Below are 72,089 nucleotides of genomic sequence, written 5' to 3'. Positions count from 1 at the left end.
CATCGACTACTGGAGTAGGACGTGCGTTGAAGTCAAGGAAGTTGACGTCGAGGTTTATTGGGCCGTTTGAGATCTTGAAGCGAGTTGGGAAAGTTGCGTAGCATTACCGCCATCATTGGCGAATTTGCACGATGTTTTTCATGTATCACAGTTGCGCAAGTATGTGTCTGATCCGACACACGTGATTGAATCGGACGATGTTCAAGTGAGGGATGACTTGACCATCGAGACTGTGCCTTTGAGAATCGAAGGAAGAGAAGTGAAGAGGTTGAGAAACAAAGAGATTGCATCCGTGAAAGTCGTGTGGGGAGGACCGGCTGGTGAGAATGCAACGTGGGAGCTGGAAAGCAAGATGAGAGATTCTTATCCCGATCTGTTTCTAGGTAATTTCGAGGGCGAAATTCTTTTAAGGGGGGTAGGATTGTAACGACCCATTTTTCGTATTCGTATATTTTATTAAATGTTATTTTATTTATTAATTGGCTTTTATTATTTTAGTGAGCGACGAATAATTATTTAGCCGAGCGTAAGTTATTAGACGCGAGAACCTTTGTTTTGGGCTTAATGGGCGTGAGAGGCATTGGGCCTAAGCCATTTGGGCTTGGTTCATGACAATGGGAAGTGGTTTAAGTAGCAAGTCAAACACATGAATAGTATCATAACTTCATTTCTTTGAGTGAGCTAGAACTAGAGCAAAGCTAAGCTAGGGTTTGATCAAGAGAGAAAGCTTGAGCAAGAGAAGGCTTGGATCATCATCTTTGCTTAAGGTAAGAGATTAGAATTCATGATTCTTGAGTGGCAAGGAGAGGGGAGATTGTCTATGTCTCCATTCCCGAACTCTCCCACTCAATTTCTTTTAGATTTTGATTAAGCTTTTGTATGTGAGTGTGATGTTCTTCATCATCACTTTGTATGTGTTAATCACTAGCTTGATTTCATGAAAAATATGCATGTGTTTGGATCATGTTGAAAAAGTTTATGAAAGTTACTTAAAACCCAAGAAATTGGCATGATTTTGATTATTTGAGGTATTTGGATGTTTGGAAGGGATGATTAATGTTCCTTGATACCATATATGTTTGGAATGGCTGTTTATAAGAATTTATAACATGTTTGGATGAATTTTTGAGTTGATTCAATGTTAAACCACCTTATTGAAACTCAAGAACAGATATTTTTCTGGTATAGTTCGCTAAGCGACCAGGAGTTCGCTGTAGCGAACATGTTCGTTGAAGCTCGCCAATGCTCGCCATGAGCAGGTGATCCCCTGGTGTGGTTCGCGTAGGCTCGCTAAGCCTTCGCTCAGCGAATAGTTCGTTGAAGCTCGCCAATGCTCGCCATGAGCAGGTGACTTCCTGGATCGTGGTTCGCCATGTCTCGCTAAGGCTTCGCTTAGCGAAGGCCTCTGTGACAGCAATTCTTGTTGATATTTGTAAGTGTGATTAGGCACTTGTAACATGGTTTAGGGGTATCCTTACATGATTGTTGATACATGTTGATACTGTTAATGCTTATTGTTAATCGTTATATGATTGATAAACGTGTATGCAATAAGTTGTAGCTTAAAGTGAGCAATGTTATGTTTTGGCATTAATTTGCAATGTTAAGTGAATGTGTTAGGATTGTGTTCCCGCATTCATAAAAGAGTAGCTTCGAGCTAGAGAATATCATATGGTTGATATGTGTATGCATACATGCATTCATGATTGTATGTGAACATTGGAAACTTGGGTTCCAATAACGAAAATGGATTATGTGTCCATAATGAAGCCGAGGATCGGATTAGATGAATCCATGAGTCCGGAGTTGCTATCCAACAGGATATAAAACTGTGTTGGCTTATCCAAGGGAGATAAGATGGTTCGGTAAGTTCCGACATATCCAGCATTGATATAAAACTGTTCTTTGTCCACCGTTGGTGAGACACCTTGGTACCACATGCATTTAGTTATGTCTAGGGATGGCATGACAGTGAATTAATTGGCATTAGATACCTTAGGGTAAATGCGCATATATTTGATAAATGGTATGTGACATTAATTGGTTGAATTGTGTTGAACTTTATTAATTGATAATTGTTTAGTGCGATGTTTTGGCGTGAGTTAGAATATGTATGATGTAGTTCGAAAGTGTGAGACCTTTCTTATGCTCGTATGATATGCGATTATGTTTTCTAACTCTCTGCTTTGTGTTATTTGCTGGACCTTTGGGGGTTCAGATATTCAGGCTGAGGACTGTGCCGACGTTTAGACTGCTGTTTTAGCTTGGTGTTGAAGTACCTTTTGGTGAGGAGACTTAGCATAGATTACTCCTTTTAGTACTAGCTTTTGACTAGAGGTTGTAAATAGTAAATGCTCTGGTAATGTAACATCGAGTCGGGGTTACGCTTGAATTTCATCGTATATCGGTGTTACCTTTTGATATGTTAGTTCTTGTATAAGTGACATCCTTAGGGATGAATATGGCTTATGTATATATATATATGTATATATATGCATGCTTGGTTTGATTGAATCCGCTGTTACTTTTCATGTTAAATTTCATGACGCTCTGTGTGTATGCTTGTGTTTTAATTACCGCGTGGCACTCTGCCTTTACACTTGTTGAAAAGTTTTTAAAATTACGTTTTTAAGGGTAGTATGGGTTAGGGTGTTACATATGCGGCGGTGGCAATATCTAGTTTTCAAATTTTAAAAATTTTAAATTTAGGTTTTTTGTTTTAGACGATTTGAATCAAAATTATAATGAAGGATACAAAATTTGGAATATTATTAAAACTGATAAGGACAAAATATAGTTTTTTTTTATGACTCAACAAAATATAGTTCTTGGTTACTTTGAAAAAATAAATTTAATATAACTGATTTTTTTTATCTTTTATTTTTTTACAATTGTGAGCGATATAAAATTTTTATTTTTATTATATAATTGTTAACTTAAGAATTAAGATGTTTTATTGTATAATTGTTAGCTGATTAAATTCCCATCTGATACACTAAAGTTATTTATTGTATATACCTTTCATGATTAAATTATTTTTTAATAAAATTTGGTTGTCTTCAACCTCCAGCCGAGTTGAAATAGACCCGATAACCCTAAATGATATTCGACCCATTTTGGACATTATAACACTAAGATCAATTCTTAAAGTCACATACACCATTCAAAATCAATTCCTATGTGATTTTTAAACTCATTTTCAATCATGAATACCTTAAAACTCAGATCTAAAAACATATGTGATTTTAAACTTTTTTTTGAGTAAAAAAAATGTTTTGTTTTAACTGTTTTTAGTTTTTTACAATAACAATTAAAATTAAAAACAATTTAAAGATTGGGGTAATTTTGTAACTTTTAATATGATAGGGACTTAATTGCAATATTAATAGATATGAGAATACATGATAAGTACCACATAAGTGGTATGTACCATATAATTCAAAGTGTCATTGATTGAGTCAAAATTGCTTTCTCATTGGTTAGATTTAGGACTGCACCAATAAAGTCCAAATCATGAATGCACCATAGAATTTTCCCTTTAATTTATTTATTTTTGACAATATGTGTGTAACTTTAATTTTATTTTTTTTTGACAATAAATATGTAACTTTAATTAAACGTGGAGAAATTAACTATATGGAGCATCATCGATGACTTCACTTGTTTTGGTCTAATATATATTTATTTATTTGACAAATTTTTGGTCCAATATATTTAATTTTAGCATGCATATTTGGAATATTGACCTATACCATGTGGCATGCATGCTAGTTGAAAATCTTGCTTTAGCAAAAGTAATGTCTTTCCAGCTCAACTAACTATGGTATTAGTTCCTTATGAGGGGACCATTCTGTACGAACGACCTTAAAACAAGGGCACCTTCACTTGTTTTCACTTTTTAGGCAACACAAGGATACCACCCTTGTGATAGTTAAAGAACAATAACTGTAATTTTCAATTAAACATTAAATGAAGCAAACCCATAAAGCTATAAGTAGATAAAAGTATTTTGTGGGGTGTAGAAAATTACAACTCAATGAAGCAGTATTTTATATTTGAAAGTTGTACACAAAGGATATTTGGTTTAATTCTTTATGTGTTGCTATGATTGTTATTATCACAAAGCACATGGATAATTTTTTGTGAAAAAAAAAGCACATGGATTTTGATTATATGGTCATATATATTGCATTGGAACTTTATGTGAATACTTAAAGCTTAAAAATTATTAGAGGGTATGCTCTCGAATTTAGATTACTCATTTTTTATATATTTAATGCGAGTTTTGTTACTGTCTTTGAAAAATAAGTTGTTACACTTAAAATATGAGGGGACTGAAATCATTTGATATGCTAAAATTGATCCTGAATCAGATTAAACTGATGGTGAAAAAAAATGAATTAATCATCATGAAAATCATTCAGATGATCTAATTTTGATAAGCGTTGGTCGATGCATAATAGTATAATTGCTTTCGTAAAATAAAATAAAATCATATAGTATAAATTGCTTTTGTAAAAAATAATAAAATCATATAGTATAATTGTGAAATTAAAGTCCTTGTTTTAATGTCAAATGGGTCTTTTCTGACACAGTTAGTGTGCAGAAAAATTCAATGAATGTGTTGCAAATTTTGCACTTCATCTTTATAAGATAAATAATTTATGCTGTAGTTAGGCACATGCACACTGGCTTACATGCCACTAGCAAAAAACAAGTAAGTCATCATCATAGAGCAAATGAATTGTAATGATTTAATGAGTCATTTTCGAATCTATATCATAACTTTGTTATTTACACCTTTGAATGGATGTCATTTTCAGTTTACTATATAACTTAAAACAGCTTGAGGGTTGAATTCTATAGCAATTTGTTTGAAGCATCTTAGGGCCTTGTTTGCCATATCATTTAAATAATTGAATGTACAATTATTGTTTTGTTAGTTTTGTAGCATATTTGTATTTTTAAAAAGTTTTCTGTTATAAACAAATTTAAGAGAAAATAGTAGAGATAAAATGTATAAACAAATTTTAAAGAAAATAGTAGAGATAGGGGTGTGTGTGTGTGTGTGTGTGTGTGTGATAATGTCACATCTAAGGTTGTATTTTATTTTCATTTTTAATTTTAATCAAATATTCTACACCCAAGAGTACTTAGATGAGATGACGCGGATCTCTTCTAGCTTAACCAAGATCCTGGGTTCGATCCCTTGTTTGGGCATGCAGCAATGTTAAAACTCTTAGGGAGAGTTTACCACCCATTTAGATCTCACAAAATTCGATGAATTAGTCTCTGCTATTACGCGCAGAGGATACCCGATTTACCAAAAAAAATCAAATATTCTACGACATAGATAGAACTCATAATTGACATGAATACTCTATAATTGGAGATTCTATAGTTTTTTGGTCAAATAATAGTGATGGATATTTAATGGGCCTTTTGTTTCTTGAGAGCACTACAAGTCAAGAGAGTTCAATGACAAGGTCAAAGTCTAAGAAGGCTTTAAATAAAGAAGTTATTCATTTCCTTATTCAACTTCTTTAACTAATAAATCAATTCACTTAAAATCAACTTCATTTCCTTACTAGTTAAATTCACTTAAAGAAGTTAATATTTTTTTCTAAGAACTTCCTTGTTTAAGAATCAATTGTAGTATTTTAGTTGGTCTGCTTAGGTGCAAATAAGGACCAGTCAGGTTAGGTGCAAATAACACTAAAAAGAGTGACAACTTGTACAATGAATTTTGTCAAAATATATATATATATATATATATATATATATATATATATATATATATATATATATATATATATATATATATATATATATATATATATATATATATATATATATATATATATATATATATATATATATATATATATATATATTGTACAATGAATCTTAACTCATGATTGGGGGGGGGCTGCATTAAGAGAGAAGAATGAGGCAGAATGGTCATTATTATGGTTATCAATTTTTTAAAATTTTTATCATTTAAATTTTACTCCCTCTAGTTCCTCTTATAAGAGACATTTGTTTTTCAAATTTATTCAATAATTATGAAAAGTAAATTGCCTATTATAAAAAAGATCGAAAGAAATACTAAACTCATTTATCAATTTATTAGAGCTAAGTTCTCTTTGATTTTTGGTGAACCCTCATAATTATATAATCAAGAGTTGCTCCACTCTTGTGCCGAATCCGCACTAGGTTTGTCACTCTCATCATGTTGCAAAAAATTAACATATTTTGTTCGGTTCAACTGCCCTATTCAACTCATTTTCACAGAATACGAAAATTACAAGTTCAATAGATAGCTAAAGCAAGACACATTTCAATACTTATATCACCAAAGGATACTTTGAATTTCCTCTTTGTGGTAAGGTAAATGGAATGCGGTGACAAAATTGGTAGAACCCTAGTGAAACTGTTAGGAGACATTTCTTTATATTGTCTAGTTCATCTAAACATCTCAAATCATAAACATTCGAAATTTATTTTTTTATTCACCATGTTCTAAGAATCTAACATCTTTTGTTCGACCCAACCCTAATCGGTTAATTTTCACATGATATGAAAACTAGAAGCCTACTAGATAGCTAGAGCAAGACACATTTCAGTACCAATATCACCAAAGAATGCTTTGAATTTCCTTTCTGTAGAAAAATAAATGGCACATGAATCCATGATCACATAATTGGTAGAACCACAGTGCAACTGTTAGAAGTTTTTTTCTCGTTTTAACTGTCTAGTTCATCCGAACCTCTCAAACCATCATTCATTCATTCTCATAAGAGAAAGCAAGATGGGCTTGAGTAGGCCCAAGGCCAGCCCAACATATAATAAGACGCATGTTAACATGACTCATGGTTTAATTTTATATAACCTTAAGATGCTTAATTTGAATCCCCTTAGGAAAGCAAGTTTGAGTTGCCTACGTTTGGACGGGCACTCTCAGCACATTGGTGCAAGGGTGGGTGTGGTTGAAAATAGTTACTTATAAACCAATTAAGCATGTTTTTGTTTTCTCAACTTTTATTGGTCAATAATCTCTCTTCACAAACTATATTTTTTAAATGCATGAGTCAGTGACCGAACTTCTAATCACTTACTTAATAGATCCAAATCTCTTGCTACTTAAATAAACTCATTGTTGATAGGACTGTTTGCCTTGTCGGTATTGTATTGAACAATTAAAAATGTATATCGGTCAATGTTGTTGATTTAATCTGGGGCCATTTTAATTCAATATGGCAAGTTGGTGGTTGCTATTGTTATGCTTGGGCTGGGCCTCTTGTGGTAGGCTCTTTGATACACTACTAAAATAAATAAATGAAAACAACTTGTGGGTTTCTATTTGCACCCCCATTATATAGTTATATACATCCATTATCCTGTTTTTTGTTAATAAAAAATACCGTTATCTCCAATTTCTGAAAGCCTAGAACACAAACCCCATCTATCATTTCTAGAATATATGTATGCACTCTGTTAATTTGATTAAATCTGTTTTGTGAAAATAAATTTTGGAATATTTATTTATTTTTTAAAACTTTTTGAAAACTAATTTTTGGAACACATGTATCCATTATGAAATTTTGATTCTACAAAGCGTAAGAATGTGTTTCGTAGTAGGGTCATCACATTTTATATGCAGGGGCCGAAGTTCGAATCCTAAACGCCCCACTTATCCATTTTAAGAGTAGAATTTCTAGTTATTAGACTACCTAACGGAAGAAAAAAAATCTGTTTTATAAATTAAATTTTAAAATGCATAATTTTGATTTTCGAACTACTTTTACATTATTCAAGCAATAAGTCTTCATTGTTATTTATTTCTGGTGCTGGTTATATTCTGACAAAAATTAATTTTGATTTAATTAAAAGTGAGTTTAAGCTAGAATGGTTGATAATTGTTCAACAAAATGAGTTAAAATTTGAATGCTTTTCGTCAAAATAAATAATAAAATAATAAATTTAAGTGTAAAAATTATATTCGTAGACAAAAACTATAAATTTTAATCAATTCTATAGACAAAGTGAGTTATAATGGAAACATGAATGAATGTTACAACAAAAAAAAAGCGTTAATGAAGCAAAGAGGGGTTCTGACTTCTGAATAATCAATCCCCTAGCAGCAAAGAGGGGATTTGTAAGGCAGTCATTTTCTTGACTGTGTTTTTTGTCTGAGAAAAATTCTTTATAGTTGTTATATGTGTGTATTACCGTTGTTATATGATAATCACGGTAATTTATCATGATCATCGAAAAACTACACTTTATAGTTTCTATATGATTACGGTGAGGTACTGTGATTCTAACATACTCACCAATAGATAAAAATATGGTAAAAATATTTATTTTGACCATATTAAGATTAAACTAAAACTATTTTTTTACCATATTTATTTTCAAAGTAATTGCATGAAAATGAAGTGAAGATCTTTACAAAACGGCCCAAAGAATCCAACTTTTTTGATGATGACTTCACCACTTTGGCTAACCGTTGTTTCCTTTTCATGCCTTTTACTATTTTACTTCAACAAAAAATAAAAGCCTTAGAAGAGAACAAAAGGGTAAACAAACGGTAAAACCAAAGTACCTCTGCCGGTTATCAACAAATCAGAGTTGAGCAGAGTGTGAGTATAGTACTCTGAGCATAAAATTGGCATAACCCCATTATATTACTTAGCCTATGTTTGTTACTCGGATTACTATTGGTGTGCAGAATCTCGGTTATCCTCCGTAATTTTACATAAGTTACGAAGTGTAATTTTTAAAAATCAGGATGGATTATCGTGATTCGGACGTCCACATCGCGATATTAACTTAGGCTTTGATTATTTACATTTGAAAAAACATTCATTTATACGCATTAATCCATCTTGACAATTGATTTGAGATTGTTTGACTTAGGTTACATTTTTATATCCAATGTGTAAATAATTTTTTACCGTGAATTTTGATCGATTGGTCAAGATCAATAAACTTATCACACATTAGTGTAGAATCTAAATCCAATTTTTCTGGCATAAGTAACATAAACTCTTGTTCCCTCAATTTTAAGGAAAAATATTGTGAACCATAAAAGGAAGAGCATTGCACAAAGGAAAGAAAATAGGACAATGCATGAAACAATAAAGAACTTGTATCTTGTCAATAAATAAAACACTTGTGGCAGAAATCTTTGTGGCAAATTTCTCAGGAATGAGTTTTTGTATTTGCACTATTAGAGTATATTTAGCATACGATTTAATCAGTGAAATCGAGAATCAGATGATCAAAAACTTTTGAACAATAAATTAATTTTTTTTTAAAATCTTTTGATTGGTGAAGTGTTTTATAATTGTTTTATGACATTTTTCTTATGGTAAATATGAGTCAATATGGATAAGGAAATTGACCCTTACATAATTATTGTTGTAGTTACTAAAGATAACAGTAAAGTTGATATGTTACTTATGCGCGCGGGATAAACAAATATGGGTTTTCTCAATATATAATTTAAATGAAACATTTTTCTCGTTGTACAATTATTAATTAAAGTTTAAATGATAATTATTCTTTAGTGAAGAAAAAAAATAGTCACACGTTTTAAAGAAATAAAGTATTTTTCTTTAATAATTTAATTGTTAAAAATATGGGATGTTACAAGATTTGACAAATTAGAGTTTCCCTCCCCAAGATGCTAATGACGAAAGAAAGTGTCAATTGAGTATATATCAAATTATTCATCACGATTCTTATCAAATTTTTCTTGATTTGTGGGAGAAAATTCTTGAATAATATTGTTGCCGAACCTATCTCAACTTTGAATATGTGTTCAGCAACATGGGCATCTACTGTATTTGCTACTGATGAAGGATGCGAGGCAACAATGTTTTTAGGGAGATAAGCTAATGTATTTTTCCCACCCTGCTTTGAAGCTTCGGGAAGATTAGAAGCTTGTTTGTCTTGCTTCTTATTCAAATTTTTTGTTGCTAATGTCTCTTGAATTTTAGGTTTATACTGCTTGTTGGATGCAAAATTTTATCCATGATTCAACTTGTTACGGGAACAAGAAAAATTCAAAATTCCTAGATCAAACACATTAACACAACTTCAACAATTCAAATAGCAATCAAACCAAAAAAATACAGATCTAGAGGAATTAAATCGATAAAAGAGTGATCAAAACATACAAAAAAATAAATAAAAAAATCAATGTTACCTAGATGAACGCGATTTTGGAACAAACGTAGCCGAAACAAAATTCTGAAACCCAATTAAAAAGAGGCCGATGAGATCAAGCAAAAAAAAAAAAGAGACCGATGATGGAGATGTGATTCTGGATGTGAAGGAGTGTTTGAAGGTTGAACGAAGGACAAGAAGAATAGGCAATTGCAGAAGAGAAGCAACGACGATCTTGTTGAATGAATGATCACAAGTGAAGCGACAACAATGAGAAGCGAACGGTAAGAAACAAATATGCAAGTTTTTTTGTGGTGTGAATGGATTGTAAGAATGAAGAAAAAGAAAGGGTATTTGCTAATATGTGCACTAATGACACATGTTTAGGAATCCAGAAGTATAACTACTATATTGAGAAATACAACTATTTAAATTTTATAAAGATGAATGCACAACTTTTGAGAGGAGTATTTCTATATTAAGTTGTTAATCATGTGTCTTTATGATATACTATGTTAGCATTTGTCAAAGAAAAACAAAATGCAAGTTTAAAATTGATAACGTAAATTAATCAAAACTGATAACCTAAAATATAATTAATTAAAAATAAAGGTGTCAAAATTACGTTGTGATAAAACATTACTATACTCATGTATTTGACTTTAACATAACATTCTGGTGTGCAATTTTCTATGTATTTTTTGTATGACTTTAAAATACAATTCCTTACAAAAAAAAAAACAATTGTTATGACTGTAACAACTACAAAAAAAATCTTATGATTATAACAAAAATATGATAAAAGTGTGGATTTGAAAAAATGTTAAGTGGTTAAATAAAAAATCATACGAAAATAATCTAAAAATGCATATATGTTTTATTCATACAAATTTTGAAAATTGAAATAAGTAATCAAAAATAAAAAGACAACTTCAAACCCATCTTATTCATTACTCCCTCCATCCCAAATTATTTTGAAAAAAACTCCATTTTTTTTTATGCTTAAAAAAATCCAATTTTTTTTCCCAAATTATAAGAAAAAAATCAATTTTAAGAATTTTATTCCCTTAATCTCATAAAATTAAAATTAAATGTAAAAGTACATTTAATTTTCAATCTCTCTCATTTTCTCAATAAACAACAACCAACAAAAATTATTTTTATATCTTCCCATGCAACTTATTTCAAGGAAAATCCACAAAACCATATGTCAAATTATCATGTTTTAATTTTTCTTAATAAGTATGATTTTTGTTTTTTTCCTTATAATTTGGGACGGAGAGAGTATTTTCAAACCTATGGTTAATTAATATGGGACTCAGGGTACTCTTTTTTTTTTTGTTAACCAAAGGTATCCTCCGCGCACAACAAATATTTCTTCACACGCACCTGCCAGGGATCGAACTCATGGTACTTTTATAATTAGAAATTTGGATTAGTCAACACATATTTTTTTTTTATTTATTAAGTAGGTTAAATGGTGGCTATAAAGAGTGGCTATAAATTATATGTGGTACTTCCTGTAGTCCTTTTTATAAGAAACACTTTGAAGAAAAAAAAAGCTCTTTTTTTCATTCAGATTGTTGTGAATTCTTTAATATCACACCAATAATCTTGATGTGTGGAGCAAATTGAATAAGCAATCAAAATAAGTGAACGACAATAATAAAAGAACACAATCAAATTGTTTACCCAGTTCGGTTATAACAACCTAGTCTGGGGGAGAGAGATTCTCCGTTCCACTATCGATAGAAAACTTGATTACAACGAGATTCAATACAAGAGTTGCAAGAATTTAGAGTTTTCCTAAATTCTACCATTTTCCCGAATCTCTCCCCGTGACCAAGAGATTCAATCAATAAGTGTTTACAAGGTGAAATAAATGAGTTCCCAATCCCTAGAGTGTACCCAAAAGAATCCCTTTTGAACCCTAGCTTGATTGATGATGAAAGAACCCTAAAATTCCACACATTTTTTGTCTCTAGCGGCTGAAAACATAAAATAGGGGATATATATAATCCCGCTCCAAGCCTGGCGCAGCCCAGGCCAAGCATGGCGCAGAGGCCAGAGAGCTCCATCAAATCCTGCATTTCAATGAAGCCTGGCGCAGCAAGCATCAAGTCTGGCTTGATGTCCAGTAACAAGACCAATTTTATGTTTTCCTTGCACAATTCAAAGGCAATAACCAACACAGATGGGGTAACTTGTCCTCCACAACCCTTTAATAATCAGCCAAACGGTAATTTGGAATCCACGTGGAGGTGGCCGTCAAATCTTCTAATACATAACTACCAGTTATAAACCGTATAACATTCTCACGATCTCGAAAACCGACATTGAGCAATTTAAGTATTTTTAATGCTTTAAACCTTGGATTACATTGCATGTCAAGTCGAATATCAGCTAAGATAAGCTTCTTAAGATGATCGAATAACCAAAGAAAGGGACATCTTGTTAACCCGAGGGAAGTTTTGAATTCCAGTTCTTTCACTTCTTTATTAGCTATGTCTCAATATTCCATAATCAAACGTTGAGAACAAACGGACAAAATCAATTGTTCTTTTTGCATGAAGGACATTACCGAGAACATTATAAAAATAATCGTAATCATAATCGGTGTGATCCAATAATTCCAATATTAAAAAATCATTTTAAAATTTCATTGATTTTAAAAATCACTTGCTCAAAATTTACAATTTTAGAGATTGGTCCAGTGGTTGACTTTTTGCAGACATTGAACTGATGTACAATTTACTGCATTTTATCCTTCTTATTTAGCTTTCTAATGGACGGTAAATAAGTGATAATCGGCATATATGTCCTAGTAATCGTGAATAAAAGATTTAGATTTGCTCTATTTATTATTACTTGTCCATTTATTAGAGATATATAAAACTGAAAAATTAACATTTAACCTGACTATTTTAAAAATGAAACCCATAATACGTCTCATATTAACCTTCAATTAATTAATACTCCCTTCGGTCCTTTTTATAGGAATACTTTGGGAAATTTTTTTTGTCTTTTTTATAAGAAACTTTAAGCAATTTTCAAATGTTTTAAATGTTCAATTTCACTTATGCCCTTATTTATTATGAGAGAGAATTTAAAAATAATTAAGTTAGTTGAATAAAGAGTAATTAAATAAGGGTATACATGAAATAAATTTAAATTAATAAGAGTATTAAATGAAAATAACTATGTTAAATGTGCTTCCTTAGTCTGTGTAATTTTTTTAAAGTGTTTCTTATAAAAAGAACCGGAGGAAGTATTTATCTTTCTTGTAAATAGAGAATAAATAAACCTACACTCTAAGGCGTGTTTGGTTGTATGAAAAAAAGTGAGTGAAATGAAAATTACAGAAACTGATAAATAAACTTAGACCAATTTTAGTCTAAATTCATTCATTAATTTTCATAATATTTTTCCCTCTCACTTTTTTCCATAGAATGAAAAGGACCATAAAATACTAAAATATAAAATGATCAATCATCATGAATATCAAATGTTTTGACCGTCAAAGTCCTTTATACTATGAGATTTGGTTTGATTTTCAGTTAGCCAGCCCTTGTTGTACACACACCTATTTCCTTCTCAAAATATGTTTGCGTGTAGAAAATCACAGCTGGCACCCACTTTAAGATTAAACTAACTATTTTTTTTACCATATTTATTTTCAAAATAATTGCATGAAAATGGAGTGAAAATCTTTACAAAACTGGCCCAAAGAATCCAACTTTTTTGATGATGATGATGACTTCACCACTGTAGCTAACCGTTGTTTCCTTTGTTGGAGTAAGCCCTAAAAGCCAATCTATTTTGATAGAATCGTCTTTTGTATGATGACTTTGATTTATATATTTAATATATATAATAAGGCATTTCTTTATTATGTTTGTTTCAAACTAATAAAGTCCCTGGAATAGCTAGTCTAATTAATGGAACATTAAGTGTGACTTAATAGTGAGACTCCATTAAACATAATGACACTATTCTTAAAGTATCCATAGTCAAGTTTTACTGTGATGTGGGATAATAGTAAAACATAGAGACTATTATGTGAGTAGACCGATGACTTCATCTCACGAGTCATGGATATGAGATATCAAGTCTTCACATAGATATAAATATTAGGAGTAATATTTATATTGGATTGACCCGCCATGAGAATGCTACATTGTATGTTATGAAAAGTGTCATAAGTTATTCTCATAGTGATAATGGTGTATACCACCCTTCGACCTGAAACCACTATGGACCCTAGATGTGGAGTAGAGTACTTAGTTGCCGTTCAAACATTGTCCGTAACAGGATGACTATAAAGTCGGTTGATGGGTACTCCACAAATCATGCTGAGGGACATGAGTGACCTAGATGGAATTTGCCCCTCCTACATAACAGGAGCAATATCTGTAGGCCTCTTGATGGAATATGACTGATAAAATGCGTGGCCACGCCGAACTAAGTCAATATGAGATATTGAGCTTATTCGTTGCTCAGTATATTCTGGGATCAAGAAATAAGATATTGAACCATACAAGGGTGACACAATCTATGCCTTGTGTTCAATATAGATATAAGGGCAAAGGGGTAATTATACATAAGATCGTTATCATAGAAAGGTTTCGTCAGATCACATGACATTCTCGTCACTTGGGTAGTAGTGATGTGTTGCTAGATACCGCTCACTGTTTATAATATTAAATATGTGATTTAATATTATTGCCAACGTTACGAGAACCTATAGGGTCACACACAAAGAACAGATAGATGAGAGAAATAAATAAGTAAGACTTATTTATAAAATAATAAGTAGGACTTATTAGTAATTAAATAATTAAGTATGACTTATTATTTAACTTATGAAAATAGAGAAATACGGTCCACCGTAATGTACGGTGCAGTGCTTGGTTTGATGACCACACAAGTGGTTCTATAAATAGAACCCTTGTGATGAAGTTTTGTAAGCTTTAACCTAATTCACAAAGTGAAACCTAGCCGTCACTCTCTAAACCCTGTTCTCTCTGAATCTCTGGTGGAATTGGCTAGCACCGGTCATCGGAGAAGTTCTGTTCGTGTGGACTGAGTAGATGCATCGCTACTTTGCTTTGCTCGTGATCAGAAACAGTTTCTACTTCAAAGGTTCTGCACTTCAAGAGGTAAACACATAAACTTGTGGTTTTGTGTTCTTTGATTTGTGATTAATGGTTTAATCAAGATCCGTTCATCGGGATTGTTCCGCTAAGAGGATTAATTATTTTGAAAAACCCCTCTTAAATCCCTTCAGTGGTATCAGAGCATCGGTTCCGATTAAATCATTATATTCAAATCGGATTGATATATGTATATATATGTGTTTCTTCGTGAAAAGCATTATTGTTTTGTTCTGTGTATATATGTGATATATACTTGAATGATAATTACTGGTTTTATGCTTCAATGGTTGGAGCAGATGGAATTTGATTCGAAAACCAATATTTAATTTTATTATTATTAGATTCAAAACTATTACGCAATAATTTAAAGGTGTTTTAAATCATGGCTTGATTTTGCTTTCAATTTTAATTTGAAGAAGCAACATGTTAACAATATTTTAATCCCTACGTGTGTTTATTAGAATTGGATTTGATTCATATGAATTTACTTATGTTGCTGCGTGTGAGCACTCAATGTATTTTATGAATCGGTTTCCATTTATCACTTGTTATAGTGATACTTGTGAATTAATTGTTTTTAATCCAAGAGGTCCTATTTTACTAGAAGCCACATGAAATTAGCATGAGAAGTTATCTTGTTTCCATGATGCCAAATGAAAAATTGTTTTAATTTTTGTGACTTGCATTTGGAATTAAACTAGCCATGTATTTTCTTAAAACTCTGCGATGTGCAGTAACCTTCTCATGATAATTAATGTACCACATGATTCAAAAGGGTTTTGAGTCTAGTTTATGTTTGAAATACGATTTATGAAATACGGTTTTGATTTTGCTTGCCGTACATGTGATGTGCGATAAAAGAGATCAATTCTGTTTTGGCTTATTTTGAATCAGGAGCTTTTGGATTAATTTTGTTACTATATCACCGAGATTGAATTTTAATTTAGCATTAAAATTTGATATCAATTTGGTTTCAATTTAGTAATTATGTGATAATTACTTAATCTGATTTAAAAGAGTACTTGACTGATATGAATTAGTTATGTATATTCTCTGGAAATCGTTTCCATAAGTGCTTGTAACAAATCAGTAGCTATATGTGGTATAAATATATTTGTGAGACAAATAAAACTGTGATTTGATTTTTCTTAATGGTTAAGAGATCTTTGAATCAATTGCCTGTAATTTGTTGCGATTGGCTCATAATTATTATGATATGATTCAATACTATAAAATTGATTATGAATCAAAAGAGTTTTGATTAAATTACCATATTTGATAATTGGAGAATTGTCAAAGATTTAATTCCAAATATTTAATTTAGAATTAAAAGATTTGAATTAAACTTAATTGATTCGGTACTTTCAAAGGTACTTTCAAAGCCATTGTGAATCAAAAGGTTTGATTCTATTTTAAATTAATTATTTAAATTCATTTCATATATTCAAATTTGATTTGGTTTGTTTTTATTTGATAAAGTATATACATGATATGATCATATTTTGTGTGCTGCTTTGGATATAGCGTGATATACGCATGCTTTATGTCCAAAACAAAACGTATAAAGTCAATGCTTTTAAAATTATTGATATTGTCATTAACATTTTAAAGTAGAAATTAATTACGTGAATATCCGATTTACATATATTAATTTAATTTATAATGATAACTATAATTTTAATTAGAGGTGTATAGTTATGGCCATAGTTTGTTTGATTTTATTTTGTTTGGTTTAAATACGACCTGCGTGTCGTGGTTTATTTAAAAATACGGCCTGCGTGTCGTGACAATTTATTTTATTTATTTAAATATTTTGTAAATTGTAAATTGCTCATGAGATGACCGGAGACAAAACCAAACAACGATGCCGGCGGAGTAACTTGAGAAGTCTGCTCGAGGGTCAAAGAATTTTAATAAATTAGTTTATTTAATTCTTTCGTTATTAGAAGGCCATAACTATACTACCCATGTTTATTTTATGTATGTGATGCATGAGATGTATGTTTTAATTATATTTGCCATGTATGTTTTATATAATTATTAAACGCATATTTACATGAATGTCATGTAAAGTGAAACGCGTGTATAAGATACACATGTCGGTGAGATCAAATTTAATTAAAAATCCTTCAAGTACTCATAAAGACTAATATTGAAGATGTAGGTTTTGCCAACGCAAGGTGCATTTTCTATACTAGTAAGATGTGTCTATATTAAGTTTTATGCTTTCCAAAGAATAGCACCCTTCAAGATCAATATCGATTAATGTAGGTTTTGCCAACGTAAAGTGCATTGTCAATGTTGATAAGTTGCGGTGAGATAACCAGTTTATCCGATTGCTATTTATTGGGTTTAACTTAACTAAAGAAAAATATAATATGATTATATGACTTTAGAAGCAAATGTTGGGTTATTCCATATGATGGATTAAAATAAGTGTTATTCACCCAACGGAAAGGATATGAGAGTTGTATGAGATACAATTGGAAACAGTTTCCTACCTAAATAACTACGTTTTGTGTAATCAGCCCAACGCTGACTTAAAACAAAGTGAAATATGGATCTCATTCCCACTAGAAAATTTTCAACGGGATTTTCCGAATCAAATGTCGAGGGTCATTTGTTTTGAGTAAAATAGTGGGAGCATATTTAATTAAAGACCTAGTTAAATATGTTTTAATCATGATACAAATATTCTTATCTTCATAATTAGATATATTTGGCATATAGTTTATATTTTACTAAAGGTCCTTACGAAGGACATAAGGTTCGGAAAAGAGTTTCTGAATTGGTACATATATTGAGAATTGTTCTCAAATACGAGAAAAACTACTAATAGTTTTGAAAGAGTCAAAATGGAAGAAAGAAGTAAGACTTCTTCATACATCTTGTTATAGAAATTTAAATTATTTACTTTTACATCTAAGGTATATGATACTAGATGCAAATTTCATATTTGTTGAAATATGAAATTGTTTTAAAGAAGTAAAAATTTGACTATAGATAAAGTCAACTTACGTTTAGAATGAAATAGTTTCATTGATCGTATAAGTTGAGTTTAACATGGAACCAAATAATTGTTATTAAGTTTCATTTAATAAATAGAAGCATTGAGCTTAAACCTTGTATTGACAAGAAAAGGACTACTTGTTTCATTTTTCTTACTTCATTTACATTGCTAATAAGTTTAATAGATGTGAATATGTGTATTTGACACAAACTATGATTCTTTGAATTTGTTCAAAGAATTCATGAATGAATGAAGTAAAGGAAATTTTGAAAAGTGTTTAGACCATACGAACGTGTCGTGATGGTAAATGCTTAAATAAGAAGTGTAATAATAACTATTTATATTACATCATGTTTGACATGTTTACATATAAGATAGTTCATTTATATCTCTTACGACTCTTTTTGAAAAATTATTTTAATTACAGTTATTCTTTACCCACAACAAGTTCCAATAAATCAAATCATAAAGACACCATATTCGATATGGAGGTAAGAGTACCTTATTTGACTTTATGATACTTTGAGATTATAAGGTTTATTAGATAAACTTAATCCCAAATTGAATGAATGTGTATTTGTGGAAGTACCTAAGGGATACTAATTTTACGACACTCTCTAGGATAAAAGTTGTTTTATTACATGAACTGAAATATTTCTTTAGAAGAAATATGTCTCTAAAAGAGACAGTGGGAGTGACGTAAAACTTGAGTAAATTCAAGTAACACAAAATACATGTCCTTTCAAAATTGGAACACGAATCAATTCCACAAGGTTGTTGTTGGACTACCGGTTCGAGTAGCACAAGAACTAGATGAGTCTAATATGTCCTATCAAAAGTTGAAGGACATGGCCTCACCATAACACTTCTGGCGGATAGATAACGAGGTTCTATTCCTTAATTGGAATGACATTACATATGTATTTGACATATGGATAGGGTTTTGTTAATCTAAAGGATGCTAGAAAAGTATATAAATTATAAAATTCATTTGTGAATTTGTTCAAATTTCTCAAAGTTGAATTATCAATTTTATTGATCAAGTTTTATGAAAACAAAGATTAATAAAGGAGATCTTGTGCACACAAGAAAGTCAGTGGGAGTATTTAAATTAATCTGGTATTGTATGTGGATGACGTACTGATCATCAAGACAATTTTCATACACTACACATGTAAGACATGATTAGGTAATTGTTTCTTGATGAAATACTTAGGTGAGACTTCCTAAAAGTTAGGAATCAAGATCTATAGAGATAGATTGTTGACATATATCAACCTTAGCCTATGTACAAATTTGATGAAGTGTACAGACACCTCATGTGCTTAATTTTATTGAAATTATTGCATACATCACATGATGTATTTTTGTCTCAAAGACAATATCCAACCTCATTGGATGAGAAAGGGATGCATGAGAAGTATCCAAATGCTTTGGAAATTGGATTGATCATGTATATTATGATATGTACTAGACCAGGTGTACTATATGCTATTAGCATAAACAATATGTACCAATTATTTCTAGTGATTGTCATTAGATCACCATTAAGAATATCCATGGATATCTTAAAATCACTAAGGATGACTTCTTGATCGGATCTCGAAATGATCATTTTAAATGAGTTACAATGATATTGATTGTCCAAAACTGAAGAACAGCATACCCAAATTGTAGTCTGGAAAAAACTTTATGCTCGGATGTCAAATCTGTAAGCTTACAAGCTTCAGAAGATTGATATATCTATTACAAAGGTCAAATATATGATTTGAATCGTTTGTCTCATAAGATGAGGCAGAAAATTGTTTTCCTTACGTTGCAGATTCCCTTGACCTCATTAAAGATGGTAATGGTTTAATCTTGCAAGCAACGGAAAACCAGATCTCACCAACGATTCAAATACAAGTTTTGATACTTGATTTCTTTTTATATAGAAGATCAAAAGTGTAAATTGGAAGATGTATCGGGTACCAACATAAGAAAGAGTTTCTTATCCACTAATAGAAAATCTTGCATAGAAGATGCTTGATGATGACGCTAGTCCAATAGATGTTGAGTTAATATTTGATTGGCTTTAGTGCTAGTGGGAGATTGTTGGAGTAAGCCCTAAAAGCCAATCTATTTTGATAGAATCGTCTTTTGTATGATGACTTTGATTTATATATTTAATATATATAATAAGGCATTTCTTTATTATGTTTGTTTCAAACTAATAAAGTCCCTGGAATAGCTAGTCTAATTAATGGAACATTAAGTGTGACTTAATAGTGAGACTCCATTAAACATAATGACACTATTCTTAAAGTATCCATAGTCAAGTTTTACTGTGATGTGGGATAATAGTAAAACATAGAGACTATTATGTGAGTAGACCGATGACTTCATCTCACGAGTCATGGATATGAGATATCAAGTCTTCACATAGATATAAATATTAGGAGTAATATTTATATTGGATTGACCCGCCATGAGAATGCTACATTGTATGTTATGAAAAGTGTCATAAGTTATTCTCATAGTGATAATGGTGTATACCACCCTTCGACCTGAAACCACTATGGACCCTAGATGTGGAGTAGAGTACTTAGTTGCCGTTCAAACATTGTCCGTAACAGGATGACTATAAAGTCGGTTGATGGGTACTCCACAAATCATGCTGAGGGACATGAGTGACCTAGATGGAATTTGCCCCTCCTACATAACAGGAGCAATATCTGTAGGCCTCTTGATGGAATATGACTGATAAAATGCGTGGCCACGCCGAACTAAGTCAATATGAGATATTGAGCTTATTCGTTGCTCAGTATATTCTGGGATCAAGAAATAAGATATTGAACCATACAAGGGTGACACAATCTATGCCTTGTGTTCAATATAGATATAAGGGCAAAGGGGTAATTATACATAAGATCGTTATCATAGAAAGGTTTCGTCAGATCACATGACATTCTCGTCACTTGGGTAGTAGTGATGTGTTGCTAGATACCGCTCACTGTTTATAATATTAAATATGTGATTTAATATTATTGCCAACGTTACGAGAACCTATAGGGTCACACACAAAGAACAGATAGATGAGAGAAATAAATAAGTAAGACTTATTTATAAAATAATAAGTAGGACTTATTAGTAATTAAATAATTAAGTATGACTTATTATTTAATTTATGAAAATAGAGAAATACGGTCCACCGTAATGTACGGTGCAGTGCTTGGTTTGATGACCACACAAGTGGTTCTATAAATAGAACCCTTGTGATGAAGTTTTGTAAGCTTTAACCTAATTCACAAAGTGAAACCTAGCCGTCACTCTCTAAACCCTGTTCTCTCTGAATCTCTGGTGGAATTGGCTAGCACCGGTCATCGGAGAAGTTCTGTTCGTGTGGACTGAGTAGATGCATCGCTACTTTGCTTTGCTCGTGATCAGAAACAGTTTCTACTTCAAAGGTTCTGCACTTCAAGAGGTAAACACATAAACTTGTGGTTTTGTGTTCTTTGATTTGTGATTAATGGTTTAATCAAGATCCGTTCATCGGGATTGTTCCGCTAAGAGGATTAATTATTTTGAAAAACCCCTCTTAAATCCCTTCATCCTTTTCATGCCTTTTATTTTTCTTGTCTTTCAAATTTTTTCAATAGTTAAATGCAGCTTTAGAAAGAACAAAACAAAACTTCAACAAAAATTAAAACCCTTAGAAAAGAACAAAAAGTTAAACAAACGGTAAAACCAAAGTGCCTCTACCGTGTTATCAACAAATCAGAGTTGAGCAACGTGTGAGTATAGTACTCAGCATAAAATTGGCATGACCCCATGATGTTTATTTAGCCTGTTATCCCGGTTATCCATTGTAGTTTTATAGAAACTATGGAGTGTAGTTTTTAATAATCAGGGTGGATTACCGTAATTATGACGTACGCACTGTGATATTAACGTATGCTTACATTCACCACATTTGAAAAAACAGTCATTTATACACATTAATCCATTTTGACAATTGATTTGAGATTGTTCGGCTTACTTTACATTTTTATATCCAATGTTTAAATTGTTTTTTACCGTGATTTTTGACCGATTGGTCAAGATAAATAAACTTACCTCACATTTATAGTGTAGAATCTAAATTCAAATTTTTTGGCATAAAATAAGTAATGTAAACTCTTGTTCCCTCAATTTTGAGGAAAAAACATTGTGAATCATAAAAGGAAGAGCATTGCACAAACGAAAGAAAACAGGATAATGCATGAAACAATATAGAACTTGTTTCTTGTCAATAAATAAAGCACTTGCTTAATATCCACCGAACACTAACAACATTTTAAAGCAAAGAATTGAAGCCTTTAGAAGCATAGCATAATTCAAATATTCCTAAATAAGCATCTTGTTCTAAAAGTTTACCAAATAAACTGGATTATCGAATCTCATTCCCCACGAAACCAGAGGTTAAAATTAGAAAGAAAAAAAAGTTGACCAAATAAACCCCTTAAATGAATTTATCTCAAGCTAATGTTATTCCAAATGAAAAACATAGTGAGTCAAAAAATAAAAAAGTTAAAAACATTAGTAATTTTGAAGAGAGCTAAAACTTAGTTAAATATCAAGAAGCATTCAAATAACAATTAAGCCAAAAACTCTACAAGTTGGTCCATAATGCTCAAATAGTAGTTACTAAGTACTAAGACATATAATAAATTCTTTAAATTGGTCCACATAAGCCAACTGCAGCAAAACTAATCAAAAGCCAAAGTTACCTTAACATAGGATTCTTTACATTAATTTAAGTACATTAGATTAAACTAATAGCAATAAAAGCATAGGAGCACCAAATTTTCCGCTTGTGAATCTAGATGAGAATAAACCTGCAGTGAAGAAAACCTGCAACAACAAATAACCAACATTACTTATTAAATGATAACAAAAGCAAAATAGAAAAAGTAATTATTCTCAAATAAGCACTTACTTGGATCAGAATTAATCAACATAGCAGTTCCACCAAAGTTACAAGTTCCACCATTTCTCTTATGTTTCTGCCAGTAACTATTAAAAGCATAAGAAGCATGAGCAACCAATGTATCAGGATAGTAACAATTCCCTTGTGGAGTAGTAATCTCTAAACAATCAGCAGCACCTTCACCACAAGCATAATCCAAAGCTTGTTGCAAAGTTTCTTCAGGAACACTAGGCTTAGCAACACACCAAAGTTTCTGAACAGGAACATTTTGTGGATAAGGTGAAATTGAAGGTGAACCATGTTGAATTGGATTGCAGGGTGGTAAATTGAAACCATATTGAGGTGAATTAGCAGGAGTAAGAAACTGTGGTGGTAATGGTGATGGTTGTTGTTGTTCTTGAGGGGCAAAATTGGGAGAAGAAATTGGTGGTGGAGATGAAACAATTTGAGCTAAAGGAGGTAAAGGTTTTGAATTTGGTTGATTTGAAGGAGACCCAATTGGAAAATTCAAAGGGGGTTCAGCAATTTCTGGAAATGGGGTTGGTTTAACAGGAATAACATAAAGTTTTCTGTTTAAGGTTTTTGTTCTTTCTTTTGGGACAATGTTTGTAGCAACATTTATGATGTTGTTAAGGTTGAAAAATCCAATCTTTTTCATGGATTCTAAGTGGGAAGTAATAAAGTTTACATTTTTATCTGAATTTGTGATTATAGAAAATGTTGAGTTAACCGTTTGAAGAAACTCAATCATAGGTTTAACTAATTTGAAATCAGGGTTTTGATTAAAACAGATTAAATCAAAAGCAATGGAAACTTTAATGTCTTTTTCTAAACCCCATCTTGTGAGTGAATGGTAAAGATTTTTCAAAGCAGACAGAACAACATTAAGGTTATTGTTTTTGTTTTGGTCTTGTTGGTGACAGAAAGTTGAGGTTTTTCCAATAATGTTGGTGATTTTTGATGAAGGGTAATATGGGAAAATATTTGACCTAAGCCATTTTTCAGCTAATAAAATGTTGGTAGAAACTTCATTGAGATCTTCATTGTTCAAAGAAACAGCTAAAGGAAACTCACTGTTTGATGAAGCTGTTACAATGTCTTCACTTGTTTCACATAGGTTTAAGAACTCAATGTTTTGTTCACCAGAAAATGCAACAATGCAAGCTACAAAAATACAAAAATAAAAATAAAAGGGTTTCATTAGATAATAATAATCATAATAATAAATAATAAAGTATCTTTAAAAAATTACAAATAAAAAAATGAAAAAAAGATGAAGAAATTAAAGCATTGTTACATTGAGAATGAAAATTTTGAGACATTTTAGTTGAAGATTTATTTTCTTACCAGTAAGAGCTAGAGAGGAAAGAAAGACAAGATGAAATAGCCACACCATTTTCATTTTTTTTTACCTGCCAATAATCACAAGGTTATCAGTGTCTTGTAGGTTTTCTTGTTTCTTATATATAGGACCTTTGTCCTACATGAGTATTGCAGAGGAAGACACTTTACCTTGTTAATAGTAATTTTTTGTCTCAAAGGTTGTACCTTTTTCTAGTAAAAATAAATAAATTTAATTGAATAAACATTTTAACACTGTTAAAAAAAGATAGTTCTTGGTCCACATAAAAAAAAAAAAAAACTGTTTATGCACTCTGATTGGTTACAGGAAAATAATGTTTACAGAAAAAAAAATAGAAAGTAAAGATGTACCCAAAAAAAATGGAAAGTAAAGGAATAAGATGACTAAAATGGAAGTAAAGGAATAAGATTTTCACATAAAAATAAAAATATTTTTTTTGTTTACAACGGAGCGGGGATCGAACCCAGGACCTCTTGTTTGAGTATATAATTGAATGAGATATTTAAGTAGAAATTTAAAGTTAGAAATTAGAATGTACATAAATTAGCTTGGTAAGAGTCTTATCTATTGTAAAAAAAAAAAAATTTACGTATCCCAGAGTATTAGTTAAGAATTGTCTTAGGTATATTGTAAACTAAAAAAATAATAAGAGTTTTCTCTAATTAGAATGCAAATTACGAACTGAGTTTGTATCAATATCTTACGATGTAAACTCGGTTTGCAGTTTCATTATAGAATGCAAACTCTTTTTCCACTAATTTTTACTATTTAAACACTCGAATCCTAAGTAGTGACGTGAGTAAATTGGGAATGCCAAGAGGCGCGCAAGAGTAACGGGGCGCGAGTAGAAATTTTTGTATCTCAATAAGAAAGAAACAACCGCAAAGTCACTCCCAAGTCCCATACTCAGGTACAAAGTGAAAATTTCTCATCCCACCTACCCACTTTCTCACCACACCCCTGGAAATTCCATTTTTGCCCTTGGTCAAAAAATTCGGAACGCGTTTTCTGAATTTTTTTTGCCTTTAAAAACAACTTCGGAATGTGTTTTCCGAATTTTTTCCAAATTTGAACTAAAAAAATTCGGAAAACGCGTTCCGAATTTTTTGACCAAGGGTAAAAATGGAATTTTCAGGGGTGTGGTGAGAAAGTGGGTAGTGGGATGAGAAATTTTCGTACAAAGTGTCCGCTGTATCCTTCCTTCTTTCATAGCCCATGGGCCTTAGTCCCAAGGCCCAAGTGGTTGGTAGGTGGCCCAGTTCATAAACCAGACAAACCATTTTTTAGAAGAGAATGCTGTTTAATTGGGGTCCACCTGGTCAACATCTTTTTTCCTCACTCACGTCAGCATCGTTGTTAACTAACGTTACTGTCAGGAATAAATAAATTGACCGTTATTATGTACCGACTCATTTTTGTAGTTTTTGTTCAAGAGTCATAAGAACTTTTTTTATGGTAAGTGAATCATAAGGTTTTTTTTTTTTTTTTTACAATAACATATGTTAAGTTATTTAAAATTAATAATTTGTCTTGAGTAAAAAATAATAATTAATAATATATAAAAAATAATATTTAAAAACTATACTGCACAAATTCTAAAGAAATATTGTTTTCCTTTGTTCAAACGTTATTCATATTGATACTATGTTTTTTCAAAGACAAAATAATGATTTTTTTTTTGGTACAAAAAATAATAATTATGTTTTATGTTTATTTATTCTTTTTTATAATACTAGTAAGTAATGATGTTTTATTGATTAAAATATATAATTAAAATATTTTTATAAATAAAAAATAATAATTGCGATAACTATAATCACATATAGTTAAATAATAGATATTATTTTAAAATATGATTATATTTAATATTAGTATATGAGTAAAAAAAAAGTTGTTTAGAAATATTAGATTTTTTATTAATTTATATCGTAGTTTGTTTACATTTTAATGTAATAGATCTCTTATAATATTTCATAAGTTTGAAAGAATGTATCATTTTTTATTTTATTAGTGTAATAATATAAAATTTTAGTTTTCTTTATATGAGTTGCAATTTTATAGTCAAATGTCACTTTGTTTTTTATTTTTGATGTATCCCTTATTTTATTATTTTCAATAAGAGTTGGAGGCATACCTAATTATACTTGTAGACAATATTGCTCAAAAGAAATGTTAAAAAAAGTTTTGATTATAGAATATGATTCATATATGGTGGCTTTGACTATTTGTTCCACGTGTTCTCATTTTTTGAAAATTATGTATCAAATAGCATATTTTGCTTACTATGTTTTATGCAATTTAAGGTTTCAAATAGCTTATCTACTTACTCATCTCTCGTTTTCTTGGAGTTTATTCTTACATATTCACTTGGTGAAATTTTATTCCAACTTTATTAGTCCCAATTTTTTAGTCTATTGTTTGGTTCACTTTTTTTTTTTGCTTGGTCCTTTTGTTTTTGGTTTGTTTTTCTTTTTCTTGGTGAGGTTTGTGTCTCTTCAAAATTATTGTTAGTTTTTGTCCCTCTTATTTAATATTTTCTTGAACATTTATTTTCTTATTATATTATATAAACTTGAATATTTGTTGTTGTCAATATATAAGTTTAGACGAAGATTTTATATATTTGAATTTAGGTTTAGTTATTTGGTTAAGGTAAAGAAAGTCTTATAGATGAATTTAAGATTTAACATGTGTCATCTTCTTATTTGCTTAAAAAAATGTCATCTTATTCTTATAAATATTCCACTATTTTATTTTCAGCCGTAACGTAAACATTCTTTTAGAATATGTACTTAATTTATCCAAAAAGTTATATTATTATGTAAATTAAATTAATAATTTTTGAATTATTGGTGAATTTTAGTTGTGTGTAAATATGTTTAAATATATGTGTGATTATATTTTCTAAATATATGTAAATATATTTTAACATCTACGGTTTTAATAATTTCTAAAATTTATTTTGACAAATGAGCATCAACAATTTTTATTTAATAATTTTTGTCTTTTTTTAATTTAATTTAGAAAATTTTTAGTACAATTCTAAGTGGGAGGAAAAAGTATTTAGCACAATTTCTAAACTAACATGTTTTTAGCACAATTCTTTTCATCGACTCATTTTATGGTTGTAAGAATAAGATGACATGCGTAGATTAAAATAGGACCGTCCATTAAAATTCATATATACTCATATTGAACCATCCAGATTTAGGCAAGTGTTATACGATAAATGCATGAAGATTATATATATGGACAACCTCTAAGTCAAGTTGAATCAATATAATTGCTTGCATGTATTACAATTATAAGAACCGCATGACTTGAGTGTCAACTACAAAAAAAAAAAAAAAACTTATTTTAATTTCTACTTTGTTTTTGTTTCTATATTTCTCTTGATCGAGATCAAGTAGATCACCTACACATTGTAGACAATATAGTATTTAAAAATGAGACACATATTTATATTTCTAAATTATTTGGATTGTCCTCTTTTAATTGAATGCCTCCAACATCAATATACCGTCGATCTATATAAATTTTAAGGCACTTCAAAATCAATAAATAGAAGTCTATTTTATCTTCTTCAACTTATTCACATGAAAATAATTAATTATATTCCCATTAATCAACAATTTTTTATACAAATCTTTTACCTTATATAAAATAATAAATGAAAAAGAAAATAAGAAACAAATAAGCTAAAACATTAGACTAATAAAATAATAAATGAAAAAAAAAAGTTGTCTAATTACAAACATTATATCAATAAAAAAAAAATGATGGTTTACAAACTGCCATTAGAGTTAAATACACATCCTTACACGAGGTGCCATTTCATAGGCTTTATAAGGAGCAAGGATGCAACGTAAGCAAAAATATAAGTATGTTTTATCCTGTTCTCCTCCTTCACATGAAAAAATAGTCACATTCATTTTAATCGATTCAACTCAAAGTTTAATTAATCATCGAACAAAAACCGGTTAATATTTAAAAAAATATCCAACCTAAAAAAGAAATAAAAAAATGATTAGAGATGTTCTAAACTCAGAGTAATAGAAAAATTCCAATTTACAAACATATTAATAGGCAACTATCACATATATGTATATCAATTTCTTAATCAATCACATGTAGACATACCTGGTATTCTAAGAGGTTAGACACCATCACATACCAAGGACAAAAACCAATATACTTATGATGTAACTATATATATGCACACAATAGCTTTTAAATCAATTCAAGACACTATAATATGTAACTTTAAGATATGAAAGGTGAAGATGCATAACTTTTTCTCATGGAGATGTTAGACAAAGAAACCATAGAGTTTTTGCCATGAGATAGATAAATTAAAATTTTGTTAAAACATAGAAGGTAGACTTCCTGATATGGTGGTGGTGATAATTAGCTTTTGGATTAACTTTATATAGGGCTCGTGTTTGATAATTAGCTAAATTTACATATTCAATATTAGTGTCTCCAAGAATTCTTTGTTTTCAATTGCATTAATAGGAAATTGTAACATACAATATATATTTTAATAATATATTGCAATGCAATTAAAACAATAACATGATGCATCATTCCACCTTTCATTACTTGCAATTCATTTTTGTCTCAATTCAACAACAATAAATTGTGTTAGTTTTTTTTTTAATATATTATTATTGTTTATTATTTATTATTAGAGTAACTCTATTATATGAAATATGAAAAGGTTTTAATAAAGATTGTAGACTTTTCTTATAGAGTGCCACATCATCACAATAATTTATATGTCTAAGTAGAGTCATAAAATTAGAAGTATGATCCCTTTTAATTCATTAGGCTAAGTAGAAGTATGATCTCTTTGGTTTCAAGCAGTCCCTTCTAAACAATATAAGTAATGAAGAATGATCCCTTTTAATTCATTTAGTATTGAAAGAATATATTTCAAGCAAGAGAGACACACGTTTTTTTTATTATTAAATTCAGTTCTTTAAGGGATTGATCAAAGAGGTTTGGAATATCAAAGTGACTCACTTGCTTGAAATATAATGATTCCTTTTTTTATTAGTATTGAAAGAATTCCAATAGTCATGAATATTTTGTGGTTATATAAATCTTATATATTAGTTGGTCCATTTTAATTTAATAATTTTTCATTTTCGTTAGTTGGTCCCTTGTAAGAAGTTATATAGTGATAATTTGATATATTGATAATTAAAATTAAAATGATTTAATTAAAGATAATTAAAATTAAAATGATTTAATTAAAGGAAATGATGAAAAGGTTTTTTAATAGATATTGTAAACTTTTCTTATAGAGTGCCACATCATCAAAATACTTGATTGTAAGCAACTCAACATTCCTTTTACTTGTAAAAGATACTTCTTCATTTAATCATTTAAAATATTGGTAGCTTTAGCATTTTGTTTTAATTTATTTTCAAAACTAGTGTTTTAACATTGGAGTATATTATATATACAATATCTATGTAAAATAAATTTTATTAGAGCCGAATTGAAATTGAAATTTTGTTTTTTAAAGAAAACATTGTATTATAAGGAGTATAAAATGTACTCATGAATCTCTACGATTCATGAATTACTTTAGATATCATTGATTCAAAATTGTAGAGTCAAAATTCAAGTAGATAATATTAACAAGTCTTCCCAGAACTTATAAATTAAAAAACTCTGAAGATCTACGAAGATAGATGGGGTAAGAATACTACCCGAGATGAAAAATGATGATACTTTTTAGATGGTGAAAAAGAAAGTGATAAACTACTCTATGCTCAATCTTCACCTCATTGACATCTCTAATTAAGAATGATCTCGAATTTGATTTTCACCTCAAATTAATATTCAAAAACTAATTTTTGTTTTTTTCTTTTATGAAAAAAGGCCCCAAAATTCATACCTATTGAGAATGTTTTCATGTTAGAAGTTTTTTTTTTAATAGTTATTTTTAAACGAGGGATAATCTTAGCACTATTAATAAACTCTTTTGATTGGATTTGAACTTTAATTTGTTGCATTATAGAATATTAAGTCATTATGCGAGACACAACTTGTTTGAAATGGAGGAAACCCTGTTATGAATTCTATATTATTTTTTAGAATATAAAATTTTAGATGCGTTGGATCTATGAAATTCTCAAAGATAAGGGCATACATCAAGAGTTAGACAGGGTTACTATTTTATTTTTTTATTTTTTTTGAAAACTTGTTATCCGGCCCTACGACCGAGGATTAATATTTAATAAAGAATTTTTACATATCCTGTACCAACAAAATTCTTATGCTGACAGAGAATGCTAAACTCACATCTGAAATATGAGTCGGTTTGTTACAACTAGACTAACATTTGTTGCCTGCGAATTTGATATTAAGTTTTTCGCTATAAAAAACACATAAAATGTTTATTTATTATTTAATGGAAATTAATAAAAGGAAATTCTCATATATTTGCTTTTTTTTTGCCTTAGATGTAGTGACAAACAAATCATACACATAGCTATGAAGTCTCGATTCGAATTAAGATTAAAGGGTTTTCCTAATCCTAATATCATTTTTTTAGCTGAACTATGAGTTGTGAAAAAAATAATTTATTATCAAAAGGAAATAAAGACTTAAGTTTAATTAAAGGCAAACCTGTACAAGCTAAGTGGCAAATCGCATAGTTTGCAAGAAAAGCACAACTTCAATCATTCCGTTTTTGTGAAAGAGAGGATAACATTGTCTTTGCTTAGTGGAAGAGTCCAAATTAAAAAGGAACAATAAAAAGCGATAAAGCATCAACGTTGGGCGCGTGAGGATGTCCCCTACACTACACAGCACAAGGATGGTCGGTGAATGAATCAACCTGCTATATCTCTATAGTGAGTAGTGACAGTGTATAAAGAAAGCAGAAACAAAATAAGAAGAATACGTTATGACCCCATGAGTCACTTTCCCTAAAATTATTACTTAGTAGTACTACTTAATTATAAAAAAAAGTTAATAATTAATCAATTAATAAATGATACGTAGTGTCCCATAAGTGTAGCTCAAATGGTAGCTATCAGGGACATTATTGAAGTGACCGAAGTTCGAATTCCAGATTTCACATTTCTCCACATTTAAATGTGTGAGACTCTAGCTACTAGACTATTTAACAAAAAAAATAAAAAAATAGAAGGTTATGAATTTTTGTCATAAAAAGAAGAAGAAGGTTATGAGTTCGATTTGAACCCATGTCACAACTAACAATACTAAATTGACTATTTAAAAAAAAATTAGAAATATTTTTAGAGAAATTAGAGTTTGAACTCTAAATTTCTTACTTCTTCCTAGTTATAATACCTAAGTCTAGAGTCGCTAGACACTAGATTACTTACTAAAATAAATGCCTGAAAAAAAATATTTAGACAACAAAAATTGATAAATTTATTTATTCTAAAACTAATGTATTAAATAACTAAATTTCCTCGTATTTAAATTAGAATACGATAAAATAATTGAGGCCATAGAAGTATCCATGTATGACACGAAATGTTTGTATCAAGATAAAATAATTGAGGCCATACTTAGGTCTTAGGGAGTATTCATGTAAGACCCAAAATGTTGCTTAACTAGGTTATATTCGTAGCTAGCAATGACTAGTGAATGAACATGGTGCGACATAGTTAGAAGCATTTTAGGAATAATAGTACACGAGGATGCTTTCTTTGTCGATACCGTCGGTGGGATCAGGACATGCACAATATTATAAAAAGTTTCCTTTCCTTTTCTCGATTGATTTTCTTCCACTAGTATACTTTATTACTATGTGATGATATGGATTGTAATTTGTTTTTATATTGCTAGTATATAATAAGGGTTTAAGCTATTAGTCCTTGTTAATTATTTATCCGTAAAAAAGTCTTTGTTAAATATTTGCACAAATATAATATTCTTTCATATTTGCACAAATATAATTAGCATCATGTTAAACAGTGTACCCGAGTGCACTTGTTAAGCACACCAAAAATATAAATAAAACATAAAGTTAATGTTGATAAAAATAATTTTTTACACTTTCAATGCATTGAATGCACAAGTTTCAAAACAAAATTTCTTCATTTATGTGTTTAACTAGTGCACCGAGTACACTATTTAACATTTTTCATATAATTAATAATCTTTCTAATCTAGAATAATTAAGTTGCAGTAGTTTTCTCAACTAATAAGTTAATTAGTAGTACATTTTCACTTGAGTTCGAATTTAGAACTTCTCAGATATGTTTGTAAATTTGTGGTGGTGATTATCATGTTTAAGAATTTAATTAGTTGAAACATGTGTCATAATTAATGAGATATTTTGGACAATAAGTTTTTTAGTGGTCAAAGAGGGTCTTATAATTAAAGACGGAGGTAATAGTATATATATTAAAAAAACGAGCAAGAGTCAATACAAAAGGTAGAAACTATCGTTAAAATGAGTACTATAAGTACTCAGAAAAATAAATAGAATATAACGTTCCATAAACACTAAAAACCGGCTACCAAAATAGGGGCACCGAAAACACACCTAACCACGAAAAATAACATGCACCAAAAACAAAAACGATAATAGAGAAAAGAAGGTCGAAAAGAAGAACAACAAGGAACAAACCACCCATGAGTCCAAAAAAACGGAACCCAACACCAACATCCCACTAACCTCTATTGGCTCCAAAACAAGACAACTTGCACCTCTAGGGAGTCCCAAGATTCTTTGCCAAAAACTACTTCCAAGATGAAAATTTTACCTTATCAACCAAGATAGAAAACAAAAATTGATCTCAAAACTGCAATATGATTCATGAGGATATTGAGAGCAATATGCAAATAATACTTGAACTAAAAAATTGAACTAATTTCTAAAGCTAAAATTGATCTCAAATCTACAATACCACTACTATTCACTCTATTGTGAATGTGTGTGACTTTTGTCATTAGACTATTTGACCGAGACAATCTTTTTTTAAATGGTATATCAACAAATGCATAAGACTCAACATCAACAAATGCATAAAACTCTATTGGTTCTATCATAAAATAAACTGCACCTCCTTAGTCCTTACATAGTATCGAGTAAATTGTCAAATACCCCCCCTGAAATTTTAAAATTCGTCAAATACCCCCTTGAAATTTGGAAATAGGCAAATACCCCCTGAAATTTTAAAAAGTCAATCAAATTGCCTCTGGCATGGACTCTGGCTGGTAGTGTCAGGGGGCAATTTGATTTACTTTTTAAAATTTTAGGGGGATATTTGCCTATTTCCAAATTTTAGGGGGATATTTGACGAATTTTAAAATTTCAATGGAGTATTTGACAGTTTACTCGCATAGTATCATAAGAAGGAAAAGGGGTTACACAAAAAATTAAATTAATACTAACTTCTTTGAGAATACCCAAGACATCCCACTCTTCAAAAATACTCAAATATAATTTATCTTTTTGGTTACGTATTGAGAGGTGAACTAGTATTATCTGTCTGGAGTGAAATTTAGAATTAAAATTGGGTATGCCAAAAGTACTCATTGCTTATGAATGCTAGTCCTTAATCGCCTACAGATCAAGACTTTAATCACCCTTAATGATCTCGTGTTTAGTCATCGTGATCAAAGATCCACATTAACAAAGAATCAATTTATTATATTTACATACACATATAAAAAGATCTCCATCAATAAACACGCCATCTTTTTGACAAATAATGCATCAACCCCTATATAAAATAGACACAAAAAATTTAAAATGACTATAAACATTCTATTTTGTTAATGTGAACATAATTAAATTTGTTGAGAGAAAAACATCATTAAATTGGTAGAAATATTATATCAAATTTAAACTCAAGATTGTCACTTGTTTATTTTAAGTTGAAATTCGGACCATTAAATTACTTATAGAAAAGAAAGAAAAAAACACAAGACTTTGACTTTGTTTATTAAGGTCGATTTTTAAGCTTATAACTTATAACTTATAACTTATAACTTATAAGCTCATATGATAAAAAAGAACTGTTTGGTAAACATTTTTTTTTACAATGTTTGGTAAACGTTTTATAAAAAAAGCTTATAGTTTATTTTACTAGCTTATAACTTATTTTCCAAACGTTATTTCAAGTAGCCTATGAACTTATAGCTTATCATTTTTTCTTTCAATTTTACCACTGTCATCTTACTTGAAAAAATTTAATATTAACTAAATACCCCCTCCGGTCCTTATTATAAGAAGAAGTATACTCCCTTCAATCTTAAATATAAGCAAAAGTCAAAATGTATTTGGCTCGAATTTAGACTAAATACATTTTGACTTTTACTTATATTTAAGACCGGAGGGAGTACTTTTTAGATTCATAGAATGTTCAATGTACTTAGTCAAAAATATAGACCAAATACATCTAACATTCTATGAATCTAAAAAATAAAATTTTTCTTATAATAAGGACCGAAGGGAGTATATCTTTTTTTATATTATTTTACACTTATAAGCTAGTTCAACGGCTAATTTTATCAAACACTACAAATTCAATCAACTAGGTTGTTCGTGATAAGCTACAAGCTTATAAGATATTCGCTATAAGCTCATCCGTTATAAGTTAGCTTTAACAACTATTTTTTTACCAAACATAACATTTATCTTAGATCAATAGTGAGTGACATTAAATAATAGACATTGAGATGCACTCTTTACATCTGATTTTTGACATATAAAATGAGAAATGTAATAAGTGGAATGTCCGGAGTTCATACCCTGACCCCTGAATATATGGTACAATGTTCATATCAACTGAGCTAATCATGTAATCATGTGACATTTTTAGACCCATCTTTATTCCATTATTTGTGATGACACATAACACGTACGTAGTTTAGCAAGCCTCTTAGATTTCGTGGTTTTTTTTTTGTCTGAATTTTTTCTCTAATATGTACATTTTTTTTATCATATCATTCTATGATCATATAAACCTTTTTGAACCTGGAACTCTCAAAGCTAAGCAATAAGCATCAAGCAAAGAAAAGATAAAAGGCAAATATCGAATTTGTGCCTTGCCTACCTACTTACTACTACAGAAAAATATAAAGGACACCAACGTACGCAATTTTTTAATGTCACTACTTCCCCATAACCACCATTTTTTTTATATATTTATTTTTATATCAAATTTATGCATTGTAGGTCAATCTGAAAACGAGACACGAAATGCAAACAACAGTGCCACGTTACATTCCCACTGATAGTTTAGTTTATTTTGTCCGCATATAATAAGTTCAACTGATTTATTACCCTGCAAATGTAGCAGTAATTATTTACGTAAATAATTTAGAATATTACTTTGACAATGACATAATTAAATCATAAAAAACAAAATAAATATAGAGACTTCTTAACATCCGAACAAGCCACTAATTTAATTTAGTGATAAGAAATTTGAGTAGGATGTATGAGATTCTGATTTCGATCTTTTACCACATTTTAAACAAAAAAACACCCGCTTCATAATAATGTTGTATCTTCTGAGATTCATGATATAGTGTCGGAGAAATTATGTATTAAAAAAATAATTAAAATAAAGGTAAAAGAGAAAATATAAATACGATTTGTGCTGACGGAATCTGTCGGAAGAGCATCTAGATCTTACAGCCAAAAGAAGTTTCCTCTCTCTTCTTTCTTTTCTTTCTCTCTTTCTCTCTCCATTATTTCGTGCTGAGCAATTTACGGAAATAACGAATTCAGACATGAATTGTGCGAAACAAAACGGAATAATAAACCAAAATTCACCATGAAAGCTCATAACTCGAGCTTCAACATCATCATCATCATCATCTTCTTCTCACTTTCTCTATCCATCTCACTCAACACTGCAAAACATATCAATAATGAATCCGATCATCATCATAACACAAGAAGAATTCTCCACCAACCATTATTCCCTGCAAGTTCAGCACCACCACCATCACCAACCGTCACACCACCACCACCTTCTTCCTCCGACAACATTCCATTCTTCCATGAATATCCTGAAGGACCACCGTCGGATCAAAATCAACCAACACCGATTACTTCAAACGCTACAGCGGCAAATCCAACGGCAACACAACCAGCTAAAGGTACAAAAAAAGTAGCAATAGTTATTTCCGTTGGAATCGTAACGTTAGGAATGTTGTCGGCGTTAGCTTTCTTTTTATACAAACACAGAGCAAAACACCCTGCGGATACACAGAAGCTAGTGTGTACTAACACACAGAGTAATAACAATCAACAACAAGATTCAAGTTCTAATGCTCCGGTAGTAGCTTCTAATTTTCTCTACATTGGAACGGTGGAACCTTCCAGAAGGTCAACAACGGTCAACGATCCGAACCAAACAGAGAAGCTTAACCGTTCGCCGTATCATAAACTGAATTCAGTTAAGCGATCCGATCGGTATCGTCCGAGTCCTGAATTACAGCCAATGCCGCCGTTGAGTAAACCTCCAGACGGAAACATACCGCCGGCGATGTCGCCGGAGGATTCTTCCGATGAAGAGAGTAACGGAACGGCGTTTCATTCGCCGCAGAATTCGTCGTTAAGTCAGGAAGATGGATTTTACACACCGTTTTCCGTTTCACGACAGAGTTCTCTTGTTAACGGTAGTCCGGCGAAGAGAGAGAATCCTTCGACGGTGACGCCTCTTCCGTTATCGAAGAGAACTTCTCCGAAATCTCGTGTTGCTAATAATTCGCCGGATATTCGACACGTCATCATTCCGTCTATTAAACAAACTCCGCCGGAAAAACAGTTAACCACCTCCGGAGGCGGTGGACATTCAAGAAAGCCGAAATTCTCAGCGCCACCGCCACCTCCGAATTTGGCACATCTTCAATCAACAACTAATACATTTTCAAACATCTCTAAAACTTCACATAATCATCCTCCTCCTGCTCCTTCTCCGCCACCACCACCACCGCCTCCTCCTCCGCCAATGATTCGAAGATCAGTGTCTCCGACGCCGGTAGTTTCAGGTGGTGTTGATTCTGCTGGTAGTGTAACAAAAGTTTTAGACTCTGTTTCTGATGATGTTGATGAGAGTGTGAATTTGAGATCTTCTTCCGAGAGGTTTGAAGTTGAAGCCAATGAAACGGAAGGTGGAAAACCGAAGCTAAAAGCGTTGCATTGGGACAAAGTTCGTGCAACTTCAGATCGTGCTACTGTATGGGACCAAATTAAATCAAGTTCATTTCAGTGAGTATATTTCGTATTTAATTCTCTATATATCATTTTTGGGATTGTAGTAGTTGAAGTACATTATGAATTAATATTATTAATTTCTATGGTTTGGTGTTATTTAATTCTCTATGGTTTGGTGTCATTTTTGTAGATTAAATGAGGATATGATGGAGTCCTTGTTTGGCTGCAACAACAATGGAACGAATTCTTCGGCTACGAAACCGAAAGAACAAGGTGTTAGAAAATCAGTTCTTCCTAATTCTGTTGATCATGAGAACAAGGTGTTAGATCCTAAGAAGTCACAAAATATAGCTATATTGTTAAGGGCATTGAATGTGACAAGAGATGAAGTTTCTGAAGCTCTTTTAGATGGTAAGTTAAGTTGTTCCCTTTATTCTTTACCTTTTTTGGAGAAAACTTTCAAGTCACGTTTTCTAATTCGAGTTAAACATATAAATAGAGTGATTTATGGTGCCTTAATCTATACTGCATTGATGATTCACATAGCTTTAACTTTTAAAATATGTAATGAATATTGAGTAAAGTTCATGTATATCATATGGAAAAAATTGTGGAGGAGGGGCATTAGGTGTAGATTTTTTGTGTAGTAATTTGTGGCAATAATGTAGAGAGAATGGACCATATAATAAGAAACAGAAGCATGGCTCAACAACTTCAAAACAAAAAAGTCATCATCCATGCATTATGTAATCTAGTAGTATATGATAGTGATGTCTAAATCAGGATCATGCCACGTGCACATCATTATGTTATTTTAAGGGAGGTGCAAATTTAGGTATTATGGTACTGGGAATTTCAAAATTTGTTAAAATCCAAATCCAGCTTATTCAATGTACTTGAGAAGAATAAAACAAGGACATCTTAACTTATGAACATCTTTAAGGCACAAGCTATTTTTGTCTTCTTTAACAGAATAATTTTTTGTCATTAAACTTGTTACTGCAAAATTGCCACCTTAACAACTTAGCTTTGTATTTTCGTTCCAACTGTCGGTGCTTCCTGTAAAAGCAATAGCGTCCTGGGTTAGTGAGAGCCGTGATCACATATGATACATCCAAAAGATGGACTATTCTATCATTTCTCTGGTAGCATTATATTTCATTTTAATCTTTTTCTGAACTCTTATAATTGAAATACTAGTCTCTAATTCTTTAATGCTTAATATCATCTGAGGGATAGGAAAATCTGCCCTTACTTCTCCTACAATCCACTGGTTGTTGGCCATTATTCTCAGAAAAGAAAACTAAATAAACTTTAAAAATGTGTGGATTTCTAAATTTTATAACTTCGATTCATGTTTATCATCTTTTCATTCATATTCTTAACAGAGGGACTGCATTCCTTTTTGTGTCCACTTCAAATGACAGTTATTACTCTTAATAAAAAATTTCTATCACTTTCAAGGCTAATTAACACGAAGTATTTATTTGTTAATTGTATACTGGAAATCACTAAACACATGGTGTTTCTTGTATTATTAATCTACTGAATCAGTAATAAATGTCTAAAATATGTGAAATATCAGAAGATAGATTTACAGAAAGTTATGATATCGTAGTTTGCTATTGCCTTGAACCAATTGCTTATTTGCAGTCTTTATTTTCACTTTGTCAACATCATGTATTCATGGCTTGTGTTATTTTTTAATGAAACAGGGAATCCTGAAGGTTTGGGTGCTGAGCTATTGGAAACCCTAGTAAAGATGGCTCCTACTAAAGAGGAAGAGATAAAATTGAAAAACTATAACGGCGATCTCTCAAAACTTGGATCTGCAGAAAAATTTCTTAAAGCAGTGCTTGATATCCCTTTTGCCTTCAAAAGAGTCGAAGCTATGCTATACCGAGCTAACTTTGATTCCGAAATCAACTACCTCAAGAAGTCTTTCCAAACCCTGCAGGTATTACTCACTTTCAACTCTTTTATATCTTTGATCTATAATGTCTTATGACAAACTAACCTATCAGTTTAATCTGTCAGGCAGCAAGTGAGGAATTAAGGAACAGTCGGTTATTCTTCAAACTTCTTGAAGCTGTACTCAGGACAGGAAACAGAATGAATGTCGGCACTAATCGAGGTGATGCTAAAGCATTCAAACTAGACACACTCCTAAAACTCGTAGATATAAAGGGAACAGATGGAAAGACCACGTTGCTCCACTTTGTCGTCCAAGAGATCATTAGGTCTGAAGGTGCAGAAACTGAATCTGCAAACGGAAATATTCCCGAACAAATGGAGTCCAAATTTAATGAGGAGCAATTTAAGAAGAAAGGATTGCATGTTGTGGGTGGTCTCAGTAAAGACCTTGATAATGTCAAAAAAGCAGCAGGAATGGACTCGGATGTCTTAAGCAGCTATGTTACAAAGCTTGAAACAGGGCTTGAAAAAGTGCGGTTGGTTTTGCAATACGAGACGCCAGATATGAGAGGCAATTTCTTCAAATCCACAAAGCTCTTTATGAAATACGCAGAAGACGAAATTGTGAGGATCAAGTCTCATGAAAGAGAGGCTTTATTCCTTGTGAAAGAAGTTACTGAATACTTTCATGGAAATGCAGCAAAGGAAGAAGCACACCCTTTAAGAATTTTCATGATTGTGAGAGATTTTCTAAACATTTTGGATTTGGTTTGCAAAGAAGTGGGAAGGATGCATGATAGAATTGTTGGTGGTGCTTCAAGATCCTTCAGAATAGCTTCAAATGCATCATTACCTGTTCTTAACAGGTACAATGGGAAACAAGATAGAAGCTCGGATGAGGAAAGCTCATCATCCCCTTAGTATTGTGAATACGAAAAGAAACAATAGCCTCTCAAAATAACAGTGAAAGTAAATGAATGATCTTGCAAACTTAAATTCTCATTTGGTTTAATCCCATTTCACTAATAGTAATAGTGAAGATGGATAACCTTCACTGAGATCACAATCACAAACATGAAACATGTTAAATGCATGTTTCATGGTGAGGAAGAAAAGTGAACATACCCTTGAAACAATTTCTTGGTTCACTCAAATGGGCTACAAAGGTTCATGCCAATGCCATTATCCTCATTGAAATGAGAGGTGTAGGAGATGATGCATCATTTTGTTTTTTCCACTGCAATACATATGCTACAAGTCAAAATAGGTTCTATTAGATCAGAGACATATAGTTCCACACATTTTAAATGATGTGAATGTTTTGATGTACGTAAGAGGCTCTATATGTAATTTTTAAAATCAAATATTAATAAATACTAGCTGTTTTGCAGCAATTTCTTTATCTGTACCTAGGTTTAGACTACATTAGAATTTAGAACCATACAAAAAAGATATCAGTACATTAGATTTGGCGATTAATTTTCTATTTATCTTTTTTTTTTTTTTTTTTCAAAAGCAAAGAGAACATATCAATCAACAGAATAAACATGTGCTGCATTCCAAGTACTCTACCAGCTTTTAACCATTAATTCCACCCCCAATAATTGTATCAACTTCTTGCACTGCTGGTCCAAGGAAAATAACAAAAAGGGTTTCAAAAGTAAACATTACCAAGGGAAAGTAAAAGGTACTTGTGTTGAATAAAGGGAGAGTGATGGATGCTTTGGTAGATAAAGAACTAGCTGTAAATCACCATTGTTTCATCACTCCTTTTTTTTCCTTTCTCATTCGCTGCTTTATAAAGAAAATCAAATCCTTCACCACTGGACCCAGCTTTCATTGATATGATTGATATATACATTGCTCTTTTAACATTCAGTTGAAATAAAAGCATACACCAATATTCAGTTTTTATTTTTGGACTTGAACAATATTCAGTCATTTTGCTACAAATTCCACATTTAATAGTTCACATGTTGTCGAGGCAAACATTTTTTTTAAGAGGCAAAAATATTTTATTTATGAAACAAATCCAAAGTACAAGGGGTACTAAAGGATAGGATACAAAGATATGACCAATTCATATTATACAACAAGAGTCCCACCACTAGCCTAAAGAAAATACAAGAGGCACCGTAGCAAAACATGACAACAACAAACTAATCTTAAATCTCGAGACTTCACAACTTTTAAATTTATATATAACCATGATTGTCAAAAAAAATTTATACTCCATCATTGAATATGGAAGCCTTAATTATCATTGAATGATCATCAGTGGCGGAGCCAGAAAAAAAATATTGGGTGGGCCGATAAAAAAATTACAACATATAAATTAAATACAAAAATTATATTGCATATAACAATTGAAGTTGTAATAAGTATAAAGTTAACGTAAAACAAAAAGTATAAAGTAAGATGAAATACCATAAGATTGGTTGCATAAAAAAACAGTTGGTCACTAAAAAATTAAAATGCGTACTTTAAAATAATATTTACGTTTACAAGTGACTCGGAATAATAAATAATTAATTAACTTTAAACTAATACTTGCATAAAATTGATCATAAAAAATTATATTTTTTATTATATTACAGATATATATTCAAAAGAGAATAATTATTTTTAATTGATTAAAAATTGTGTTTATTCATACAAAAAGTTAGTAAAAAAGATAAGTAGATATATAATTAAAAATTGTGAAACCCACTTTACACAACAATGAAAGTTGATTTATTTAAAAAAAAAAACCAAAATAGAAAAATTAAAGAATCACGATGAAAAATATTTGTTTAAAGAAAAAGATAGAAAAATTAAAAAAGTCTACAAGCAGGAGTCGAACCTGCAAGCTATGCGAAAATATATAAGCAGGATATCCGCTTGGCCAACCACTTTGTTATGATGTTTTTTTGCATTAACCCATATATCTATCATACTCTTGTAATTTTATATACTAATAGGGGTACCCAAGTAATTTCCATTTTTTGGGGTGGGCCGCGGCCCGGCCGGGCCACCCCTAGCTCCGCTACTGATGATCATACAATCATATAGAAGCCTTAATTATCAACCCATTTGGGTTGGTGCATTGGTATTGGCTTGGGACCTGGGAGTGTGCTCCTCTTGAGGTCTGAGGTTCGATTCTCTCTAGCACCAATTTAGGTGAGCTAATTTAACTTCTTCAAAAAAATTATCAAACTCAGTACTACGAAGTTTACAATATTGTTACATTGACACCAACCACTTGCGTTAAATCCCAGTAGAGAAAAGTTCAATGTTAGATCAACATAATTGAGCTACTTAAGTGATGGATATATTCCGCTACCTAAGTAGCAGACAAAGATATTTTGGTAATTTCATAGGACGTGCAAAAATGGGGTAGGATCACAAAAGTAAAACTGATATAACTCGGCTGAAAATATAGGTAGTTTTATATGGGCTATTCTTGTCCAGATCAGTTGTGGCCTTGTGAGACTGTGTTTGCCCAAATCCAAGATATGAGTTTCATGGTCAAATCTACCTACCTAGAGAGAAGGGAGAGCACAAGGAACCAACCACAATTCCCAAGTTTAATTTGCTGCCAATTTGAGGTTTTTATTACGCTATGATGTTTATACAATAAGCTTCATAAGATAAAATCAAATGAAATGAATTAGGCTAACTAATGGCCATAAAATATTTTCTGAAAATATGACATAAACTCTTTGAAATAAATTACAAATAAAGTAATATATTTATAACTCAACCCAGATGTCACTATATCAGAGCTTTATCCCATGTTGAAGTATAAACCGGTCCAAGGGACTAATCTAACCAAGACATAAACATAAGGGTAAGGAGTAGGCTCTCTACTCCATCCTCTTTGACATAAACCAATTCACTTTTGCAAAATCTTGTTGCTACTTATCTGTAAAAGAAAATACAAAACACACAAAAGAAAGGGGTGAGGTACATTCCACGCATGTTAAGTGGTATAACAACATAAGTGAATAGAAATAGACGCGACAACATAACATCACACAAAGATGTTTCCCTAAACACTAATTCACAAATGAGGACCATCTTCGCCTCACTCCACAGCTAGGTGACTCAGACTTAACGACACCAACACAAACTATGGTATCACCCAAGTACCACTCTCGCCTCACTCCACTGCTAGGTGACTCAGACTCAATGACACCAACACAACTATAGTATTACCCGAGTACCATTCTCGCCTCACTCCACGACTAGGTGACTCATACTCAATGATACTAGACTAGCTATAACATCACCCAAGCACCATTTTCACCACACTCCACGCCTAGGTAACTCAGACTCAATGATGTCAAACAACAATTAGGATCCCCCAAGCACTTCGCCTCTCTCCACGGCAAAGTGACTCAGACTCAAGACACAGTTTCACAACGTACAAAGAGCCACATCACATGCACATAGACATTTTCAATCAGAACCTAACATGAATATCATAGGAACTAGGTGTGCCTTAAACAAAATATTAAGCGAGCACTATTTTTACTCCCCGTGAGCTAGGTCACTCGTCTCAATATTATTCATCTCCAAATTAAACACAATATATACCTTATAAATACTTCTGTTAAGATTTCCATGGTTTGGAGAAAATGCAGAAAACTTTAGAAAGTCTTCAAGATAGTAAAAATCATAAGGATTCATATTTGATAAAAGATGATGAAAATAGTACAATGATGGCTCTTATATAGAGCAATTTAGGGGTTAACTAACTAACTAACCACCTAATAACAAACTATAACAAACTCATTTAAACTCTAACTAACTAATAGAAACTACTAACTAATCACCATTATTCTTAACATCCTCCCTCAAACTCAACATTGGAAAATTTTCCAATTTGAGTTTGAATCACAATGAAAATACAAACTAAAATTCTATTGCATCAAACATGAGACCCACGTCCAATAGGAATCCAACCATGCGATCCAGGGCTCAAACATGAAAAGAATCCAAGCTTCATCATTCTCCTAAACCTTAATAGCAGTAACAAGGTTTTGGCATATCTCAGTAACCTCACAAAATAAACTGCAACAGTAGCAATTCATGGCAGCTTGTGCACAATTCTTAGCCAACAAAATAAACCAAAGAAATAGTAGGGGCATTCCATCATAATATGAATTTGCCTCTAGAACAAGCTTGAGATCATTACAAAATAATCAACAAACTCTAACCAAGAGCCCTTCATTCCAATAATATCTCTAATGTCCTCAAGCAATGAAACAGAGAGTTTGAGGCTTCAAATTAAATTGCCAATCACTAAAATCTGCTGCTCCAAATTGAATTCCTCTCAAACACATCTAACAATCCAACACCAGTAAGCTAAAATCCACATTGGAAAGTAGTAAATTCAAACAAATTTTACTCTACAATTGGTGCTGCCACTTGTATGCAACCAAAAGTATCAATAACAGTGATACAAAAGCCAAACCTTCAACAACCATTTGATTGACCAAAAACATTCAGAACCTGATAACGCTTCAACTCTATAAACCTTCAGAACAAAACTTGAACAATGTTGTAGAACTAACTTCTATATTGTAATAGCCTCCCTCAAACTCATAGCAAGAAAATCCTTGGTATGAGTTTGAAAAAAAAAAAAACCAAGCGCCAAACAGAACCAAAACTGATTAATCAACTTCAACAAATATCATCAACTATTTCAATTCTTAGAGCTGCTCCCAAAAAAATTCCAAAACATGGATGAAATTTCAAACTCAAGACTACAATAAAATCCAATTACGGATGATAGATGCAAAAGTTTGAAGTTGTATCAGAAGGTATACCAGAGGCCAGATTGAGTTGTGAAGCAAACTTGAGTTCAGAAGCAAACTTGAGTTCAGAAGCCAGTTTGAGTTCAGAGTCAATGAAGGACGATGGAGATTCTGAATCACTGACCTGTGTGTGCTTTTCTTCTGAAGTGAGGATAGTAGTTAGAGACTTTAACTGTGATCGGTGACGATTCCCGCCGGGATCGAAAACAAGGACGATGAATTCAACGGAAAATTCAACAACGAACACGATGAGCAAACCAAAGGTTGACGGTGAGACGAATATCATCGCACCATAAAGTAGCTTTATAGAGAGAGGCGTAACCACACCGCCGGGATCAAAAACAGTGTCGAGAATACCATAGAGATCGAGATGCTCAAAGTGATTTGCAGCAGAAACGGGAAAAATTGAATTGCGAGATTCCAATACCTCTACAATGATGGCAAGACTGTGTTCGATTGATTCCAATCTTGGCGAAACCGGATCTTGTTCGATGAAGACGTCGACGAAACGATCAATTGCAGAAAAAGAAATTTCAGATAACAACTTATGATTCGATGTTTGTGGCTTGAATTTCTGCAATTTTTCTTCTACCTTCGCCTCTTGATTCAACAGATCCAGATTCTTCAATTTCTCATTTTCTTCTGAAGCGGAAAACGCGGATTCGATGCTGCAGCTTGAATCAACGAGAATACATGTTATTTTCCCGATCTTGACAGTGCAGTCTTTGATCTCTGGTTTCACAAACTCAATCGATTTGATCGGAACAATTTCCGAATGAAAATTACCAAACCTGGTAGATGAAACAAGAACAGAGGTAGATGGTGATGAAATCTCCCCCTCTGCCTCTGGAATTGAATCACTCAAAAGTTCTTGAACATGAATTGAAGATTCTTGTGGTGATTTTCGAAGTGGTGGAAGTGGCAAGAATTTCTTCTCCATCTTCGATTTCTTCCACAAGTGACAATAAATGGAGTGAACCATTAGAAATGAAGGTGGATCAAAAAGTACAGTGTAAATTTCTTTGTGGTAAGCAATGGAGGGATTCTCCGGTATCGGTACAATGGCGGAAGCGGGACGGATTCTCGATGATCGAAACCGAGGCGATGATACCATGTTAAGATTTCCATGGTTTGGAGAAAATGGAGAAAACTTTAGAAAGTCTTCAAGATAGTAAAAATCATAAGGATTCATATTTGATAAAAGATGATGAAAATAGTACAATGATGGCTCTTATATAGAGCAATTTAGGGGTTAACTAACTAACTAACCACCTAATAATAAACTATAACAAACTCATATAAACTCTAACTAACTAATAGAAACTACTAACTAATCACCATTATTCTTAACACAAAAGAAAAATCTAACTTAATTACCTTACGTTTCCCACTTGAAACCAATTTCTCTCATTTCCTAGCTACATGACTTTCGAGTACCTTGTCTGCAACACATTTATGTTTCTCACAGTTTATCACTTACCAGTTGGGAATTTAAGAACCACACCCAAAAAAATTGAACCATTCCAAACTCCTAAGCCCAAAGTCAATTCATTTTTGCGGAAAACAAGTGATACAACACAAAAAATGCAGTGAGATTATTGGACATAACAATCACAAACAGTCAATTAACATTAGCCCATTGAACTTGACTGCTGCAAATGACAAACATCAATTTGATGAATAATGTCCTCTTTTCATGCAAAGTCAAGCACTGTCATTCTGCAATGGCTAAACATTTCTGATATGACGTCACAGCGAAAGACTACTTACTAAATAGAAACTAATCATGCTTTGATCGGCTCAGCACGTGGCCTCCATAATCCCAGCCTGTACTTGTGTGCATGTTTCAATATTAGCTTCCTCTGCAAAGCAGAAACTAGTTGTGAGAAAGTTTGCCAACGGACTATTTAATTGTATGTCATGTGGCCAATCACAATCCAATTAATATCACCTTAAAATCAATGTAACATTACATAAACCCCAATCCTACCAAAAGTTTAAAGGTCATTGTACTTCTGGTCTACGAGTCTTAAGATTGATAAACCATAATTGTATCACAATAAGTGACTGCCATAATCGAGGAAAAAGGCATAGAGGAAAAATGCTTACATGTTTGCAAGGAATACCAAGTTTCTTGAGTTTGAGGGTTCGAGTAACGAGAAGCTTTTGGAAGTCACCAATTTCAGAATCGAGCTTAGCGACATGAGATTCAACTCCTTTTCCAATTCCATTTAGAAATTCTGGTATTCCAACCTTGACTGCAAATCGTAACATAACCAACCAACCAACCAACCATAGATTAGTACAAAAAAGAAAGTGAAAAAAGTGTTAAGTGGGAAAGAGGAGGAACTGTTACCAACCAACGTAGGGTGTGGATTTGGAGAAGGATCTAGAATGCGGGAGTGTGGAAATGAAATTAAAACTTCCGTTTCTTATGACTCTCTGCAACTGCAACCATAATGCCATATTGCCTTCAATCTTCAACCTAATATCGTGCAAAGACATAGCCAAGTCAGGGGATATGGAGTGGAGCTGTCAAAACTAGGCTAACCGGCCCTAACAAGCTATGGCCTTCATGAAGTTGGGCTGAAAATCCCTATTTAAATATGAGCTGAAAACATATTTCTCGATCCCGTCCCTAAACCGGCTACAAGCTTGTTAGACAGCCCACCATTTTACTTTTACTTTATTTTTACATACAATTATATTCCTTACTTACGACACAACAAATATATCACTTTATCCAACATAAAGTCGTTGTTTGCTAAGCACTAATGTTAATGAATGTACTCCCTCTAGTCCTAATTATAAGAATGGATTAACTTTTTAGATACATTCAAAGTTTGATGTATCTAGTCCTAATATAGATTAGATACATCAAACTTTCAATGAATCTAAAAAGTGAATTTTTTCTTATAATTGGGACCGGAGGGAGTAGTCTGTAACAACCAAAATATAGACTTCTTGGGTTGGGTTTGCTTCTATTTGAGTAGACATTGTATAGCAAAAAAAAAAAAAAACTAATTAAGAAAAACTAAGCATCAGCCATTGTTGTAACCTATATGTTATTGTATCAGTCATTGAAAAATAACACTAATATGAATCGGTCATTGAAAAAATAATTAAAACAAAACACTATATCAGTAATAAAAAAAACAGCTAAGTATGAAATTAAAACAGAACAATATCCCAATTTAAGTATTTTCTCAAACAAAAAAGCACCATAAGAATTACAACTAATTAAGTTTAGTCATGAGAACAAAAAAACACCAAGATTACTAAAACATAACAGCATCTCAAAACCAACAACAACAACAACAAAACAGAAATCGAAAGACACGCACGCAGAGAGAGAGAGAGAGAGAGAGAGAGAGAGTGAGAGATCAGAGATGGAACCTGAGAGAGTGAGAGTTGGAGGCGGAGATGATGGCGGCGGAGAGAGTGAGAGTTCTATTTCGATTGTTTTGAAAATGTTTTTTTTCTTTCTGGAGAATGTTTTGAAAATGTTTCTTTGGGTACTGATTGGACCGGTTCCCGGTCCAACCGGTCAGTCCGGTTTTTACAACATTTGCTAAGCAAATTATTTTATATTTTATATTTATCTATCTACTAGTGGCAGGCATGTTTCCGTGGTATCATCCGATTAGATGAAAACAAAAACATGTTAAAAAACATGAATGATTTGATGAAAACAAAAAGTATAAGAGTTAAGAATAGTGTTAAAAAAATCTAGGAGGTTAAACTTAAAAAACAAACTTTTAAGATTATATTGGGAATTAAAAAATAGGAGGTTAAATAATATGATTGTTTGTTGGCATAGAAGAGTGGGCGTGGGAGGCACAAGTCACTTGGGTCAGTATCTTTTATGTTGTAATTGCCTATGAAATCTCACAAGTGAACGAACAACAGTAGCTGGCTAGAGGTGCGCCTATCCCTGCACGAGGCGCAATGCCTGGGCGTGAGGGAGTTTGACCTCGGCCTTGTGCGCAAGGTGCGCGTCCTAGGCAGGCCTTGCGAACTGCTTGAGGCGCAGCAAGCCAGGCACGCATATCCGATATTTCTAGAGAATGACATCACTTGCATTCTATATTTCTATGACTTCATACTCTATCCATTAGCCATTGGCAATTCTCATGCTCACTATGTTCAATTTGACTTCAATTCCGTATCTGAATATAAAAGGGTGCATTTGTTAAAACAATGCATACAAATTAAATCAGAATAAATTGAATGACGGTGATTGTCCAGTTTAAATTGAAACATCAAATAAAGGTCCAAATCAATCTTTAAAATATTTGATTTGGCCATATAGAACATAGTTCATTGAACACAAAATAATTAAACAAATGTTGGAAGAAAGTGTTCCTCTGCGATATTTTACAATAAAGGTATAGAGAGGCGCAAAACTTCATCCTTGAGAACCATCTCTTACTAACAGAACACACAAACTTTACAATTTGAACATGTTTTATAAATCAACTGCTGTTAACCTATAGTTCTATATCCCCGGAAAATCATAGTCATAGTGTCCGAAAGCACGATGCAATCCCAATTCCTCTTGTTGTCAAGATCTTTTCAACCAATATTTTCCATCTAATTTCATCTTTTTTGCTTTGTTTTGCTATTTTCTGCTTAAAGTTCCTGAAATGAAAGGATAAGATTTGTTACAATTTGTCTGAATGATTGAGCTGAATTAAGTAAAGTCTTAGAAAACACAGAAATCACATAATATTGTTACCTGCACAAAGGAACTCCACAGGCATTTGGATCAGCACACAGACGAGAATGCAGCTCCAACAGTTGCCACATCCTCTTGCAATGACCACAACCTCCAGGGACTCTCAACTTGCAACCAGCAAAATGTCGAACAAGCAATTCTAGCCCTTTGCAGGATGAATACCTACACGGTTGGTTTTCTGTAAAGTCTTTATCATGCGGGCCAATAGTTCGACAACCATCTCTACATATGTGAACAAGAGCTTCCATTGCATCATATAGTTGCAGATAGACCTGTCTTTCATTCATTTTTCTGATCCTCTCCTTCTTGCTCTGATTAAACAGTACATTCAAAAGCAATTAGACCATGGCCAAATTATCTATTGTGTAAAATACAAAATAATGAGGGGGCAAAGACAGAGAGCCTTACATTTTCTTCTTCAATCATTGATTCCAGAACTTCCTTTTCTAGAACTGGGTGGCTCTGCTTCATTGCCTTCCATCCTTCTGACTCCGAAACAGTTTTGAAGTTTTTTATTATCATACGGTGACAAATGAGACTGAGCCGCGGAGCATCACACAATAATGCAAGTTGAAATACATCAACTACATTATCTAGGGTGAGTAACCCCATTTCTAGCTTCTGTTCGCATTCACGCTTCAAGTGAGGGACCACATATACATGTGACAGCACCAACAAATGTAGGACAAATTCCTTCATTTCTTCTTGCTCGTAACTATGAAAAATGCACAAAAAAATTCAGCACATTTATATGATGCAAAATGCGTTTCAGTCGGAGCAACTACAATACATTCAGAAAAGGATAGAAGTAACTCTGTAACCTTGATCAGCTATGTTGATCTCACTCAATTTTTTTCATTTGTTTCAATTTCACATTTCTACTACTTTGAAATCGATCTACTCAGTAAACCAAAAAAAAAAAAAATTGATCTACTCAGTTTTAAAATTTCTTAAAATTTGTCTATCGGCAGTGAGGTAGTGAATGGATGTATTTGAATATATAAATCAAAGCAATGACATCTAATTTGGTCAAATATAATTCATGATAATATTATGAAGCCTGACCCTACAGTACAGGGAGACAAACATTCTGATGATTTTGAAGTTCATAAAGGGATCAAACGTACCAGGAAGAGTACAAGTATCGAATAAAAACTCGTACTGCATCATGTGGAACCCCAGAGATTGAGATTGTTCTCCACCGATTGAAACGATTTGCTTGCTTCAGCATGCCTCTCAATGTAGGAGAAGCCGCTCCCTGTTCATATAGTATAAAGTGAGTGGTATTCACAACAACTGAATTCAAGATAACATAAAGATCATTCACATTAATATTTAATGACAAAATATTAGTATTCCATGATGACAGCAGATCATACAACCATAGTACTAAGCATGTCTAGTTGTTATCTGTATATAATGTTAGTATTCCATGATGAACTTACAATAATGTTAGAATGAGCGTAAATAATGCCACCATTATCAGTATTAATGCAAACGTCGGCTTTATAACCATCATTGAAAAGACGCTCCCATAAATCTCTTGTTGCTGAAGAGACACAGCTGTTTCGCCCTCTTTGTGCTAAATTATTCATCACCACATACTCGCAAGGATAACCGGTTGCTGCTGATTGAGGCGAAGGAGGTGGAATCGGGATGGATTTCTCAGCATTCTGGAGTGAATTGCCATCCAAGTTAGCCATCAGTTTATGCTTCACTGCTCTGCATAAACAAAAAAATCATCAAGTTTTTTGTAATATTTATATAAATTTATATAAATATAAATAAGGATAAGGATAAGGATCCCTTTTTCAGTTTCTTTTTTTTTTGGTCAAGAATCCCTTTTTCTGTTTCTAGAATCACTGAAATTAAGAAAAAACTGCCAACTGTTGAATTAAAAGAATTGGAAAAGATTATAAAATCTCAAATTTCAATTATTTCCCTTTATTGTACGATTAAGATAAGCCATTACAAATTATGTACCAAAAAAAAAAAATAAGCCTTTACAAATAGGTTTGGATAAGATCGGTTTTTTTGTCAAAATTTTGACTCTTTCTTTATGTATAAGTATAACAAAATTGAGTCTCTTTTTTATAAAAAAATAAACAAGTTGAGCCTATTTTTTTTTTTTGGGACGTAAACCAGGTATCTCTGTGTGCAAGTACAACTGTAGAGACTAGTACATTGAGCTTTGTGGACCTAAATGGGCCCAAGTCAGGGATTGAACCCAATATCTTAGTTAAGCTAAAAGAGACTCGCGTCATCTCATCTAAGTGCTCTTGGATAAATTAAGCCTATATTTATTTATTAAAAACTGAGTCACTATTTTCAAAAGTAATAAATACACGCACACACATCATTACACTAAAATGACAACTCACATATGAAAATTCTTAAATAAGAGATTAATTTCTATGCACTACCAAAAACTGTTTTATACTTGCATCTAATCAAATCGTGCGAAAGAGCAATTTTGATATTTGTTTCTAAAATATCTCCACTAATATCTAAATGGTGAGTCTTTACCAAAAAAAAAATAAAAATCTAAATGGTGAGATGTGATTGACTGCCTGTATGAAAAAAAAAGTTAAGAGATTAATTTCTATGCACTACCAAAAACTGTTTTATACTTGCATCTAATCAAATCGTGCGAAAGAGCAATTTTGATATTTGTTTCTAAAATATCTCCACTAATATCTAAATGGTGAGTCTTTACCAAAAAAAAAATAAAAATCTAAATGGTGAGATGTGATTGACTGCCTGTATGAAAAAAAAAGTTACATTGATAGTGTATACAAATTAAATCTTAACGAGAATCATTGAATTAAAAGAAAATAAAATATGCACTGATAGCGTAAAATTATTTTACACAATCATCCAATAACAATCGTGTATTCCGTAAAATGACCCCCACTACATCCACTTTAATGGTATGACATGGAGAAATAGAGGATTCCTATTGGGCGTTAGCGTAAAATTAATTTACATTAACAGAGCATGTCTATTAAACTGTTCAATTAAAGTTTAAAAAGTGAATTATATGCATGAATTATGATAAAACATTTCTTTTTTTTTTAATTACCAACATGTGCCCTTATGACACATTTTAGCTTTTCCCATATTATTCATGATTAAGATAAGCTATATTACTTTACCATAAAAAGAAAAAAGAGCTATATTACAAGTAGGCTTCAATAAAATTTTACCACTTTCTTCATAAGTTATAAATTGTAAAGTTATTTCTACATGATATGAATAGAAGATTGAATACCTATTTATAAAACTAAATAAATACCTTAAATAAAATACTATAACTTTATAGAATGAGAATGTGAGATACTTATATTGACTGAATATGTTTTTTTTTTGTCTAGTAGGCTAGTTGTTAGACTCACACATTTAAATGCGGAGAAATATGGAATTCGGTGTTCGAACCTCAGCCACTCCAATAATGTATCTGGTAGCTACCATTTGAGCTACACTTATGGGACGAATATGTTTTTTATTTGAATGAGAATGTGAATGGAAGTCTTTTTTTTAAAAAAAAAAACTAAACAAGGAGCACACTCCTATGTCCCAAGCCAATACCACCGGATATTATGAACGGAAGTTGCAAATATGAATCAGAAACAAAACATGGAGAAATGGGCATTCTCATTTGTATGTTGAGAATATCCTTCATACAGTTTTGTGGTAAGACCAAAACTACACTTTGCAGCTTCAACAGAATCACATTGTTATCGTGATTTCGCGAAACCTACCTCTAATCGAAGCATCAATGTCAAATGCTTCCATGCTCAAACACAACTATTATCATGATTAGTTCCATGTAAATCTCAAAATAAATTTTGATTATGATTATGATTCTCCATTGTATGATCATAATTTAATAGACTCAATTAATTAATTTTTTTAATTAATCAATGTTTTAAATAATCAGAATTAGTATAAATAGAATCCAAAATCTACACGAAAAAACAGAGAATCTAACTGAATTGATTAAGATTTGAGTCAAGAAATCAACGAATTCATGATTCATGAACAACAACAATCTATATAATTTAATCAAATATTTTATTATTATATTATAAAAGGAATTAAAAATTGGCATCCAGAATCTGATATCAAATAAAAATGGAAATGAATTTATTGAAACGGAAATGATAAAGATGAATATAACGTAATGTGATGTAATAATAATAATAATTTATTACCTTAATCGAAGCTTGAAGTATTTATTCTTCCTTTGTTTGTTCCGCGCCCAAACGACGACGTTTTTAATGTATGATTGATTATTATTTATATTTTATTATCGAAATGGGAAAACAGAAAACGGAAAAGGAAGGAAGGAAGAGGAACGGGGTGTTTGGTTTTGAGAATGAATGGAATTCAATAAAAAAGTGTTACCCTTTGTTCGTTCTCTCTATCCTTGAGTTACATTTCAATGGAAACTAAGATTATATATATAAATATTAAGTCTACCTGTCACTCAAGGTGTTTGCTGCCTAAAAATATCATCAACATCAATGTCCACCTTTTGCCACGCATATATTTCTTCAGTCTTATCTTTTCATACATACATAGATATTATTATTATTATTATTTTTTTAAGATAGATAGATATTATTGTCTGTTATACAATTCTTTATTACTACTACTACTACTTCCTAACAATTTTATAACAAAAAATATCTTTGTTGGATCATTTTGTGATGATTGACACTGAATTTTGTAGGAATAAAAATGAAATTAATTGATGTCAGAATTGTTATTCGAACATAAGATATGTGAGTTTTATTTTTATTATAAGGTTAATGGTAGTAACAAAATTCAAGTTTTATTCAAAGAGATAAAAGAGAGGATTGAGAATTCATTTGGTGGATCGATGGAAGAAACGCTCTGAGCTAGAGGTTAGATACTAAGCGTGGAAATGACCGACGATGCAAAAAAAAAAAGGGGGACACATTAGAAAATGCTCTGACACGCAAGTTAGGAGGTTGAGGTTAAAGTGAGACATACCTTAAGAGAAGTGAAGAGTTTTGTGTATATAAACCAATGTACGTGACATTGAGTTTTGTTCGACCTAAAAGTTAGGTTAGAACAATTAATATTAAAGATAATGTTTAAAAAAAAGTGTTGTTAATATTTAATTAATTTATTTTAAAAGTTTATTTGGCATTGTGGTAGATGAGGAATTCCTCACAAGAGATATTTATCGTGAAAATAAATGGATTTGAATCCTCTTCAATTTTTCTTCATGTTTTCTCTCATTTTGCATAATTCAATGATTGATATATGAAGTAGGAGATTGAATCAACGTTTTGTAGCTATAGATACAATGCGCGTCAAGTTTGCATTTACCGCAAAAACAAACAAAAGCTAAATAGTTCACTTTAGTCCATTAAACGAACTTTCTTATGGAGATTAATCACCACCACAATTAACCTACTAAGATCTTACATACTAAGATGATGCTCATGAAAATGGTGAGGCTTGTGTAACTGGAATCCACTACTAATTACTACGTACAAACAAAAAAGACATGGGTCGGTTTGTCATGACATTGTCATATACATCACATATAGTAAATTTGATCATATAAACCGTCCAAAGTGCTGCTAAATTTGAATGAATTGTAAATGAATTTTTCTACACAAGTGATTATACTAAATTGTCAAGAAAAGAAAGAGACAATTTTTGCTACATCAATCTTCAAAACAAAAATTGCCAAGTTGGATTGAACTTTGAAGGTGGCACATAAAACATCACTAATTTGAATAGCGTGCCATCTTTCACTTTCACCAAACAAAGAAATGTGTCAATTTCAGACGAAATATTAAAGCATAGAAAACGGTGATGTTGATTAGTGAATCACTCATGGCCTTTGAGTTAAATCTACTTTTTAAAATTTCAAACTTATACACATGAACAAGACAATAAGCTGAGTTGGTTATATTACAAGTTAATAGATTAATAATGTGATCAAATCAGTGTGACTGCTTGTTTAATTGCATCCACCAATAAATATTAAAAAAAAAAACTAACATGACATTTCCATATTTTAAGAAATAAAACGGTTCTCGTGATATGTACCAAAAAAAAAAAATTCTCGTGATTATATATGACTCATTTGGTAGGAATATTGCGTGTAATATTTAAGGATTAGGGTTTGAACTATGATACTCTCGTTTATTTACCTTAAAAAAAAAAATTCTAACCACTGAAATACTTGAGAAAAAAGAAAAGAAAATGTCATATAAAAAAGGACTCTAGTAAACTGATGAGAAGAAGTTTGGCTACACTACACATAGAGGAGAATTTTGTGTGCAAGATAGTCTTGGGCCTTTAGCAGAATTGCAATTTTAATTTTGGAAATGGAGGGCCGAAGCCCAAGTAGTATATTGCGAAAGCTTCGACCCCATGACTCTTTTTTTATTTTGCCCTCGAAAAAAAAATCAGAACGCGTTTTTTGAAGTTTTCTTGTTCAAATTCAGGAAAAATTCAGAAAACACATTCCGAAGCTTTTTTCAAGGCAAAAAAAATCGAAAAATGTGTTCCGAAGTTTTTATTTTGTAGGGCAAAAAAGAAAATCTGAGGGGGGAATTGAAACGTGGGGGGTGGGAAGAGAAGCTATCTTGCAATTTTTGTTTAAAAAAAATGAAATCTTTTCAACATATTGTCACCAAAAAATTAGTCCAACAACAAAAAATGGCCCGTGAAATAAAGTATTGCAATTTTTGTTAAAAAAGTTTAGATCTGACCCAACCTAAAGAAATTTTCTCTTTACACCCCTCCCTCCCTGCGTTTATTATTATTTTTTAATTATTATTTTTTTACAAAAAATAATTGGTTAATATATTATATATAAATGGATAACAAATTATGATGATTAACACATCAACTATTTCTCACTAAATACTAACTATATACTTTAGAGAGATTAATTTCAAGATACCTTAAAGGAGATTAGCCGTTTGATTAAAATTTTCAAACCTTTGTATGCCATATAATGCCCAAATCTATACATCTAAAATGTGACCCGAATCCGAATGAGTAACATATTTTGAGTCAAACGTCATATATTCATCCAAAACTTTAAGACAATAAGTTAATAAATTACCTATCTTATAAGGCTCTAATACCATTTGATGGGGAGTCCGAGAAAGTTAGGGAGAAACAACGGTTCAAATGTTTTAGAACCACAAGAGAATGAGACGCCACATCTCCATATAAAATCTTAACACATTAAGTTAATGAGTCATCTCTTTTATAAATCAAACATTATTCTCATTATCATCAATGTGAGACTTAACCACTTATATTTAAAATCCAACACAATGTTCTTGTGGTTACTAACTAAAATGTACCTATAGAATTGTTTCATGATTTGATTATTAATAATATTAATTACTTATTTTATTATAAAAGATTTACGATCGAATGTGCACATAATTTTGTTAGGTGACAGTATATATAAAATAAACAACTCTTATTAAAATATTACAACATTAATGTTATATTTTAAAAAGACCTTTCTTGCAAGTCTATATTCTAGAATATTTTAATTCCTATGAGATTTTGTTTCTCAAATTAATGAGATCACAATATAGTAGCAACAAGTAGCAACCATCCATCATCCACATAGTGACATAGTCATACAATTTTTTTTTTTTTTTGACAGTCATACAATTTGATAAAGGGAACAGTTAGCAATAGTATACAAATGGAAAAATAATCATGGTGATGGTAGTTGTGAAATGATGAAAACCAATACTGAATAACGGAATTGAATTTGCTGCAGTTTTAAATCTTGCAGTTTGGTGCATTTCCATATAACATGTGAGAGAGACAAAGAAAAATTTGTCATGAGAGAGAAAACAGATTTTCAACAAAAATAATAAAAATATTGCTTTGTGTGTTAAATGCAGGAACTGCACCAAAATTGGACGGTAGTGAATCCTCATCCCTGAATAACTTGACAAAATGAATCTACTAAATGCTACCAATGCAATATCACACATTATTTCTCAAGCTCAACAATTTCAATCACACATTTTTATTAATTTTTTTAAATAGTTTTCCAAAAACACTAGCCACATTCATGCACAGTACATGTCTCTCATAAGTCATTTTTATCAATGAATTAGAAAAAAATGTATCACGCACGAAATGATATGGTACATACAAATTGAGGGTTTGTCCTTATTCTTTGTGCGTGCGAGTGTGTGCATGCCAGGGAGGGATATTGAATTGAATGACACATAGTAGTGGATGTATTGAATAAAAGCAAAGCAATGGTCTTGGAACCATGATTTTCCCCACACCCATTCTGCATCTGTAAGCAATAGAAGTGAGCATATAAAAAACGGTCAAACTTGCTGACCATCTTGGGCTTGCTGATGTTTCAGAGTCAAAGGTTCTAGCTTGCTAGTCTTCCCATCACTGTTACCTAAGCTAGCTCAAGACACAATACAAAAGATAAAAACATATCATTCTTTTTTCCACTCAGAAGAGATCTATCGTATCAGAGGTAAGTCTCACATTAATTAGAAGAGTTGAAGTTGAATATTTTATAAGTGATATGATTAATAAACTTAATGCCTTAAAGTTTTAGGTGAAAATGTGATGTTAAAATTACTTGTAAGATTGTTTAATGTCTAATGTGTTGATTCAACCTAATGAAACTTCCCCTCACGGTCCACACATTCGAGCATTGAAAGACACTAAATATGAATGACTTTGTTTACATTATTACTAGTTTTTAAGTTACATTGATACACTTTTTTATGTGACAACGGTGTGAACCACATCTTTTATTCTACAATTAGAGATGAAGAATTTCACATGCCCATTCAATACAATTCACACTAAATATGAATGTTTCACTTGTTTGGACTAGTTTAATCAAACGATTGCTCGTAATTGTAAGGTGAGGTTTGCCCCCCTCACTTGTAAGCTTATGTTAAGGTCACATCTCATCTCATGCAATGTGTGACTTTTAACACACTTCATCTTACACCCAGGATTAGACATTAGAAGTGTGATTCATATGACTGATAATAGTCATGATAGCAAGTGGTCCAACATTTCGCACATATGTTATGATAACATCATAGAATTAGGATTTGGGTCGGACTACACTCAAACCTACAAAACCAACTTTCAAGGTTATGATTAGTCTAACTCATAAACACATATTCAGATCATATTTCATCCAACATATGATTTTTAACACACACCTTTCATGTCCAAGAGTGGACATCTGAAGTGTGATTTGAGTAGTCTAATATCAGTCACCTAATAGCAAATGTTTCAACGAATCTTAGATAACTCTAATATTATTTTAGAAATTTTTAGTAGATCTTTCTCAACCATTACAAATCCGATTTGTAAAACAAAAAATTACACACTTTTTTTTTGTCAAGTGATCTAATGGCTAGAATTCACCTCCTGAGATGAATAAGTATGAGATCCCGAATTCGAATTCTGACCCTACATATAAAATACAATATTCTTACCAATTGAACTATGTTTACGAAGATTTATAAACTTATATTTCAGATCATATCTCGTGCAATGCGAGACTTTTAACATTGAGATTGAATCCATAAAAAACAAATAAGAATTAAGTATGTGATATAGTGTAATTAATAAAATCATATGATAGGGAATTAAATAAACTCTAGTATATATGTATTCTTTTGTGAGTGGGTAGCAAGTTAGGATAGAAGAGGAGCGTCTTCACCTGCATAAGTCTTTTTCTTTGTTTCTTCCTTTTTATAAAATGTTTGATGCTATGTTACCACCACAGACTCAAAGTGGTCCAGCCTTTCACACGTGAAGACGCTCCTCCCTTGCTATTTTATTCACGTGTGTTATCATATTTACATCAATTCTTTCTTAGCATTATTCCTATTTGTGGCCCTCTTATATCATTTTAATTCCCCTCCAAATTAATCACTTTCTTCTTCTACTTAATTAACCATTTATATGCACAAAGGAAGGACTATATAATATATTGCAACTCATTGCTAGAAACAAAATTGTAATCAAGATGGGTCAATCTTACTTTTCTTGTTAAGAAAAATAATTCCTCTTATATATATATGAAATTATAGTCTTGAGTGTAAGGTGAGATGTGACCTCTTTATAAAACTACGTTAATTAGGGTGTGGATGACTTTTTCATACATTTTTTTAACACATCTCTTCCACACTTATGACTGAATATTTAGATTTGAGTGATTTGAGTTGATCTGAACAAGGGTTTATAAGTAAGATGCAATCACCCCATCTGATTTTTGTGATGATGAGTTAGACACAACATCCATTTTTTAAGATGGTATTAGAGACTCTCTAAGATTCATTGAACCACCTGCTATCAGGTCGCACACCATTTATATCCACGCACCAAGCCCAATAGTGTTGGGTGTGAGGCGGCGTGTTATGAAGTCTCACATCGGATGTGAGTTGACCTGAACAAGGGTTTTTATGTAAGAGACAATTTTTATCTTACAAGTCGGTTTTGTAAGGATGAGTTAGACCCAATACTCAATTCTAAGAATTATAACCGATCCAAAGGTAGTTCTCTGGTCCTCGAGGAAGGAGACTCAATAATCTAAAGTTCGGCTGTGTCAAATAACTTTTTTTGGTCAAGTAGTCGAATGAATAGAAATTCATCTCTTAAGATGAATAAATGAAAAATTATGCGCCCTGTATATAAAATGCAATATTCATACTAATTGATTATTATTAATAAAAAAAGAAACATTAATAAAAATCAATTACATTACTTAATAAATTATGTTTTATTTTGAAATATTTGAAAAATAGAATTTAAACAAAAAATAGTAATTTTTCTAAACCTCTATTATGAGTTTTAAAATGTCTCCTCTTAATAGATTTAGGCTTTATAATATGTTGGATCAACTCTAAATTTCATAGCAAGTGACCCGATAAATTTTATTTAAACTTATATATCATGTTAGACTTTAGATTTAGTTAATTACTGATTGGGGTAAAAATGCATCCATGTGACATGCTATATAAGATAAAACGATGAACGTGCTTGCAAATTGCAATGTAGTATATGATGAATCATGAAGATAATTGACTACTATTTATTTGTGTGAGAAGTGTAGTGTGATATCTTATCTGGCAGTCAAGGACTGTTAAAGATGTCATTCCACCAGTTTTAATTGCATCCCAGATTTTGGATCTTGTGTCATTTACTTTAATCTAATTCCAACCTTTAACTAGTTTCATTTATTTAATCTGCAATGTCCATTAAGAAATAATCAATATAGTGCTAGGTTTATAAATTTTAGTTGAATTGGTAGAAATTTCGAAATTATTAGGTTGAACGTCATGATCAGAGTTTGAATCTCGATTCATCACTTTATATGTGTGAGTTTTTAATAGTTTGTCATTTTGTTTATGTACAAAAAACATATAGTGTGACATATGTGATGATTAACATTTGGATCTTTTAACCATTTTGGTTAAGAGTTTGATTTATAGTCTATACGTATGAAAACATGTTTGTCGTAAGTGGTCAGTTTCTTAAATGAATTTCAATTATCTCGAAATATTATTCTTCGCGGCAGCACATAATGATATCTTAATCTACCCATAAAAATAAGAAATATATATCAATGACACATAACATCTAGTGTCTTTGATAAAAAATATTAAGATTCACTATGTTCTTCTGGTCATCCTCATTGGTATATTAAACTCCCCATGAGACAGTGTTTTCTGATTATTTGATTAAGAAAATAATTTACCTTAGATTTTAGAAACAAAAGTGTGAAGACTTCTATTTAAAAAAAAAAAGTGCAAAGACTTCATGGTAAGTGAGATTTGAGAGTTGAGACTCACTATATATTCAATGAAAGGCAAATTTAACAAAATTACTGTCAAATTTTAAAGTGTAGTTTTTATTAAAATTGCAGTGGCGCAATGTGATTCTACGAAAAAAGATGTTGTTACAGCAATATGTTGTAACACATAGTAATCAATATCCGCCATCCGATTAATTATACATCAACCATTGACATGATTTTAACTGAAAAGACACCGTTTTAAATTTAACCTCGGATTGACGGTTAAGATACAACGGTGAATCTTTAATCCGTGATTCTACTTATCCAAACATGAATCCAAACACAAGCTGATAGCAACACTGGTTCACACCAATATCACTGTGGTTGGTTACAGTAGTGATATACATTGATGAGCATGCAAATAAATTGATAGCATATATAAACGACAAAAGAACTGAATGAAAGGCAACAAAAAGCATATTAATCAACTTTATCTTGATGCCTGTAATAGCACGCACGATGAGTTAATGCTATATCAGAACTTGTTCAACTTCTATTACTATAACTTTTAACTGAATCTAAGATTTACTTTTAAGTTCAAATATTGAAATCCCACTGCTAGTATTACTAGTCAAAAATCAAAATGAAAAATAATTGAATATTACCGAATGGTTTTTTTGTGATGACACGAATCTAGGTTAGAATCAAAGATACAAAATAGAGAAATGAACAATGTAATTTAGGGTTTCAAAGCTTGTGAATACATAGTGACTCTTAAAATATATAGTAAATACTAAATAAACTAAATTACTGTTAAGCCCAAAGTCCAATTACAACCCAAAGTCCAATTATATATTTCCATATAGTCTAACGGCTTGAATCATAGTTGTGTTAAATTTGTATGTAAGTTATACCGTATGTGGGATTGTGATTCTCTGTTGCAGAAAATAACACAGTTTTCACTTAGTTTAAGATTTTAGTCATTAATTTTAGGGTAAATGATCATTTACCCCCCTGCAAAATAAGCAAATTTTCGTTTACCCCCCTATGCAGATTTTTTTTCTGTTTACCCCCCTGCAAAAAATAGATTCACTCATTTTGCCCCCTGTGTGTACAGCAGGACATGTGATTGTGCAAATTTGCTGATGTGGCTTGTACACGTGGAAAAAAATATTTATATTTATTTTTAACTTCCACGTCAGATAATATTTTTTTCAAAAAAAAAAATATAATTTTTTTTCCTACAAAATTAATAAAACGAATTTTTTTCCAAAATAAAAAGAAAATCCTACAAATAAAATTTTTTTCCCTACAAAATTTTAAAAAATTCCTACAAATAGTTTTTTTCGTACAAAATTATTATTTTTTTCCTAAAATAAAAAAACGAATTTTCATATTTTTCTCCCAAATAAAGTTTATTTTCAAAATAGAGATATTAAAAAATTATTTTCAAATCTTTTTGATTTAAAAAAAACAGAATCTTCGCCGGTTTGCTTCCACCGTCGTGATCATATTCGTCGTCATCTTCTTCAATCACCGGAATCTTCTTCTACTTCGTTATTGTCTTCTGCTTCCTTCTATTTTTCTAGTTCTAGGACAAATGATTTTGGTATAAGAGAAAAATACGAATAAAACTTCTTTTTCTATTTTTTTTAATTCAAAGAGATTAACAAAAAAATAATGTTTTGTTTTTAAAAAATAAAGATCATGTTTTTTTAATTCAAAAAGATTTGAAAATAAATCTTTAAAATTTTTATTTTGAAAATAAACTTTATTTTGGAGTAAATATTTATTTTGGGAGCAAAATAAGAAAATTCATTTTTTTTTTGTTGGAAATTTTTTTAAATTCTTTGTAGAAAAAAAAATTACTTTTTTTGCATAAATTGTTTTAAAAAACTTTGTAGGAAAAAAATTTATTTGTAGGATTTTTTTGGAAAAAAAAAAAACCATTTTTTTATTTTGTAGGAATTTTTTTATTTAAAAAATATATATTATCTGACGTGAAATTTAAAAAATAAATATTAATTATTTTTTTCACGTGTACAAGCCATGTCATCAGATTTGCACATTCACATGTCCTGCTGTACATACGGGGGGTAAAATGAGTGAATCTATTTTTTGCAGGGGGGTAAACAGAAAAAAAATTTGCATAGGGGGGTAAACAAAAATTTGCTTATTTTGCAGGGGGGTAAATGATCATTTACCCTTAATTTTATCAAAAAAAAAGAGAAAAGATCTTAGTCATTAATTATAGATCAGATAGTTCAAATTACTGCAATCTTAAAATTATTATAAACAACTTTAGCTACATATTTTAGATCAGACGGTCCTGATCTTTACAGCATCATGTTGTAACAACCGGAAATCCAGATTCCTATATTTGCTATATATTGTTGTGCATTGTGACTAGAAAATATAGAAAGGACGACTTCACACATTTACTTCAACCGTATTTGTTGGATCGAAAGTAGAAGTTTTAGATTGTAATGTAGATTTCAAATTTATTTAAATACAAAATACCAAGCTTAAAATCTCGATTGTGCAATCTCAATCCAACAACCAAAGATTTGTGTGTGTATGTCGATTTAATTGTTCATATTTCATGTTGTAACAACAGGAAATCCAGATTCTTATATTTGTTATATATTGGTATGCATTGTAACTAGAAAATATAGAAAGGACGACTTCACACATTTATTTCAACCGTATCGAAAGTAGAAGTTTTAGATTGTAATGTAGATTTCAAATTTATTTAAATACAAAATACTGAGCTTAAAATCTCGATCGTGCAATCTCAATCCAACGACCAAAGATTTGTGTGTATGTCGATTTAATTGTTCATATTTGATGCTAGTTGATGCCTTTTTCTTTTGATAAATAATGTTGATGCTTAGATTGTTATAAACCATGTACCAAAAAAAATTGTTATAAACCAACCTATTATACTCTTGATATTAGGGATGATATCTTTTTTTGAAGAAACATTAGGTGGTGCTAATTTAGTAGACAAAGATGTCTGAAACCAAAAAAGATAGAGACAGGGGAGGCCAACAAGTGAGACCATTGATAATAATGTGCGAATGGAACTTAGGTGACAGGTAAGGTCACGGATCAACTCATAGAGTTATAGTTTATAATTTTATTGATTCATCAAGAGTCATAGACTCATAGTTTACGATAAAGATATTTTTAAAATGAACTTATTGAAAAGAAGAAAAAAAAGTTTTTTTATTTTATTTTATTGAAATTTAAATACAGTATATTGCCATTTTTCAACAAACTAAAATTTAATCTATCATAAAAATTCGAGTTCAATTTCTGAAAGAAATAATTATTTGTCAGATTTTGCTTACCATATTTTATTTAGGCACACACACTGAATAATTATTTGTCAGATTTTGCTTACCTTTCGACACAAAATAATATGTTTAATGACCCATACAATCTTAATTGTGCATTTTAATATTATACTAGCTTTAGAAATTTTTTTCCTCTCATAATTTACAATACTTTGTAGTTTCTATTGTTTGTATATTCTTTCTAACAAATTCTAGTTGCTTGAGGATATATAATAGGATTAAGCTTTAGTCGCTTTCTTCTTTCTTTTTTGATATACTAAAGCTTTGGTCTCTTTCTTTATTGATGGCTAATGTAGACAATCAGAATATACACACAATAATACATCAATATACTCCCCTCCGGTCCTTTTTATAAGGAACACTTAGGGCAAAAAATTTGGTCCATTTTATAAGAAACTTTGACCAATTTTCAAATATTTTAAATGTTAAATTTCACTTATGCCCTTATTTATTATGAGAGAAAATTTAAAAATAAGTAAATTAGTTGAATAAAGAGTAATTAAATAAGGGTATATATGAAATAAATTTAAATTTATAAGAGTATTAAATGAAAATAATAATGTTAAATGTGATTCCTTAGTCTGTGTGATTTTTTCAAAATGTTCCTTATAAAAAGGACCGGAGGGAGTATTATATATTATAGGTAAGCTAAGCTATTTTAAATTGTAATGCATATTAAATTTAGAAAAGAAAGATGACTCAGATCAACACTATTATATATTTATTGCCTCTTTTTAAGTGCATTATTCAACAAAATAAGTTGACATGAAAATTGGCATTGCCAAAGTCATGATTCAAGGACTTATATATATGGGAGGGGGGGGAATTAGGCAGAAATAAGGTGGACAATGTCCATGATGAAAACTAAGACCAAATTCAATCCTTTACCATCATATATGGGACAAAAGTGATTATCCTACAGCTGTCCTAAACTATAGGGAAAAATAAAAAGTGGTGTAGCATGTACCTTATGGAAAATTCTTTGATAGACACAAATATAAATATGAAGTGTTAGGCTCACTAACATAAACAAGCAAAAATTAAAGAGAAAAAAAATAAATGATATTGATTGATGTGATTATATTATTTTTGATTTAAATTTTTGAATCTGTGTGTGTTCCTAAATAAAATATGATTTAGGTTTGTGCCTATCCAAGTATTTCTCGTACCTTAGTAGTGTGCCGTAGGAAATATTCTTTTGTGCTCACATGACCAAATCAAAACATGAAAATACATAAAAAAATAATTAAAATAATATAATAAAAAACAATTTTGAAGCCCACGCTAATTAAATGAGTGTGTGACCAAAAGCAAATTTTGGGTGCATAGACCATGCAAGAATATCTGGTGCCATAGACTCAACATTTGGAGGACATTTTAACAAATCATAGTTCATTTCCTAATGAAAATTTCTATGAATGAGAGATTTGGTAACATCATTCTTTCTCAAATTAAGAGTCCAAGATCAATAATGACGAGGATAATAAACCAGTCCAAAATCAATTCTAAAGACCAATATAGGTTTTAAGGTGGCACCGACACGAAATCTTAATTTTTGAAACCTGCAGATTTCAACAAAGTTGTAAATAATTAAAAATTGAAGCAACAGGTACATGAAATCAGGTTCCTAAGCAGTCTATCAGAGAACAACCCATCTAATTCAAAACCACTAGACCGAACCCATATGAGTTTAAGATTCAAACAGATGTAATAGACTCAAACGAGTTTCTAAAAGCAAAACGTCAGTACACCGACATTGCAACGGCCGTCGGAAAGCACACTGGCCACCGTCACATACAAATCTGACGTTAGCAACCCCTACGGGGTGAAAGAGGTAATGCGAAGGGCAAAGCCACTCGTCGCACCACCACCCACAGCCTACATGTTAAAAGAAGGAGAGTTTGGATATTGGAGAGGAGGCGGTGGTGGTTTTCGTATTTGATTTATATAGTTGTCTATTTGAGTACATAATTTATATAATCCATGATAAGAAAATCCAATTAATCGATTTTTTTTAGGTTTACAATAGAAAATTTCATGCATACTCTCGCGACTAGATCAAATATAGTAGCTTAATTAATCAAGCTAACTAACCAGCATAATTATTTTTTATATCTAATATAAAAAATACAATATATTCATAATTTCTTATATTGTGTTGTGTACCAAAATATTTTACTTCTACATAATAGAGATGTTAAATTCAATTGCATAAATGCGTGAGGTCAACACTCACTAATACGTAATAATTTTTTTCTAACGATACTCCTACGTAAGAATTTATTTTCGGTAGAGAAAGAGGGCCAAAGCCGGAAGCCCAAAAAGAAAAAAAAATTATATGGTTACACGAATGTTCCTAGGTATACAAAACCTGAAAATGTCATCAAAAAGGAGATTTTGAGATTCCACTGAGAGGAGTCTCGATTACATGAATTTGAAAAGAATTTATAGAAAAAGCTAAAATTAACCCGTCAATCAGCACTTCTATTTTCCTCCCGTCATGTACGTTCCTAAGTAAGAATTTTATTGATGGATATTGGATAATTCATAATTGTATATTTTATCCGTTACTATGAACTTTGAATTTGGCCCTTAGAGATGCATCTTACCTAATTATTATCTTTATATAATAGTCTAATAATTACAATTTTACTTTTAAAATAAAATATATCTTTTGAGGCAGTAGTACTTTGCTACTCCTCTCTTTTTTAAAAATAAAAAATAAAAATAAAAAATAAAATAAAAATAACAATAATGAATTGGTCCAAGTGGTAAGAATCTTGGTTGTCTTAAGCATGTGGTCAGTGGTTCGATTCCTAGTTCATGCATATCGAAAAAATTCAGTTGCGAGGGGAGAACCCACCTTAATATGCCCACAAGTTTCTCGACGGAGATTAGTCATTGCTTACCTAAATTTTTGTCATAAGAAAAATAAAATAGATTTTTTTACACAAAAAATAATAAAATAGAAAAATTCAATTTATTATAAAAAAAACAAAAAAGAAGAAATTTCCAATTTTGAAAACCCTGTAATTGTATTGTATTATTGTATGTAACTGCTAATTAACGTCCCATTAAATCTGATTCTGTTTGTTTATTTTGGCGGCACCAAAACCGCTACTTCACTTCCCCCACTCACTTGCATCCATTCACCACAAAATCTAATCTCTCTCTCTCTCTCTCTCTCTCTCTCTCTCTCTCTCCAAACACTTCCTACTATTTAGCAACACTTACCTTCTACAACGACAACTTCATTCAAATAACACAACAAAAGTCTCAACCTTTGAGACACATTTTTGTTCAAAATCAAACATGGGTAGTTTTGTTGACACCCCTTTTTCTTTGTCTAGTCTACTCTGTCATGAACAAGATGAATCCATCTTCATCTTCCAACAAGATGAAAATGACAATAACCCATGTTTTCTTTTAGACGATGAAGAAGAATACATTCATTATTTGTTCAAACAAGAAACAGGATTTGGATCCTTATCTTATGATGATGTTGATGATGATGTTGATTCAAGTAAAAGCTTATTCTGGTTCAGAAATGCTCGCTTAAATGCTATTGATTGGATTTTCAATGTTAGTTTTCATAAAACTAATCAAAATTTGTTCTTTTTAATCACCCTTTTCTTCTTACATTGTTTTTTGATTAAAAGTTGTTATTTTTTTTATTCAGACACAAGCAAAATTTGGATTCACTTACCAAACAGCTTATTTATCAATCACTTATTTTGATCGGTTTCTTTCAAAACGATCCATTGATGTAAGCTTATTAACACTTATTCATTAATCACTTATTTTCAAAATTTTAATTTTTTTTAGATTTTTCTAATTTATTTTATTTTATGCAGGAATCTAAACCTTGGGCTATACAATTACTATCAGTGGCATGTTTATCAATTGCAGCAAAAATGGAAGAACAAAGGGTTCCTCCATTATCAGAATATCCAATAGAGTATAGATTTGAGAACAAAGTTATCAAAAATATGGAACTTTTGATTTTGAGTACTTTGGAATGGAAAATGGGATTACCAACCCCTTTTGCTTATTTGCATTATTTCTTCACCAAGTTCTGCAATGAATCAAGATTAGAAACAATAATCTCAAAAGCCACACAACACATTGTCACATTGGTCAAAGGTAATTTTGAGTAATTTAATGAATAAAATGAAAATGTGAGTTTTTAATTTGCATAATTAAAAAAATGTTTTTTCTCTTTTGGTTTTCACTACCGGTATCCAGCCAATTGGACCGCCTAATCTGGTTCGGAGGTCAGTTTTGGTTTCAGCCTCCTCCCGATCGTAGTTCCGAGGATCGAAATGTGGTCCTCCGTACCAAGTCAAGCACCAATCGCAACTAGACCAACTAATGATTTTTTATTTTTTTTGTATGCAGAGTTTAATTTGATGAATCAAAGACCATCTATAATTGCTTCTGCTTCTATATTAGCAGCTTATGATTCCACATTAACCAAAAAAGAAATGGATCTTCGGTTAAGTGTAATCTCATCATGGGGAAATCTAGAGAGTGTGAGTTTAATTAGTCATATTAATTAATTTATTAAGACTTTAACAAATTTTATTAATTTGTTAATTTCTTTGTTTTATGTTATAGGGACAGGTATTTTCTTGTTACAATGTTATACAAGAAAAGAGGATAAACAAAGTTAAGAAGACACCTTCATCGGATTTATTATTATCAACAGAGACAAATTCCACATGTGATGTTGTTGAGAACAAATCTAATGGTTGTTTAGGAGTTAAGAGAAAGCTTGGTTATGAAAACAATGAAGAATGTCAAGAACAAAAGCTACAAAGACTTTAGTTTATGATTTTTCATATAGGAAAATTAATTAATTTGATTGGTGTTTAATTAATTACTGATTGGATTATTATAGGATTTTTTTTTAATTGGAAAATTATTATTGTTGTTAGTTAATAGGCCTAATTAGTTGATAGGTCTATGGAGTATTATCCACCATTTTTGTGGAATGATTTGGTATTGATTTTTTTAGTAGCCAAAACCAAAAAAGTTTCTGCAAGTGACAACTAAGAAGATAGAGAGAAAAGAAAAAGGAAGAGTAAATAAATAAATGAAAAAGTTGTTATAGCTTTTGTTTATCCAATAGTGAGTAAGGAATTTGTGAGTGAAGTGAAAGTTCACAAGGATTGTGGTGGTGAAGTGAAAGATGTTACTTAAGTGAAAGCAAGAAAAGCTATGTGGAGTTGAAGTGGAACACTATTTATTAATTATTCATAGTGATATAGTGTTTGCTTTTACAACTGTAATTTCATTTTTTCTTTTTTTATTTCTTTCACTTATTTTTTTTTATTTAATTATTTTGTTGTGACTGGACTTATTGGTATGGTTTGCTTTCAATGATGTATTGAGAAAGGGTTGCATTGAGAATGAGAAAATGGTTTTGTATGATTTTATTGATGTGTGTAACAATTGGGTTTGGGTGACTTTTGTTTTTTATAAAGAAAATTTAGGATGAGGGCATAATGTCTCGGTCTAAAACAGACCTCTCGCTAAGAATATTAGCAGGATTCGAATTTATAATCTTTCAGATTTAAAATTTATCTTTTAATCGTTAGATCAAATTTTAGAATATGGTGATTTGATAAAAGCATGTAAAAGTTGAAAGTGATTTGATTATTATGGATTTGGTTGGGAGGCAGGGAGGGAGGTTGCTTTTCATGAGGAATGTGAAACTTTCTATTAACTGTTTGGGTGTACTGTGATTTAGTTGTGTTAGAGACCTATAAGTGGGCATAAGATTTGGGGGCATTGGACTTGTACGGTTCAATGGTTGTGCTTGTACTTCCTAAACTAACAATTAAAGGACATAATCTAACAGATTTTCTTTTACATAATTTAATAACTTTTACTTTACATAAGCTTTGCCCACTTGTGTTTGGATTTGGATCCTCAACAATGTAAACCATCTATCCGGGTGGATAGAGAATCCGAGCACGGCCCAGCCGTATTGCCTTTTTTGGTTCAGGTTGTTTGAAACAGGTTTAGGGGTAAAACAGGTTCAAAAACATGTCACCGGTGTTCAAATCCCCTACGTAGGTTTACCTAAAACGACGTCAGATGTCATTTTGTGCTGGGGGAGGGGGTTACAATTGAAGTTCATGCACAAAAAAAAAAAAAAAAAAACAGTAGCATAGAAAGCACAACACCTCCACACCCTAATCCTTCTTCGTCCTCACCATCCACAAACACCATTATCAAACCGGAAAAAACCCTAATCGTCTCATTCTTCTCCCTCGTCTCAACATAATTTCTTCATTCGTGTCTTCGTTCTTTTACATCCTTTGTGTAAAAAAAAAAACTCTATCCTCCTGTATATTAATATTTATATGTCTGAACTATAAATATCTCTATCCTCTCTATATTAATGTGTGTCATCTTGTTTTCCTTTTAAAAATGTAGCCTTCTTGTTTTTTATTTTGGTACATTTTGACAAGCTGAGACACCTAAAGCTTGCTCTGTCATTCTATTGTAATGGGTGCACATCATCAGAGCCTATCTCACCTGGTAAGTTGATAAATTAAAAACTGATTTTAAATTGTACAATTTATTTGGATTAAATTTAAAAGTGAATTGAATGTAGAAGT

The 72,089-nt window shown here is 31.3% G+C and overlaps 5 protein-coding genes across 6 annotated transcripts; 2 read left to right on the top strand and 3 right to left on the bottom strand.

The window, feature by feature from the left end:
- Window positions 1-23,004: 23,004 nt before the first annotated feature.
- LOC123906333 (glucan endo-1,3-beta-glucosidase 12) lies at window positions 23,005-24,773 on the bottom strand. The gene is made up of 3 exons (XM_045956236.1): window positions 24,638-24,773; window positions 23,300-24,454; window positions 23,005-23,214 (listed from the first exon to the last, which is right to left on the bottom strand). Exons 1-3 carry the CDS (start codon window positions 24,690-24,692, stop codon window positions 23,183-23,185), a joined length of 1,242 nt encoding a protein of 413 aa, XP_045812192.1. The 5' UTR covers window positions 24,693-24,773; the 3' UTR covers window positions 23,005-23,182.
- An 11,298-nt stretch (window positions 24,774-36,071) lies between these two features.
- Window positions 36,072-41,140, top strand: LOC123906332 (formin-like protein 6). The gene is made up of 4 exons (XM_045956235.1): window positions 36,072-37,878; window positions 38,015-38,235; window positions 39,540-39,781; window positions 39,862-41,140. Exons 1-4 carry the CDS (start codon window positions 36,437-36,439, stop codon window positions 40,657-40,659), a joined length of 2,703 nt encoding a protein of 900 aa, XP_045812191.1. The 5' UTR covers window positions 36,072-36,436; the 3' UTR covers window positions 40,660-41,140.
- Window positions 41,141-43,283: 2,143 nt separating this feature from the next.
- Window positions 43,284-49,088, bottom strand: LOC123906331. The gene is made up of 5 exons (XM_045956233.1): window positions 48,936-49,088; window positions 47,900-48,024; window positions 47,649-47,797; window positions 47,310-47,401; window positions 43,284-43,642 (listed from the first exon to the last, which is right to left on the bottom strand). Exons 2-4 carry the CDS (start codon window positions 48,003-48,005, stop codon window positions 47,324-47,326), a joined length of 333 nt encoding a protein of 110 aa, XP_045812189.1. The 5' UTR covers window positions 48,006-48,024; window positions 48,936-49,088; the 3' UTR covers window positions 43,284-43,642; window positions 47,310-47,323.
- A 705-nt stretch (window positions 49,089-49,793) lies between these two features.
- On the bottom strand, window positions 49,794-54,794 carry LOC123906330 (BTB/POZ and TAZ domain-containing protein 4). Of its 2 annotated transcripts, none has more exons than XM_045956231.1 (6): window positions 54,492-54,794; window positions 51,723-51,999; window positions 51,405-51,535; window positions 50,686-50,992; window positions 50,278-50,588; window positions 49,794-50,180 (listed from the first exon to the last, which is right to left on the bottom strand). In XM_045956231.1, the coding sequence occupies exons 2-6, from the start codon at window positions 51,978-51,980 to the stop codon at window positions 50,060-50,062; spliced, it is 1,128 nt and encodes a 375-aa protein (XP_045812187.1). In that variant the 5' UTR covers window positions 51,981-51,999; window positions 54,492-54,794; the 3' UTR covers window positions 49,794-50,059. The 2 variants fall into 2 exon arrangements, with proteins under 2 accessions (XP_045812187.1, XP_045812188.1); XM_045956232.1 differs by having other exon boundaries at window positions 51,723-51,994; window positions 54,492-54,729.
- A 13,742-nt stretch (window positions 54,795-68,536) lies between these two features.
- Window positions 68,537-70,898, top strand: LOC123906328 (cyclin-D5-1-like). The gene is made up of 5 exons (XM_045956230.1): window positions 68,537-69,042; window positions 69,140-69,226; window positions 69,315-69,603; window positions 69,859-69,992; window positions 70,078-70,898. The coding sequence occupies exons 1-5, from the start codon at window positions 68,773-68,775 to the stop codon at window positions 70,285-70,287; spliced, it is 990 nt and encodes a 329-aa protein (XP_045812186.1). The 5' UTR covers window positions 68,537-68,772; the 3' UTR covers window positions 70,288-70,898.
- Window positions 70,899-72,089: the final 1,191 nt, after the last annotated feature.

The sequence above is a fragment of the Trifolium pratense genome, linkage group LG2 (assembly GCF_020283565.1).
Source record: "Trifolium pratense cultivar HEN17-A07 linkage group LG2, ARS_RC_1.1, whole genome shotgun sequence".
NCBI lineage: Eukaryota > Viridiplantae > Streptophyta > Magnoliopsida > Fabales > Fabaceae > Trifolium > Trifolium pratense.
Note: the sequence above shows the minus strand (reverse complement) of the source record. Positions and strands in the feature narration are given on the sequence as shown.

What these genes read in the sequence shown, in the direction of transcription:
- LOC123906333 (XM_045956236.1), bottom strand. Translation starts at nt 24,692, where the DNA reads ATGAAAATGGTGTGGCTATTTCATCTTGTCTTTCTTTCCTCTCTAGCT. An exon ending in TTCCTCTCTAGCTCTTACTG is followed by an intron (nt 24,455 to 24,637) that starts GTAAGAAAATAA and finishes GTATTTTTGTAG; the next exon opens with CTTGCATTGTTGCATTTTCT. An exon ending in GTTGATTAATTCTGATCCAA is followed by an intron (nt 23,215 to 23,299) that starts GTAAGTGCTTAT and finishes TTGTTGTTGCAG; the next exon opens with GTTTTCTTCACTGCAGGTTT.
- LOC123906332 (XM_045956235.1), top strand. Translation starts at nt 36,437, where the DNA reads ATGAAAGCTCATAACTCGAGCTTCAACATCATCATCATCATCATCTTC. An exon ending in ATTAAATCAAGTTCATTTCA is followed by an intron (nt 37,879 to 38,014) that starts GTGAGTATATTT and finishes TCATTTTTGTAG; the next exon opens with ATTAAATGAGGATATGATGG. An exon ending in AGTCTTTCCAAACCCTGCAG is followed by an intron (nt 39,782 to 39,861) that starts GTATTACTCACT and finishes TTAATCTGTCAG; the next exon opens with GCAGCAAGTGAGGAATTAAG.
- LOC123906331 (XM_045956233.1), bottom strand. Translation starts at nt 48,005, where the DNA reads ATGGCATTATGGTTGCAGTTGCAGAGAGTCATAAGAAACGGAAGTTTT. An exon ending in CAAATCCACACCCTACGTTG is followed by an intron (nt 47,798 to 47,899) that starts GTTGGTAACAGT and finishes TACGATTTGCAG; the next exon opens with TCAAGGTTGGAATACCAGAA. An exon ending in TTGGTATTCCTTGCAAACAT is followed by an intron (nt 47,402 to 47,648) that starts GTAAGCATTTTT and finishes TCTGCTTTGCAG; the next exon opens with AGGAAGCTAATATTGAAACA.
- LOC123906330 (XM_045956231.1), bottom strand. Translation starts at nt 51,980, where the DNA reads ATGGCTAACTTGGATGGCAATTCACTCCAGAATGCTGAGAAATCCATC. An exon ending in CGATACTTGTACTCTTCCTG is followed by an intron (nt 50,993 to 51,404) that starts GTACGTTTGATC and finishes CATTTTTCATAG; the next exon opens with TTACGAGCAAGAAGAAATGA. An exon ending in CAATGATTGAAGAAGAAAAT is followed by an intron (nt 50,589 to 50,685) that starts GTAAGGCTCTCT and finishes CTGTTTAATCAG; the next exon opens with AGCAAGAAGGAGAGGATCAG.
- LOC123906328 (XM_045956230.1), top strand. Translation starts at nt 68,773, where the DNA reads ATGGGTAGTTTTGTTGACACCCCTTTTTCTTTGTCTAGTCTACTCTGT. An exon ending in TTTCAAAACGATCCATTGAT is followed by an intron (nt 69,227 to 69,314) that starts GTAAGCTTATTA and finishes TATTTTATGCAG; the next exon opens with GAATCTAAACCTTGGGCTAT. An exon ending in CATTGTCACATTGGTCAAAG is followed by an intron (nt 69,604 to 69,858) that starts GTAATTTTGAGT and finishes TTTTGTATGCAG; the next exon opens with AGTTTAATTTGATGAATCAA.